This window comes from Triticum aestivum, chromosome 6A (genome assembly GCF_018294505.1).
Source record: "Triticum aestivum cultivar Chinese Spring chromosome 6A, IWGSC CS RefSeq v2.1, whole genome shotgun sequence".
Lineage (NCBI taxonomy): Eukaryota > Viridiplantae > Streptophyta > Magnoliopsida > Poales > Poaceae > Triticum > Triticum aestivum.
Window position 1 is genome coordinate 608294671 of NC_057809.1, and position 72089 is coordinate 608366759.

Sequence of the window (72089 nt, forward strand, 5' to 3'; positions counted from 1 at the left end):
GCATCTTTGCAATGCGAAGCTTATCTGGGACCGAATCTCTGACGTCTATGAAGGTCATCAAACTTGTCATGATCCCTGGTTTGAGGATTTCAAGGAATCACTCAAAACGATGACTTTCAAACCTGAACCATCATCTTCTGCACCATGCCTCATGGCAAAAGGTGCCAAGGTAACCGAATGTTCCTCATCCGAGTCTAGTGATGATGAATCAGATGATGATTTTGAACCTAGCTATACAAATCTTGTTTATATTGCCACTAAACAACAAAAGGCTTTAGAAAAGGTTCAAAACATGCTAAATAAAAGTGATGATATGTTGAGTGAAGAAATGGACCGCACTGAAACTTTGACTGAAAATATTCAGAGACTTCAGTCGAAGCTTGACAAACTTCAAAGTCATCATAACACTCTCTTATCGGATCATGAGAAGCTTTCTTATGAATTTCTTAAAAGAAAGCAAGACCTTGAGAAGCTAAGAGTGAGTTATGAAGATCTTCAGAAGGAGCGCGATTCATTACTTGCTCAACAAATCAGCGCATCTCAGGAAGAATTTGTTCCTCCATGCTTGAAGTGCATTGAACGTGAATCTGCTAATTCTTCACCTGAATGTTCAAATGCTGCTAATGTTTCAAATTCTTCACATGCCTCTGCTATCACTAATTCCTCATCTGAGGACATTGCTAGTATCACTAACGATGCAGGGCTGAAGGAATTGTACGCGACAGGCATGTACAAAAGCCTCAAAGGGCATCAGGCTCTTTGTGATGTGCTTAAAAAGCAAATCCTCAACAGGAACCCTAGGAAAGAGGGTATCGCCTTTGAGAGGAAACTCAATGCTGATGGTACATATTGGAAGCCTGAGCAGTACCCCAAAACTACATGGGTTGCTGCAAAGGGACCTCCAATTGATCCATCTAACTTATCTGGATTTGCATGTGAATTTCCTCATTCTGATGATGAGTCAATTGACTCCAACTATAAGCTATTCAAAAATCAGAATGGTGAAGTATTTGCTAGATATGTTGGCACTAACTGCAGGAACGACTCCCCTATGAAGAAAATCTGGGTTCCCAAAAGATGCCTTGAAAATCTTCAGGTGAATGTCATCATGACGCCACCTGTGAAGAATAGGAACCCCGGATCAAATTCTTCATATGGACCAAATTCTTCATATGGATCAAAGTCCTCATATGAACATCATCGCGCTAACCCGTCTGTTTCGCAGGGAAGATCTAAGGATTATGGATATGTGCATTATTCTTCAAATCATTATGTCCATAAGTCCTCGAAGAATTTCTCTGCTTACTCTTATGCTTACTCTAACCCCTCTTATGTGAAACGAAATGGACTGGCTTCTATGCCATCCTTCTCGTATGGAGCTCGCAGAATGATGAACTCTTTGCCACCCCTTCAGATGTGGGTGGTGAAGAAAAAGAACTAATCTCTTCTGCAGGGTCAGGTCTCTAGACGCACGTAATCGTCTGAAGAATTTGCTGGAGACCTGAGCTTGCCTGAAAGGACGCAGGCTAATCATGAAGACTTTGAAAGTGAAGAAATTGGTGTGTCCGTGAAGACTTGATATTCATGCGAGGAATATGAAGCTTGAAGACTTTTGTTTTCATAGTTTTGTTTTTCTCTTTCTTGAGTCATAGGAAACACCGTACTGTTAAAGGGGGTCGAGGAAAAAAATAAAGGAAAAATTTCCATGTGATGCTCAACTCAAAATCCTACACCTACCAATCCCTTCGAGTGAAGCCATTGGAAATCTCATATAGTTCAGTCAATTTCTTCAGTGACAGAGATGAAGTTCTTCTGGTCTCTGAGGAATTTGTCCTAACTGAAGAGTTAGGAATTCGCCAGTGCGGATTGCCTACACAGTGAGGAACATGATAGCCCTGAGGATTTTGCTACTCAAAATTCCGACCGTTGCTGTGCTATGCGCCAGCTGTTCCAAAATATCTATCCACCTAACGGTCATATCATTGAAGGGCATTTATGTCTTATCATGTTGGGCTGCTCCCTAGGCTATAAATAGCCGCCCCCTACAACCACTAGCTGTTGGCTGCTCCGAGAGAAACTGACATTTGTCATTTGAGAGCAACCCATCCTCCAAGGACTTTGAGCGAAAATCATCAAGTGAGGAAAAACCAAAAACCCAAAACCCAAACACCTACAAATCCCAAGTGATTGAGCATCACTGAAGAGATTGATCCTGAGTGGATCCGACGCTTGTTACCTTTGAAGATTGTACTTCTTCCAGACGGTTAGGCGTCATGGTCTAGAGCATCCAAGAGGAATTGTGGATCGCCGGGTGACCAAGTTTGTGAAGGTTTGGAAGTTGCCTGAAGACTTACCACGAGTGATTGGACGAGGTCTGTGTGACCTTAGTTCAAGGAGAATACGGTGAGGACTGGTTGTCTTGGACTAAGTGTCCTTGACTGGGTGTCCGGGACTGTGTGTCATCGAGTTTAAATACTCAGCCGCTCCAACCAGACGTACAACTGAGACAGCAGTTGGAACTGGTCTACCAAATCAGTGTCTTCACCGAGCTTACTGGTTATATTTCCTCAACTCTTTTCATTTCCTCATAACTGTGCTGTATGTTGTTTATATCTGTGTTAGAAGACCTTGACTGAAGACTTTCCCAATTTCCTCAGTTCAATTTCTTCAGTCTGTTTGTCTTCATCCTGTGTTATCCTGTGATTACGCTTCCTGTACTCTGTGCCTGTCTTCATTTTATCATGATGACTATGCTTGTATTCTGTTATGTTTACCTTTGAGTACTTATTCCGCTGCTAGTAGTTCTTCGCTAAGGAATTTCCTCACCGGCAAATTCCTCAGTGAAGAATTTCATAAAAATCGCCTATTCAACCCCCCTCTAGTCGATATAACGCACTTTCACTTTTTTATTGGGACAATGCTCTATTGAATGATGATCATCACACTTTTATTTATTTACAACTCAATGATTACAACTCAATTCTAAAACAAAGTATGACTCTATATGGATGCCTCTGGCGGTGTACTGGGATATGCAATGAATCAAGAGTGACAAGTATGAAGAAATTATGAACGGTGGCTTTGCCACAAATACTATGTCAACTACATGATCATGCTAAGCAATATGACAATGATGAATGTGTCATGATGAACTAGGTGGTGGAAAGTTGCATGGCAATATATCTCGGACTGGCTATGGAAATGTCATAATAGGTAGGTATGGTGGCTGTTTTGAGGAAGGTATATGGTAGGTGTATGATACCGGCGAAAGGTGCGCGGTATTAGAGAGGCTAGCAAAGGTGGAAGGGTGAGAGTGCGTATAATCCATGGACTCAACATTAGTCATAAAGAACTCATATACTTATTGCAAAAATCTAGAAGTTATCAAAGCAAAGTATTACGCGCATGCTCCTAGGGGGATAGATTGGTAGGAAAAGACCATCGCTCATCCCCGACCGCCACTCATAAGGAAGACAATCAATAAATAAATCATGCTCCGACTTCGTTACATAACGGTTCACCATACGTGCATTCTACGGGAATCAAAAACCTTAACACAAGTATTCCTTAAATTCACAACTACTCAACTAGCATGACTTTAATATTCACCTCCATATCTCAAAACAATTATCATGCTTCAATCGTTTCTTAGTATTCAACACACTCAAAAGAAAGTTTCACAAATCTTAAATACCAAGCATATTATTATTAAGCAAATTACCATGCTATTAAGAGACTCTCAAAATAATTTAAGTGAAGCATGAGAGATCAATAGTTTCTTTAAAACAAATCCACCACCGTGCTCTAAAAGATCTAAGTGAAGCACATAGAGCAAAATTATAACACTCAAAAGATATAAGTGAAGCACATAGAGCAAAATTATCTAGCTCAAAAGATATAAGTGAAGCACATAGAGCAAAACTACTTAGCTCAAAAGATATAAGTGAAGCACATAGAGCAAAATTATCTAGCTCAAAAGATATAAGTGAAGCACATAGAGTATTCTATCAAATTTTAATTCATATATGGCTCTATCAAAAGGTGTGTGCAGCAAGGATGATTGTGGCATACTAAGACACAAAGACACAAATAATACAAGACGCTCCAAGCAAAACACATATCATGTTGGTGAATAAAAATATAGCTCCAAGTAAATTACCGATGGAAGTGGACGAAAGAGGGGATGCCTTCCGGGGCATCCCCAAGTTTTGACTTTTTGGTGTCCTTGGATTATGGTGCCATGGGCATCCCCAAGCTTAGGCTCTTGCCACTCCTTGTTCCATGATCCATCAAAAGAACTCACCCAAAACTTGAAAACTTCACAACACAAAACTCAAAATAGAAAACTCGTGAGATCCGTTAGCGAAAGAAAACAAAAGACCACTTCAAGGTACTGTAATGAACTCATTCTTTATTTATATTTGTGTTAAACCTACTGTATTCCAACTTCTCTATGTATTATAAACTATTTTACTAGCCATAGATTCATCAAAATAAGCAAACAACACACGAAAAACAGAATCTGTTAAAAACAGAACAGTCTGTAGTAATCTGTATCTAGCGCAAGATCTGGAACCCCAAAAATTCTAAAATAAATTTCTGGACGTGAGGAATTTATCTATTAATCATATGCAAAAAGAATTAACTAAATATCACTCTTAAAATAAAAATAAAAGCAGTTCTCGTGAGTGCTAAAGTTTTCTGTTTTTTACAGCAAGTTCAACAAGACTTTCCCCAAGTCTTCCCAACGGTTCTACTTGACACAAACACTAATTAAACACAAAAAACACAACCAAAACAGAGGCTAAATAATTTATTTATTAAATAACAGTAAGGTAAAATATTGGGTTGTCTCCCAACAAGCACTTTTCTTTAAAGCCTTATAGCTAGGCATACGATTTTAACGATGCTCACAAGAAAGACAAGAATTGAAGCACAAAGAGAGCATCATAAAACATGTGACAATCACATCTAGGTCTAACATATTTCCTATGCATAGGCATCTTATAGGCAAACAAATTATCAAGGCAAGCAAAAAGTAGCATATGCAAGGAAGCGGAAAGAAACAATAGCAATCTCAACATAACGAGAGGTAATTTAGTAACATGAACATTTCTACAACCATATTTTCCTCTCTCATAGTAATTACATGTAGGATCATAAGCAAATTCAACAATATAGCTATCACATAAAATATTCTCAACATGATCCACATGCATGCAAAGTTGGCACTTTTCCGAAATAGTGGGATTAACATTAACTAAAGTCATGACCTTTCCAAACGGACTTTTATCAAAAACTTCATAAAATTGAACATTCTCCAAATACGTGGGATCTAAAGTTGACATTCTTCCAAACCCACTTTCAATATCATTGCAAACATTATAATCAATCTCATATTCATCATGGGGCTTAAATAAATTTTCAATATCATAAGAAGAATCACCCCAATCATGATCATTACAACAAGTAGTAGACATAGCAAAACTAGCATCCCCAAGCTTAGGGTTTTGCATATTATTAGCACAATTGACATTAATAGAATTTATAATAACATCATTGCAATCATGCTTCTTATTCAAAGATCTATCGTGAATCACTTCATAAAATACTTCATCGCACTTTTCACATTCACGAATTTCAAGCAAAACTTCATAAAGATAATCTAGTGCACAAAACTCACTAGCAATTGGTTCAACATAATTGGATCTCTTAAAGAGATTAGCAAGTGGATGAGGATCCATAGATCTTAGGTTCTCTGTTTAGTAATAAATAAACAATTATTCCAACCATACGAGCAAACAAGAAACGGGCAAAAAGAGGAAAATAGAGAAAGAGAGGGAGGATAGAGAGAGAGAGAGGGCGAATAAAACGGCAAGGGTGAAGTGGGGGAGAGGAAAACGAGATGCAAATGGCAAATAATGTAATGCGAGAGATAGGGATTGTGATGGGTACTTGGTATGTTGACTTTTTGCGTAGACTCCCCGGCAACGGCGCCAGAAATCCTTCTTGCTACGTCTTGAGCTTGCGTTGGTTTTCCCCGAAGAGGAAGGGATGATGCAGCAGAGTAGCGTAAGTATTTCCCTCAGTTTTTGAGAACCAAGGTATCAATCCAGTAGGATCCCACGCTCAAGTCCCTCGTACCTGCACAAAGCGATAGCTACTCGGAACCAACGCGATTAGGGGTTGTCAATCCCTTCACGGTCACTTATGAGAGTGAGATCTGATAGATATAATATTTTTGGTATTTTTTGGTATAAAGATGCAAAGTAAAAAGTAAAAGCAAAGCAAGATTAAAGTGATGGAGATTGATATGATGAGAATAGACCCGGGGGCCATAGGTTTCACTAGTGGCTTCTCTCAAGAGCATAAGTATTCTACGGTGGGTGAACAAATTATTGTTGAGCAATTGACAGAATTGAGCATAGTTATGAGAATATCTAGGCATGATCATGTATATAGGCATCACGTCCGTGACAAGTAGATCGAAACGATTTTGCATCTACTACTATTACTCCACTCATCGACCGCTATCCAGCATGCATCTAGAGTATTGAGTTAAAAATAGAGTAACGCCTTAAGCAAGATGACATGATGTAGAGAGATAAATTCATGCAATATGAAATAAACCCCATCTTGTTATCCTCGATGGCAACAATACAATACGTGCCTTGCTGCCCCTTCTGTCACTGGGTAAGGACACCGCAAGATCGAACCCAAAGCTAAGCACTTCTCCCATGGCAAGAACTACCAATCTAGTTGGCCAAACCAAACGGATAATTCAAAGAGACTTGCAAAGATAACCAATCATACATAAAAGAATTCAGAGAAGATTCAAATATTATTCATAGATAGACTTGATCATAAACCCACAATTCATCGTCTCAACAAACACACCGCAAAAAGAAGATTACATCGAATAGATCTCCACAAGAGAGGGGGAGAACTTTGTATTGAGATTCAAAGAGAGAGAAGAAGCCATCTAGCTACTAACTATGGACCCGAAGGTCTGAGGTAAACTACTCACACTTCATCGGAGGGGCTAGGATGATGTAGAAGCCCTCCGTGATGACGGCCCTCTTCCGGCGGAGCTCCGGAACAGGCCCCAAGATGGGATCTCGTGGATACAGAAAGTTGCGCCGGTGGAATTAGGTTTTTGGCTCCTGTTCTGATCGTTTGGGGGTATGTGTGTATATATAGGAGGAAGAAGTACGTCGGAGGAGCAACGAGGGGCCCACGAGGCAGGGGGCGCCCTAGGGGGGTGCGCCCTAGGGGGGCGCCCCCACCCTCGTGACCGCCTCTTTTGTTCCTTGGAGCAGGGTCCAAGTCTCCTGGATCACGTTCGGTGAGAAAATCACGTTCCTGAAGATTTTATTCCGTTTGGACTCCGTTTGATATTCCGTTTATCTGAAACACTGAAATAGGCAAAAAAGCAGCAATTCTGGGCTGGGCCTCCGGTTAATGGGTTAGTCCCAAAAATAATATAAAAGTGGAAAATAAAGCCCAATATAGTCCAAAACAGTAGATAATATAGCATGGAGCAATCAAAAATTATAGATATGTTGGAGACGTATCAATTAGCTAGATGGCTTCTTCTCTCTCTTTGGATCTCAATACAAAGTTCTCCTCGATCTTCTTGAAGATCTATTCGATGTAACTCTTTTTGCGGTGTGTTTGCCGAGATCCGATGAATTGTGGGTTTATGACTTGATTATCTATGAATATTATTTGATTCTTCTCTGAATTCCTATGTGCATGATTTGATATCTTTGCAAGTCTCTTTGAATTATCGGTTTAGTTTGGCCTACTAGATTGATCTTTCTTGCAATGTGAGAAGTGATTAGCTTTGGGTTCAATCTTGCGGTGTCCTTTCCCAGTGACAGGAGGGGCAGCAAGGCACGTATTGTATTGTTGTCATCGAGGATAATAAGATGGGGTTTATATCATATTGCTTGAGTTTATCCCTCTACATCATGTCATCTTGCCTAAAGCGTTACTCCGTTCTTATGAACTTAATACTCTAGATGCATGTTGGATAGCGGTCGATGTGTGGAGTAATAGTAGTAGATGCAGAATCGTTTCGGTCTACTTATCACGGACGTGATGCCTATATTCATGACCATTGCCTTAGATATCATCATAACTATGCGCTTTTCTATCAATTGCTCGGCAGTAATTTGTTCACCCACCGTAATACTTGCTATCTTGAGAGAAGCCACTAGTGAAACTTATGGCCCCCGGGACTACTTTACATCATATAAGTTTCCGATCTACAAATCTAGTTTGCTATTTATTTTGCAATCTTTAATTTCCAATTTATACCGTAAAAATATCAAAAATATTTATATTATTATCTTTATCAGATCTCACTTTCGTAAGTGACCGTGAAGGGATTGACAACCCCTTTATTGCGTTGGTTGCGAGGTTCTTGTTTGTTTGTGCAGGTACTAGGCGACTTGCATGTAGTCTCCTACTTGATTGGTACATTTGTTTTTAAAAACTGAGGGAAATACTTACGCTACTTTGCTGCATTACCCTTTCCTCTTCAAGAGAAAACCAACGCATGCTCAAGAGGTAGCAGTCGTGCATGCAAAACAATATTTGGTGTCATGCGTCTTCGAGTCACTCAAAACCTTCAATGGCGACGACTGCAACTCCTTGACACTGGTCCTTAGGGGCATGTGCATGAAGAGTTCTCTCGGTTTCATCGACTTAGTCAAGTCGGCTCCAATAAAGGAGTAGCGACAATGACACATCGACGACCTGTTATGGTGATGGTAGTGGTCATTCAATAGTCGAGAGACCTCGATGTAATTGTTATAATGTTTGCAGCACTTTGTATGGTGAACCTTTGTAACAACTCTTAGTCCTTTTGCAAAATAAAAAAGGAAAACAACAAGGCAGCGCGACGCGTCGGTCGGGTGATACACGGGTCGCATCACCACCCGGACAGTCGTCGAATGGCAAGCTAGACATCCACTTGGTCTGTCCCCGCGTCAGTCGTGAGCCCCATCCCGCTTGCAACATGGCTTGTGTTGCATTTGGGGCTTTGCAACACGAGCCATGTCGTGCTCCATTAAATTGTTTTCTACGTTCATGTAAAAAACATTTTAATTGCATCATGGTCTATGTTTTGACCATGTGGTCGTGCAATATGTGTCATGTTGCAATCCCACGCTGAGCTTCCACACATGCATGTGCCTTGCACTACCCCATCGTCCTTTGCAACATAGCTAGTGTTGTGATTGTAACATGGGCCATGTTGCAAAGTCTCGGTTGAGCTGCCATAGAGACATGTGTCACGCGCGAGCCTGCGAACAACACGACGAAAATCAATCGGTTGAGCGCTAGCCTTTTACTTTTACTTTTACTAGATAATTGCCCGTACGTTGCAACGAGATATACATATTTGAGTAAATTGGCCCATGATCCACCTTTCATATTAATTTGATTGTGTAAATAAATGTTTATCACATCCTATCTTACCTATCTAAATAAAATTTAGTATTTTATTTGTTAAAAAAATATTGTCTTACCAGAGAAAACATTGTTTAATTTAGTAATACATTAATAAAAGATGATACAGTTAAGACGTTTTTCAAGAAAACTGATTAAAAACCCTAGAGATGGAAGAAAAAAAGAGGTCAAAACAAAGAAAGAGGGATAATTTACGCAAGGTTGGACGAAGCGTTTTGCGTGCCGGAAAAGATAACCTTATGTCTTTTAAAACTAAAAAATAGAGATTATTAATGTAATTATGTGTGTATTAGTGGTCAAGGTCTTACTCGCACAAATAATTAAGCATTTTAAAGGCATATTATTAAGCATTATTATTAATTGAATAAATAAGATGGATTTTTAGCTGCATAATAAAACGCTTCGCCTTTTTTAGGGAGGCCTAAAAGAAGAGAAATTCGCCACCGACCATTCGCGCAGGAATCCCCGAAACGCCCTGGCCTCGGAATCCTCTGCGTTGTGAAACCGTGTGGCATATGCGCGGCGCGTCGCTGTTGCTCGCCCCAGCTGCGCACACACACACACACACCGAAAGGGTCACGAGGACACGCTGGAGCCACACCGCTTAAAACCCAGCCCGTTCTGTCACATTCCCATTCCAGCGACCCCACCGCTCACCGACACGCCCGGGACCACACGGCGGTCACCCGGGCCACGCTGGCCAGCATCGCACCGGCCCGGCTACAGCCCGCGATTTCCGTTACTTCTTAAATTGCCTGCCAAATCCGGGCCTGGCCAATGGGACGGCGCCACGTACGCCGTGGAAATAACCCCGTCCGTCTGTCTCGGACCTCAGCGGGTCCGGGCGTGGTTGCGGCTGGCTTCGCGGGTCGGGTCGGGGCAGGGATGGGTTCGGGCGTGCGTTTTGCCAGGCTCGCACGACAAAGTCAACAGCTACCGCCTACCGACCACGCAAGCGAGCGAGCCACCACTTTAGCGTACATGTATGTACTGTACTCTGTAGAATTCTTTGAGTCTAAGCCTCAAAGGTGCAACTTTAAGTCATTTCAAGCTCGAATGACCTTCGTACAAGTCGTTCTCCACTGGATATAGTCGTGAGAGTCGATGTAATGAGCTTAATTGGCTCGACATAGTCAGTGTAGTTTCTAGCTCGAGCAGCGTTCATGTAAGTTCTCCCGTCAAAAAAAAAAAAGAGAGAAGAAAGAGTCCATGTAGGTACAAAGATCAATCGAGGGAAACGTTTTGTTTATCTATGACTCCGAGTTCGGCTAGAGTTATGTCTTAATCAAGATTGGATCAAAATTTGTATTCTTTTGGTAACCTATCACTCTTATTAAATCGGGTGCGGTGGCCCATCAATATATGCACCAGACATGTATTTGTCGGTTACCGACAATTTTTGCTCTGCGTATGACCCTGAGTTCGGCTAGGGTTTTGGCTTGGTTCGAACGGAGTTGAACTTGTGCTCGATTAAGGGTTCAAACTCGGATCAAGAATGAACCAGGACTAGTATTCTCTTGTCAACCTACCTCTCTTGATAAATCGGATATTCTAGCCTATCAATATAATTGACAGACAAATACGGCAACTATTTTTTACATGAAGACCAGATAATTTTGCTAGGGAGGTGCCACACTAATAGTGTTAGTGATACCGATACGTTGATGGTTGCCGAGATTGGACGTCACGGAATTAATGTTACTACGACACCCTACATTTCCATCTATAAAAAATTCCATTTCGCTAGCTACCATCTTAGGGCAACCACAAGGTGTCTGTGTCCACGTCTGCCTTCTTTCTACTTACGTCTCTAGCCACCCGCTCAACCATGATGTACCACCGCTGTAACAAACATCAACGATGTATGTTGCTTTTTTTGGGCCTCCCTCACTTGTCTGCATCCAACACACAACCAAAACTTTTCACTCAGTTGTTATTGATTTTCAACAACCTCTCAGCTTGACTAGGCGCCAACATTAACCACCTAGGAACCAAGGTTGAAGGCCACCAACAGACCACACCTCATAGTCGCTAAAATGTAGACATCTTTCGCTAGATCACACCTCATAGTCGCTAAAATGTAGACATTTTTCGCTAGATCACACCTCGTAGTCGCTACAGGGCAGGGCACTCCTATGAGCATATCAAAGAGTCAAGTTTACCGAAAGAAGAAAAGTGTCATGTTTATTTACATGAAGTTCATCTAGGGGATTTTTTATTTTTAGTTGATAAAGCTAACGTTTTATTTCCATGGATAAATCAAGAAAGCATAGAGCTAGAAGCATGGTAGGGGGGGGGGGGTCTAGATGGCTCGGAAGGAAAAAGATTGGGAAGCATCACTGTCAGACTCAAACTTTGGAAAATCTCGAGACGAAAAAATCAAAATCGATAAGAGATAGAACCAAAAGCGTCCCGTCCTCCATTCCCTTCACTTTCTCCTCCATTAATGCACATAATATTTTGTTTAAATCAGGTGCTATACATCCCCGGTCATTTTTAGTGTCCCTAAGATATATCGTCAAAGAGCACTAGAGAATACATTTAACAAATATCCCGACATAGATTTCTAGAGTATCAGATTCATTATTTGTGTTTAAGTAAATTAGGACAATGCCCGTACATTGTAACAGATATACATACTCTAGTATGTTAGCTTGTGATTTACTTGCTCATATTAATGTGATTGTGTAAACAAATTTCATCAAATTCTACTCGTGATTTACCTTATATTTTGATGAAAAGTTTGGTCAGCAAATTAAAGTGGAATTGGTTCAGAAGGTGGGTACATTAAGTTGATTGATTATCATACTGGGAAGGTTGGATGAAGGGCCAGTGGGAAGAAAAGTGAAACATGAAACATGAAACCTTACATTCTTTATAAGTAGTAGAGATATAATCCTATTGACATGGATAATTATTTGGGTAATATGTATTGAATTTCTCAAGTGGATATATCTATGAAGTCAATGAACTTAAACTGGCTCAACCAGGTCAAGCTGGTTTGTGGCTCAAGCGAAGTACATGTATTTCAAGGTCGATGCACCAGTAACATTTGCATAAGATTCATTGGGCAACAAAGCTACTAATCAAGAAAAATGTGCTTTTATCTATGAGCTCGGGCTCAGCAAGTTTTTTTTTTGGTTTGGCTCGCACAAACTTGAACATGAGATGTATATCGAGCTTGGCCAGGGGTCGAACTCGGATCAAGATTGGATCCAAAGACCTTCGTGTAAGTTGTTTCCGTGGGGATATAGTTGTTTTTTGTGACTATTTGTGCGAGTGTGGTTATGATAGGAATACGGTGAGCCCGACCTCAACTAAGTCATTCTACTTTATGGCTCAAAGGGAGTTTATTTAGACTTGAGGTCGATGCACCCATAAAAGTGCTTTATGTATGACCTCGAGTTCAGCTAGGGTTTTGGCTTATCTTGCATGTAGTTGAACTAGGAGATCAAACTCGGATCAAGATTGACCAAAGATTAGTATTCTCTTGTCAAACTACCACTCATAATAGATCAGATATTGTAGCCTATTAATTACCGGGCTTATATCGAAAATTGTTTTGCACGCCAAGTAGTCTGGATAATTTTGCTAGCTAGGGAGGTGCCAAACTAATAGCATAAGTGATAATGATACATTGACGACCACGAAGAATTGATGTTGCAGAATTAACTACGACCATGCCATGCATTTTTCATTTGTAAATGGTTTCATCTCGCCACCGACCAACCTAAGGAAACCACAAGGCGCTTGTATCCACGTCTGCCTTTCTCCTCCCCCTTCTCCCGCCACTTGCTCAGCCACGATCCACTGCCTCCCGAGCAATCCTCAATGATTTTCGTCGCTTTCCTTTCCAGCCCTCCTCCCTCATCCCGACACGCAATCCAAACTTTTCATCCGGTTGTTCTCGATTCTCAACAACCTCTCGACTCGACTAGGCCACTAGCCGCCATGACATCGACAACCGCTTAGGAGCCAAGGTTGAAGCTCCCCGACAGATCCATCATAACTAAATTGTAGTCATCTTTCTCTATACCACATCTTGTAATCGCCATATGGTGGGACATGCCTTTTAGCATTTTGAGAAGTTAGGTTTACCAAAAATACATGCCATGTTTTCCCCATGAAGTTCATCCAAGAGAAAGGCTTTTATTTGTAGCCGGTAAAGCTAGGGCATGGCGTTTTGTCTTTGGGGAGTATTTGCTCATCGTATGAACAACAAAAATCAAAACAAATTAAAGACACTATGATTTTTTACATGTTCATGTCAGCGCTCAGAACATGCATGATAAATTTTGTGCCAAAAGAAGTTAAATAATTGAGAAATGCCAAAAAATTATCATCCAATTTACCTTTTTGTGCAGATAACATTTGAACATGAATTAATGTATACAAGTCTAAGTTTTTTAGTACAATAGAATTATTTACATTTATAAAAACATTATTGGAAGAAACAAATACTCCAGGGCGAATTGAATATCCAAACAGTGTTTTATTTCCACGGATAATCAAAGTATTACATAAACTTAAACACGCTGGAACCTAGAGGACCCGAAGGAGAAAGGTAACACCTCGGTTAGACTCAAACTCGGCGAAGAAAATGACTAATAGAGTTTTCTATTACACTTAGTAGGAATAATCATGCAATATTTATATCACACGTAGAGATGTAATCTCATTTGTTATACAATTGTGTTATACATCTGTTTTTTAATTGATAACTAACTTTTTTTAACAAGTTAAACTGTATGCTCGATACGAAAAAATCATCGACAAAGACGAAACCAAAAGCGTTTTCCTCTAATTCCTTAAATGACTATAGTTTTCTATTACACCTAGTAGGAATACCACACAATAGCTATACACGTAGAGATGCAATGTCATTTGTTATACAACTGCATTGTACATTTGCTTTTATATTGAAAACTATTTTTCTAATGAGCTAAATAGCATGCCGTGAAGATCTAGGAAAACCCCATTCATACATAGATTATTTTGTTCAAACCATGTGCATTATACTCCATCAAAGAGCGCTAAAGAATACATTTTTAGTGTCCCTAAGATATAACGTCAAAGAGCACTAGAGAATATGTTTAACAAATATCCCGCCATAGATTTCTAGAGTATCTAATTCATTGCTTATGTTTAAGTAAAAAAAATCCTATTGACATGGATAATTATCTGGGTAATATGTATTCAATTTCTCAAGTGCATATATCTATGAAATCAATGATCTTACACTGTCTCAACCAGGTCAAGCTAGTTTGTGGCGGCTTGAGCGGAGTACATGTACTTAAAGGTCGATGCACCAGTAACATTTGTGTGCAATTCATCTGGGTAACAAAGCTCCTAATTTAGAAAATGTGCTTCTATATATGAGCTTGGGCTTGGCAAGGTTTTCTTTCGTTTGGCTTGCAACGAACTTGAACATGAGATGTACATCGAGCTTGACTAGGGGTTGTACTCCGATCAAAATTTGATCCAAAGACCTTTGTATAAGTTGTTTTTGGTCGGATATAGTCTTTTTTGTGACTACTTGTGCGGATGTAGTTATGACAGGCAATACAGTGAGCCCAACCTCATGAAAGTTTTTTTTCTGAGAGCACGCAATTGCGTACCATATTTTTATAGAAGAAATAGATTTACAATAATCCAACATCAACGTGGTAACACCGACTCCACACGCTCACACTATCCTATTGTCTCATGAAACGTTCTAATCCTCCTACGCCTTGAAATGCTAACTTCCAATCTCTAAGTTCATCCAGAATCATGCGAGCGCAAGTCTGCTCCAAGGTCTATCAACATCAACTCTTCTTAGCCATTCCCATCTGACCCTAAGCGACATAGCTTGTAGTTTCAGATTTTTTACTCCCAATCCACTTAAGTAGGTAGGCTTGCATATAGTGTTCCACGCGACCAGACACTGACCTCCATTTGCTTTTTCTTTGCCTGCCTAGAAAAAAGAGTGCATCCAAGGAATTATTGAGAACCAATGCCCAACATGGGTGGAAAATTTGTCATTGCCTAGTAGAGAGGGTTCATTCAAAGGGACGGGCGACTTATGCTAGTAAGGTCCATTATCTCAGCCAGACCGGTTCACCAGCTGTTGATCTTGGACGCTCCAGTTTGGGTCTTCGATGACATAAACCTCAAGAAAGTCATTCTACTTTATGGCTTAAAGAGAGCTCATTTAGGCTCGAGGTCGACTCACCCGTAACTCTCCGTGACAAGGCTCTCAATTAGGAAAAGAAGTGCTTTACGTATGACTTCGAGTTTGGCTTGTTTCACATGGAGTTTTTTAAACACTGTTCCGCATGGAGTTGAACTAGGGGATCAATCTCAGATGAAGGTTGAGCCAAATATTAGTATTCACTTGTCAAACTACCGCTCTTAATATTATTCTCTTCCTATTAATTGTTGAGCGTGTACCCTACAATTGTTTTGCACATCAAGTCCGGATAATTTTGCTAGGGAGGTGCCAAACTAATAGCGTAAGCGATAATGATACATTAACGGTTACCGAGACTTGATGCTGCAAAATTAATGTTACTACCATGCCATGCATTTTTCATTTATAGAAAGCTCCATTTCGTCATCGACCAACCTAGGGAAACCACAAGGCGTTCGTGTCCACGTTCACCTTTCTTCCCACGTTTCCCGCCACCTGCTCAACCACGATTCATCGCCTCCCCAACAATCCTCGACGTTTTTCGCCACTTTCCTTTCCACCCCCCTCCCTCATCCCGACACTCAACCCAAACTTCGCATCTAGTTGTTCTTGATTTTCAACAACCTCTTGGCTCCTCTAGGCGCTAGCCACCACGGCATAAACAAAACCGCTTAGGAAAGGTTGAAGCCCCCACGGGAGACCCATCGCAGTTAAATTGTAGTAATCTTTCTCTACACCACATGTTGTAGTCGCCATAGGGTGGGAGACTCCTTTCTGCATTTCGAGGAGTTAGGTTTACCAAAAAAACATGCCATGTGTTCCTCGTGAAGCTCCTAGACTTTTATTTCTTAGCCGGTAAAGCTAGGGTATGGCGTCTTGGCTCCGGGGAGCATTTGCTCCAGCAATAAACAATAATTTTAAATAAATAGCAATTAAAATTTAAAATCACGTTTTTTCCGCACATGTTCATATTAGCGTTCAAATCACACATGCCAAATTTCATGCGAAAGGAAAAAACAACTATGCTCCGTTAATAGAAAAACAAAGTTAAGTAGTTGAGAAATGCGAAAATCTCGCTGCTCAAGTTGCTTTTTTTTTGAACGGATCGAAATGCTTAGACTTCTCCGCCTAAACATTTGCAGATAACATTTAGACATGAATGAATACATAGATGCCTAAATTTTCTAGCAATTTTTTTTTACATTTACAACAATATTTTTGACAGGCAAGATCAAATGCTTCCGAACCCAAATTGAATGTCTAGTGTTTTTATTTAGGCGGATTGAAAAGAGGTGAGACCCCAGCGCGCCGCATTCTCCCCGGCCTTTCACGTGGCCACAGCCACGACTCAACAAGGTTGGCGAGGGTTTGCCGCCTCCTCCTTCCTCCACAAAAAGTTAGGGTTTCTGCCTCTTGCCGCCGCCGCCTCCGCAGGTCTGCCCCCTCTCTGATGGCCCTAGTGTTTGTGTCTTGCTCAGGAAGACGAGACGACAGCGGCTCCCTAAAGATGGAATAAAGGTCTTCCCGTCTAGCCCCCGTTCCGGTGGTGCCTCTAGCACTGTTGGTGGTCGTGTGGAGGTGTGTCTCTGGCGGATCTATTTTTGGTGGATTTGCTCGGATCTCGTCGTTGTTCGTTTACGTTCGTGTGTCTTCGGATTGGATCTTTCTGATCTACGTTATTCTTCATCTGCGTCGGTTGCTGTTCTGGTGCGCTGGTCCTACGGGACCTTAGCACGACGACTTCACGACTGTCTAGTACAAGAAGTTGTGCCCGACTCTGGCGATGGAGGGGCGATGACGGCGGCGCGCCTTCGACTCGCTTCAGTGCTGGTACTCGTCGCTAGGTGGTCTATGGATCTGGATGTAATTTTTATTATTTCTGCTATTCGTTGTACTGCCGTGATTAAAGATGAATAGATCGAAAATTTTCTCGCAAAAAAGAAAGAAAGAAAAAAGGTGAGACCCAAACCCGCTAGAACCCAAAACCCGGAGGAGAAAGGCGAGCGCCGCGGCCGCGGCCGCGGTCAGACCCAACTCGCCGCAAGTAAACGGAAAAACTCCACGCGAAGAAATCAAAACACCAGAAGAAGAGACAGAAAAAGCGTGCCCCCCCCCCCCTCTCTCTCTCCCCATTCCCTTCCGCAGCAACATAGAGAGAGAGAGAGAGATTTGGGAGGGGCAGACAGCGCACGCCGAAGCAAAGGCAGCGCCGCGGCACCACCGCCCACCCCCCAGCCGCTGCGCGCAGCAAAGCGGGAGACAAAAGCCAGCGCCGCACGAGGGCGGCGGCGGCGTGTGGGGGGAGCCGACGCGACGCATTTCGTCGGAGCCAGGAGAGATTTGGGAAGGCAGGGAGGCAGGGCGTCGCGGGCGGAGATTCGGAAGGACGCGCGGCGGAGGAGCCAGCGACCGCGGTTCGCGGGCGGTGTTGGGGAGTAACCCCGATCTCGGCGTCCCGTCGGCGTTTCGGGGCGGCGTCTCCTCCTGCCTGCGGGGATTGGATCTCGGCGGCGCGGGGCGCCGGACTTGGCAGGATCTCGCCGGCCGCGGGGTCATCTCGCCGCCCCCCCGGTTCCTCTAGGGGTCAGCAGCCGTCACTGCTCTACTCCTCCCGCTGTACTGGGCTGGACCGGAGATCCGCTGCTCTCAACTTCTGACCGATGGTAAGGGAGCCCTAGCTTGCTCTGAATTGCTGTTCTAAGCGTGTTCGTAACTCTCTGTTACCCTAGACTAGTGCTACCGGCAGCAGTTTTTCCCCTGAAATTTCGGGGGTTCACCGTTCAACTGAATGAATCCCTATGCTCCCCGTGCTAAGCCTAGCCCTTGGAGAAATGGGCATGATGGTTGCGGCAGATTCTGGTGGCGCAGGCGTTGACCTGCTTGTTGATGTCCTTGTGATTGTTTGGGCCGGTGCACCGGCCTTGTTCGCGCCAGAAAATCGTTGATGGATGTCTTATGCTGGTGTGTGTTATTTGTTTCGACGTAGCGCTGCTATGATTACCACGGAATGCGCGGGCGGCAACATTTTAGGAAATATGCATTTATTCGGGGTTGGCGATATGCGGCTAATTGACCTGCCTGTTGCTGCCACCGCCACCCTTCTGATTGTTGGGTTCGTCATGCCGGCCTTCTGATTGTTGGGTTCGTCATGCCGGCCTTGTTCGTGCCAGAAAATGGCCGATGGATGTCTTATGCTGGTGTGTGTTATTTGTTTCCAACTTTCGACGTAGCGCCGCTATGATTACCGCGGAATGTGCGGGTGGCAACATTTTAGGAAATATGCATTTATTCAGGGTTGGCGATATGCGGCTATTGACCTGCCTGTTGCTTGCCCCCGCCACCCTGCTGATTGTTGGGTTTTCATACTGGCCTTGTTCGCGCCAGAAAATGGTCGATGGATGTCTCATGCTGGTGTGTTTTATCTGTTTCCATGTAGCGCCGTTATGATTTACCGTGGAATGCGCGGGGGGCAACATTTTAGGAAATATGCATTTCTTCAGGGTTGGCGATATGTGGCTAATTGACCTGCTTGTTGGGTTGTCATACTGGCCTTGTTCGCGCCAGAAAATGGTTGTGTTCTCATGTCTGCGTACATATGTTGGCGCTATATCGAAACAAGCAACCTACGCAGACAAAAAAGAGTTCTCATGTCTGCGTAGGTTGCTTGTTTCGATATAGCGCCGCTGGTGGTTAACGCCGAATGCATGAGGGCCAACATTTTAAGAGACACATGTTTTTTCAGAGTAAGCAATGCGTGCCTAGTGTTTAATGTCACATCTATTCATGCAGGCGGCTCAAGCTTCCATCGCGGTGGGATCCCAGGTTTGGGTTGAGGATCCTGACGAGGCCTGGATTGACGGGGAGGTCCTAAAGGTCAATGGAGACACGATTACGGTCAAGTGCTCCAATGAGAAAACAGTAAGTTGTTTGTATGTATTGTTAGGATTCGGCCATCTGGCCAGTTTATTCTGTGTGGATTATTAATGACAAAACTGCTTAGAAATACCATGCGAATCTGACCTTTCATAAAAGCCTAGCCACGTTGAAAAGGGTGTGTTTGCACTATGTTCTAATTTGCCCCCCCCCCCCTTTCCCAGGTTACAGCAAAAGCATCTCATGTCCATGCTAAGGATCCCGAGGAATCACCATGTGGAGTTGATGACATGACAAAACTTGCGTATCTGCATGAACCTGGGGTTCTTCAAAATTTGAAGTCTAGATATGACATGAACGAAATCTATGTAAGTCAGGATCTCTTTATATAACTTATTACTGTAGTCCGACTGTCCGACACATATACTTTCCACTAATATTATGTTAAGAATGTCATTCATTTTTCTCATTTATGTCTTCCCTATTTCTTTGTTTGAAACCAGACGTATACTGGAAGTATTCTGATTGCTGTAAATCCTTTCCGAAGACTGCCTCATTTGTACGATATTCAGATGATGGAACAGTATAAAGGAGCAGATTTTGGTGAATTAAGCCCCCATCCTTTTGCTGTTGCAGATGTTGCATATAGGTAGGTTCATGTTGAGATCACTAGGTTTTTATAGTTGAAGCAGGCATTTCCAAAAACAGGAAATGAACAGTTTTTTTTTCCTCTCTTCCCATTTTGACTTGAGGAAAAATCTTGATTAATGTCGTTACAGGTTGATGCTAAATGAAGGAATAAGTCAGTCCATCCTTGTTAGTGGAGAAAGTGGTGCTGGTAAAACAGAAAGCACTAAAATGATCATGCGTTATCTTGCTTACATGGGTGGAAAGGCTGCCTCTGAAGGCCGAACTGTGGAGAAGCAAGTTCTTCAGGTAGTTAATTTATAGACCCACCTTGTCCTGAGTAACTATTTCTGTGACCATCTGGTGTTTTTGTACGGCTGATTAATCTGCATCCCTCCACAGTCAAATCCTGTTCTTGAAGCATTCGGAAATGCAAAGACTGTGCGAAATAACAATTCAAGGTAAGAGGCATTCTTTATATGATTGTTGCAATTAGTGTTGTGGGTAACTGTTGGTTCACTCAACCAATTTCTTTTTATCTGTCATCACTGCAGTCGCTTTGGTAAATTTGTCGAGATCCAGTTTGATCAGAAGGGGAGGATATCAGGAGCTGCTGTCAGAACTTATCTTCTCGAGAGATCTCGTGTCTGTCAAATATCGGAATCAGAGAGAAATTACCATTGTTTCTACATGATTTGCGCTGGCTCACCTGAGGTGCTGCCCCTTACCTGTCCATTCATGCCTGTTTTTTACTAGACATATTTATATAAAATTTAAGATTAAACCTGAGGAGTTATTCGTATTTTACCAATTCTTGTGGCATGCACTACTTTATTGAAATTCAAGAATTCTACTCTCTGTCCCATGACATTTTCCCCTCTCCTAATTGTTTGTTACTGTCACAACGGGAGTAGCAGAGCCTTTGTGAATCAAAGCTCTCTACACGGAAGCTATTCAATGACATGCCCCTCTGGCTACCATTTTGCTAACATCACTGTATATCAGGGCACTAAACATCATAAGCTTCTGCTTTAAATAGCTGTATTTCATATTAGAAAGCAATGTATGGTTAAATTATGCTATTTTACATACCAGGAACAGGAGAAATACAAATTAGGGGATCCCAGTACATTTCACTATCTTAATCAGTCCAACTGCTATAAGATTGATGGCCTCGATGAATCGAAGGAGTATCTTGAAACTAGAAAGGCCATGGATATTATCGGGATCAGTTCTGAAGAGCAGGTACATATTTGGTTCTGTAATGATCTCCTGCTACTCCTTTTTGATCACTTGAGGCCTCGTTGACTTAACCCCTTGCTTTGTTTGTTGCTTTTAAATTTAGGAAGCAATTTTCCGGATTGTTGCTGCTATTCTCCACTTGGGAAATGTTGAGTTTGCAGAAGGGGATGATGTGGATTCATCGAAACCTAAAAATGAAAAATCTATGTTTCATTTAAGGACAGCTGCCGAGCTCTTCATGTATGTACTCTGTATAGCTTCTTTTTAGGAACTGTTGAATCCTTATGCATTTCATGAAAATCTCAAACTTTGGTCTTGTAGGTGCGATGAGAAAGCACTAGAAGATTCACTGTGTAAACGTATTATTGTGACTCGTGATGAGAACATAGTAAAAACTTTGGACGCTGAGGCTGCCAAGGGTAGTAGAGATGCACTTGCTAAGACCGTATACTCACGATTGTTTGATTGGTGAGTTCATTTTGGAGTTATACACCGATTGCTATTCCAGTTCAAAAGCAGCTGCTTGACTGTTCTACAAATGTTTCCTTTTGGTTCTTATCTGACAAATGTCCTTTGATCCTAGGCTTGTGACTAAGATAAACAACTCTATTGGTCAAGATCCAACTTCAAAATGCTTAATTGGTGTGCTGGATATCTACGGGTTTGAAAGCTTCAAGACAAACAGGTGCTTAACTGGTACACTTTTATAGATTTATTCTGTGTTGGATGTGTCTTGGTCAATTTGATTGACAGAATGACAATGAGAGAAAACTGTCAGTTGGTTTGGGCCCGCTTTAGTTCTAGGTGAAAGAGGGGCTATTTGACTGCAAACCCTTGCAAACCCTTTAGTGATCATGACATGATCACTTCTCCATCTTGAGGTTCTTGTTCACAGCTGAGCTGCAGTTCTCTTTTGTTGAAGAACTGAACTCAGTCCACTGATGAAAGGTGCCACCGTGCTAGGCCTTTCTTTTCACCTTTGATTACATGCTAGACTCATCAGTTGGATTTTCCTCAAGATCATCACGTATTGCCTGTAGTACATGGCAGAAATGTAACATTTGGTACAAACTACTTGGACGCTGCTTTTTCTTTTAAGAACATTGGCTATTGCTTTTTGCTTGTTTGATGTGAACTTACTGTTTTTGTTCCGGTGATCATGAATTATGATCGCACCATCAATTGAGTGATATTAGTTGAACAGTAGGTGTGTGCAGGTCTGCTTGTGCATCTGTATCTGTTACTCTTAGGACTGTCATCATGAAGTTTAAGGTTTCCTTCAATTAACTAAGACTAACATTCTATTTTTGTGCATACCGTATTTTGTCATTATTATATTTTCACAAATTTTGTTTCCTCACTGATTCATTTCTATTGTTAATTTTTACCTACTAGTTATTATGGACTTCTTATGTGTAGTTCTCAGATCTGATGCACTTTTTTTGGCTTTTGATAGCTTTGAGCAGTTCTGTATCAACCTGACAAATGAAAAACTGCAACAACACTTCAATCAGGCAAGTTTCTAGCTTTCTTGGGTGGAGCCTAACCCAGCAGCTTCACTGTTATGGAGTTCTTTTATTTATAGAAGAGTTGTTAACTCTGAAGTTCTGCTTTTCTGCAGCATGTCTTTAAGATGGAGCAGGAAGAGTACACTAAAGAAGAAATTGACTGGAGTTACATTGAGTTTGTTGACAATCAGGATATTCTTGATCTCATCGATAAGGTATCCCCCTGCCCTCTTTCTTTGTTATTTTGCTGTAGGGTTGGGTTTGTCTCCTTGCATGACATGATCTGGTATCTGCACAGCCTGCTGTTTGCCTGCCTAAAATAAACAAGTTCATTCAAATGAGTGTGTGTAATTGTGTATATTGGAATGCTCCCCCTACATACCGATGTTTGATGAGTTCATGAGTGCCCATTTAATCTTTTGGTGTTAGTAGTAATTATCCACGGTTAGTGATTTCTGATCAGCAATGTCAAATGGTCACTACTAGCATTGGTTACTAGTGATCAATAGTGGTTCATTGTCGATGGATTACAATATAAGCACTGATTGTTACTCCCTCCTATCCATAATAGGGAGTAGTAGTTCTTATGTTGATTTTTTTTATCTATGTGGACAATTCGAGGTTTCCATGCCATACATCTTGTCAATGCAGAACGTACCTAGTCAAAAAAGTAAAGCTGCTTCTACCACTTTGATACTTAGCCCCAATTCTTACATAGACATAACTTATGTCGGTATGTTATGTTGCTTTATTGTCTTGTCGTGTTCCATCTAAGCACTCAATTCTTCCTTTTCAGAAACCTGGTGGAATTATTGCCCTTCTGGATGAAGCTTGGTATGGATGAGTGATAAGATCTCATTTTGTTCACTAGTTTTCTATCATAGAAAAATTCAATCTTACAAATAGTTTAATCTGTGCACATATGATTTTGTGTTGCAGTATGTTACCAAGATCGACACATGAGACATTTGCTCAGAAGTTGTACCAAACTTTCAAAAATCACAAGCGCTTTGTGAAGCCAAAGTTATCTCGGTCAGACTTTACAATATGTCATTATGCCGGAGATGTAAGTATGAACTGCCTTTGCTCTATTAGTTACAGTTGTTTTTTAATAAATCTGATGGAAGCATTGATGTGTAGGTCACCTATCAAACCGAGTTATTTCTGGACAAGAACAAGGATTATGTTATTGCTGAACATCAGGCTCTCTTGGGTGCTTCAGGATGTTCGTTTGTTTCAGGCCTTTTCCCGCTTCTTTCTGATGACTCCTCAAAGTCGTCAAAGTTTTCATCGATTGGTTCCAGATTCAAGGTGCATAATGAATTGCTTTTATTATTATAATGATTCAACTGAAATTCTTGTTGCTTCCAGTTCTTCATGCTTCTAATATTTGCAATTTATATAAAAAATGCAGCAACAACTGCAATCTCTCTTGGAAACCTTGAGTTCAACTGAGCCCCACTATATCCGTTGTGTAAAGCCTAATAGTTTATTGAAGCCAGCAATTTTTGAGAACCAGAATGTTCTTCAGCAGCTCAGATGCGGAGTAAGTTTTGTTGTTGTTGTTGTTGTTGTTGGCATTTCCTTTGCTTCAAACTTCCAACATCAGTCCTAATATTGTTTTCTCTCAGGGGGTTATGGAAGCAATTAGGATAAGCTGTGCTGGGTATCCAACTAGAAGAACATTCCTTGAGTTCATTGACCGTTTCGGTATTCTTGCGCCTGATGTTTTGACTGGAAGGTACTAATTTGTAACTTATAAATGAATAACTGTTCTTGCTTCCTGGTTTAGTTGGTTGAGCCTTTTACTGATCTTGGCTTGTGTTCATTGATACAAGTTCTGATGAGATTACTGCTGTAAGAAGGCTCTTAGAGAAGGTAGATCTGCAAGGTTACCAGGTATGGACATTTGAAGGAAACTTACATTTTTGGTGTTGTTAATCTGTGATATTTGATAATTTAATGAGCACATTTTTTTCCGTTTAGGAACACCATTGCTAATTAACGTGGGTTGATATAGGCTTTTTATATGTGACCTTCGATGGTCCACGTATTTGATACTGGCTGTATGTTGGGGATACATATTGGCTTAATGCTAATTCAAAAAAGTCACCTACGTTATGTATACTTGTATAGACTACAAATTCAAGATGTTCAAAACAGTGTGCAGTATATGCTGTAAGATCACTTTGTAGTTGATTAGGTGAATCAATTAAAATTGATATATCCCCCAGAATATAATTCCTTTCTGAAATAAATCTAGTAATAATGCTATCCTTTTGCATCCTTGGTGTATGGACTAAACTGTATATGCTTTTGCAAATGTTATTATTTAGGTTGGCAAGACAAAAGTTTTTCTTCGTTCTGGTCAAATGGCTGAACTTGATGCTCGTAGAAATGAAGTGTTAGGGCGTTCAGCTAACATGATTCAGAGGAAAGTCCGCTCGTTTTTGGCCAAGAAGAGTTTCATTGCACTACGAAGATCAGCTGTACAAATTCAGACGGTTTGTCGCGGTGAGATTTTTGTTCTTTCGAATCGTAGTCTGTTTGGCCCTACTTAATTAGCTTTATTCATGCAATGAATTTCTGACATGGCTTTTATTGAATATTTGAAGGAGAGCTTGCAAGAAGAGTTTACCAGGGTCTCCGCAGAGAAGCTGCTTCTCTCAAAATCCAGACTAGATACCGCATGCATAATGCGAGAAAGGCATACACTGAACTTTCTGCTTCCGCGCTTACCATTCAATCATCGTTACGTGGGATGGCTGCACGTAAAGAGATTCACTTCAGACGTCAAACAAGAGCTGCTATCATTATCCAGGTAACATAGAATTAAAATAACTTGTTTTATGTGCGTGTGTAAATACAAGCAAATGGATAAAAGTTGGGAATAATAACCGGCATAGGTGTTCAATTTTTCTGTTGATATATAAGATTAATCAGTAGTTATTGGTTGCTCTGAAACTGTAGAGATCATGTTATGTTTTGCTGATTGTATCTCTATTCAGCAGTTGGGTCATTGTCTGGTTGATTGTATCCTTGGTAGAAACTGCAATAAGCCAATACAGTTCCTGAAAGCTAATTTTCTTCGTAATTTCTTTTTTACCATTCAACATTATATATAGAGGGAGTTCTAGATTATGAAGTTTCCTCTTTTGTAGTGAAAGTCACATATTTCCAGTCATCCCAGTTCAGTTTCTTCATGAAATCGAGAGCTGGCTTAGTATGCATAATTATGGGTTGTGGACTATAGATGAATTACAGTGCTCTTTTCTGCTATCTTTCTAAACATGACACATATATCTGGTCTTTTATATTATTACCATGATGAAACCCTACAACTTCGTTGCTACTATTCGTCCATACATTAGCTGTCTCTGAAGTGTACCATCTAGTCCCAAATTAGCAGATCAGATCAAAATGTTCACTTTATAATCCATATTTCTGTTTCAGACTCGCTGCCGTCAATTCTTGGCGAGGTTGGCTTATTCAAGAACAAGAAAAGCTGCTATTACTACACAGTGCTTCTGGAGAGGAAAAGTTGCTAGGAAGGAGCTTCGAAAACTCAAATTGGTATGTTTATGTGTAATAGGCACTTCTTATATTCCATATACAATTTTTTTTACGAATATATCTTGATGTGGGCACTGGAAATTGCCTTGGGTAAAACTTCTCAACATGCTGCCTTTTTCACTCCTGGAGCCACCAGTAATTCGGTGTTACAGGGTATTGTACAATGTCACATTTGCTGGTTTCTTATATACCTGATGGTGCATGTTTGCTATAGGCCTTAGTAATGGAATTGGTCTGAAAAGCCCTGGTGGTGAATAGTGCAAATATACTCTCTCATATCAGGGTCCATTCTTTCTTATTCATTTTCATTGCTCACCAGGCTGCACGGGAAACTGGCGCTTTGCAAGCTGCCAAAAATAAACTGGAAAAGCAAGTCGAAGAGCTTACGTGGCGCCTACAGTTGGAGAAGCGCATGCGAGTGAGTATTTTGTTACAAAATTTCTCCATATCATTGTAGCCTTGGGAATACCGCAAGCCACTGATATAACATAATGTGGGTTTATGCACACCAATTTAGATACTGTATGCGAGATTTAACATACTCAAATATGTTGTTAATGGTTCAACCTGCCGTTTGTTGGACTTGTTTTAAAAAGTGCATTTCATAAGATAACACACATCCAACAATAACATTATTGTCTAAAGAAGTGATCTGAGTGAAGTAAAATGTGCTTGTAAGCATTTTGGAATTTGGATTGGAGGTATTTATTTGTTGTCCTGTTCTTCAGTAGAAGTAAAATGTTGACATTTGATTAGCTGATCTGAGGATATTGTACTATTGCTTAATGCGTGGCTGTTCGTTGTAGGCTGATCTTGAGGAATCTAAATCACAAGAGAATGCAAAGTTGCAAGCTGCCTTGCAAGAGGTGCAACAACAGTACAAGGAAACAAAAGACACACTAGTGAAGGAGAGAGAGGCGGCCAAAAAGGTCGCAAAGATAGCTCCAGTTATTAAAGAGGTTCCCGTTATAGATACAGAGCTGATGAACAAGCTTCGAGATGAAAATGATAAACTTAAGGTGAGACCTGAACATAATCTTGACTGTCAAAGGCCTGTAATCTGTTGGTGCTTCTGTTATAAATTTTAAAAACTGTTATGGTTTGCTTTACTCCTTTTTTTGCGGAGATTTCTTGCCTTCTAGTACTATTCAGCACGATCTGATATTTTTGCAGTTACTTGCTGTGTTTATAACACTTTGCATTTCATGACTGCAGACTCTTGTCAGTTCTCTTGAAAAGAAGATTGATGATACTGAGAAGAAATATGACGAAACAAACAAAATCAGCGAGGAAAGACTAAAGAAGGCAATGGATGCTGAGTCGAAAATTGATGATTTGAACATGGCAATGCTAAGGTTGTTCTTTTCCTAACCCAACTTGATAATATAAGCACTTCCGCATGTACGTTGATTGCTGAGAAAACCATAATTAGTATTTATTGATTGACCTTTTTGTTTTTATATTCTGCTTCAGGCTTCAAGAAAAAATATCCAACATGGAAACTGATGAGAAAGTGCAAAGACAAGCGTTGTTGAGCACGCCAGTCAGGAGCATGTCTGAGCATTTGTCGATTCCAATTGTTCCAAAGGTAGGATTGATGGCTTAAAATGATGTTTCTTGTTAATTCTGCTGTTAATGCTCATGCTTCTTTACTCAACTCTTCTGCTTCTTTCTCTGTTATTCAGAACCTGGAGAATGGCTATCATGAGGCTGAAGAGCCAAAGGTTCGGATTTTACACCTTTATATTTCTATTTAGTCTCTTCAACTTCAGTTGCACCCTTAATCTCATGGCAAAAACTGCTATCCTTTTTCAGGAACCCCAAAGTGCACCCCCTGCCCTTAAGGATTATGGGAATGGCGATCCAAAGTTGAGAAAATCTTCTGCTGAGAAGCAACAGGTAAGTCAACACTTTTTAGTCCTTCAACTGCTTCTGTAAACAAGGTTATTTAACACTAATCTTTCTGTAGGAAAATGTCGATGCACTTATTGACTGTGTAGCAAAAAATCTTGGCTACTGTGAGGGGAAGCCAGTTGCTGCTTTTACCATATATAAATGTCTACTTCACTGGAAATCTTTTGAGGCTGAGAAGACCAGTGTTTTTGACCGTCTTATTCAGTTGATAGGATCTGCAATAGAGGTAATCTGAAACCTAAACTTTGGTCTTAATTTTCAAGCCATAAGTCAAATTAGTATAAATGAGTGATCATTGGATTTTTTTTATCATTTTGGAGCTGACCATGGTCCATTTCACATCTAGCTGCATGTTAGGAAAACTAGATGTGCCCTTTTATTTTCATAAGTTGTCCTCATGTTAGAAGTTATTTTTTTGCTCTGGAAGCTCAATTTTCTTGGTCTTACCTTTGTATGGATAAGCTCTGAACTTTTGATGCCATGTTTTTAGAATTTTGAAAGAATTTGGTTTTGTCCAAAGTTCCACTACTGAAGAAAACAACGATGAGATAGTCATATTACTTCACTATTCTGCAGGCTTACTTTAGACTTTACCTTGTATGTAGTCTGATCATCTTTTTAATGAGCTTGGATATTGGATTCACCTACAATTACAAATTAATTTATTGTTATTTTGAATTTTGAACATGTCAAGCTGCTTTCCCCCCTCCCTTAAAGTCAGTTTACATTTTGGATCTATCTTTGATGCAGAATGAGGAGGACAATGACAACCTTGCTTACTGGCTCTCAAATACGTCTAGCTTGCTGTTCCTTTTACAAAGAAGTCTCAAAGCTGCTGGTGCACCTGGGACTGTTTCACGAAAGAAACCTCCTCAGCCGACATCGTTGTTTGGTAGAATGGCTCAAGTATGTTATTGTCCTTTTCATGCTCATAAGTAAACGGGGAGAATTGTTGAATGTGATAATTGGATCTTGATGTTAATTTATTTGTCTAGGGCTTGCGCTCTGCATCTTTTGCCAACATGCACGTTGAAGCGACTGATGTTGTGCGCCAAGTTGAGGCCAAGTATCCTGCGTTGCTTTTCAAGCAGCAGTTGACTGCTTACGTGGAGAAGATTTATGGAATCATCCGTGATAATATTAAAAAGGAATTGTCATCTTTGATTTCTTTATGCATCCAGGTAACATATCCTCGCTTTAGAATTTTTTTCTATTTGCTGATAGCTGGCATTGGGTCCTATAAGTTTCCAGTTGGTATATGAGCATAAACATATTTGTGATTTACTATTAACCACATGCTCTTGTTAATCACAAGGCTCCAAGAACAATGAAAGCTAGCATGCTGCGAATTTCTGGAAGGTCATCTGGTCAAACTCAGAGCAACCACTGGCAGAAAATTATTGAGAACTTGGATATCCTTCTAAAAATTCTACAAGATAACCATGTATGCATATCTCTCTTTGACCCTTTGTTTATGTGGGATTCGCTTCAGCTGGATGTATATTTAACTGTCATTTTGTTTATCCTCAGGTACCCCCAGTTTTGGCTCAGAAAATCTTTACCCAGATATTCTCATACATCAATGTACAGCTATTCAATAGGTGAGCTTAACTTCTGAAGTTCTGTTTTTTGATTGTACGGAAGCTAGTGCAATACATGCTTACTGTTTGTTCTACAGTCTGCTCCTTCGCCGTGAGTGCTGCTCCTTCAGCAATGGAGAGTATGTCAAAGCTGGCTTAGCCGAGTTGGAATTGTGGTGTGCAAAGGCAACATCCGAGGTGATCTGCCTCCTGTGTGATTCCTTGGTTTCTTTTTGTATTTGATTCAAATTACTGAAGTTTCTTGGTTACAGTATGCAGCATCATCATGGGATGAAATCAGGCATATCAGACAGGCTGTTGGCTTTTTGGTACGGTCCTCTAATTTTTTCAGTTACATGTATATAGTTTTAACAAACGCATTGTGCATATCTGTCTTATTATCATCCAATAACGTAGTCATTTATCGTTGGATTCAGTAAGCTTCATAATTTATAACTTTGGATGACGTAATTCATAACTTTCAGCTCAATAAAGCAAGTCTAGCAGTTGTTTGAATTTCAATTGATCTTGCACTGTGTGGATTGTAACTTGCAAGTACTCATACATTTTTAATACTCCTTTCAGGTTATATTCCAGAAGTTCAGGATATCTTATGATGAGATAGTCCATGACCTATGTCCGGTAAAATCTCAAAACTGTTAACCCACTTTTTGATTTTGTTGATTTTCTCATGCCTTTTCTGGTTTATGTTTTCTTACTTTTGTGAAGTATGAAATCGTCCTGGCCCTAATCAAGGTTCAATTGTTTTCCTTGTGTAGATTTTGAGTGTCCAACAGCTATACCGAATTTGTACACAGTACTGGGACGACAAGTACAATACCCAAAGCGTATCGTCAGATGTGAGCTCCATTTCATTAAAGAACTTCACCGCTTTATTTGCAACTATGCATTCTTATCAGCGAGATACTACTTTCCACACGATATTAAAGGACAAACATAACTCGACCCCTCTAATATTTCAGGTCCTTAGTAACATGCGGGTCCTAATGACGGAGGATTCGAACAATGCAGAAAGCAGTTCATTTCTGTTGGATGATAATTCAAGGTAACATAAGCACCATTTCATCTAATGATGTTTGTATAATTGTACTGATGCACAGCATTCTCAAGGTTCTGTTTTATTTTTTGCTTTGTGTTTCTTTTGCAATCCACAGCATTCCATTCTCAGTGGAGGATATCACCAACGCGATACAGGAGAAGGACTTCTCAGACGTGAAACCAGCTGAGGAGCTGCTCGAGAACCCCGCGTTCCAGTTTTTACAGGATTAGGGCCGAGCTTTATACTACCGCTAGATACCTCATCAGATCTGTTTCTTCATTTGTTGTACATTTTTTCCTACCCTTTTCTGCTGCAGCATTCGTGCGTGCCTTCTTTGGGGGTTACGTTCTCTCTCCTTTATTATATAGGGTAGTCACTAGGGTTGGGATGGGATTTCCTCCCTTGATAGTAGAAGAAAAAGCCACACCTTTAAAATGGAGGCAAATCATTCTTTGTAGGGCAAGTTGAAGCCAGCCAGTCGGTCAGTCTTTTTTTTGGTTTTACCCAGGGGCAGGGGTCGTTGGGAGAAAAAGTCATTGTAGTAATGTGTTGGTAGTATTCCATTCCCCCCCACAGTTATAGATTGTACAAATTTACAGTGTAAATCAACAGTGCAAGAAGAAAGAAATCCATATACCAAAGTGACATTGTGCTACGGAACATTTTCCTGTGTCTGTGTTTGTCTACAAAAATGCTGTGTGCGGCACTTGATGATCTCAGTTAGATTATGCTTTTTTTTTGTCCTATGAGTGTGCCGCATTGTCGAAAGTCTGAAAGCAAATGTCGCTTTGGATTCAAGTTGTGTGTGGAGTGTTGAAAATGACAGAGGATGCCCACCTTATAAGCATCGTTCTCTTCAGTGGTGTGGCATTTCACCTCGGTATATTCTGCGGGTATCAACATAATATATATATATATTTCACTGAAGGAGTGGGTTCTAGGCTGCAATCCACCATCTGAGTGCGGTTTCTTTGCTTGTACTCCGTCTGTTAGTAAACAAGTGACATGGTTTTATTTCAAATCAAATTTGAACTAAAACAACGTTATTTATTTACGAACGGAGGGAGTAGCACAAAGTTAAAGAAGAAAGCTGCAAGTTGACACCAGGTAGAATACTAAAAACCCACCGATTCAACAACGATTTTAACTTTTCCGCGCAAATCTGATTGAGATTTGTTAGTTTTGACCTTGGGACCACCCACAGATATAGATGCTGATTTCGAACTTGCAGCAGCAAAGCAATGCTTTATGCTTGCGTCCGGACCACGCGACGCGAGGGTGGCCGCAGGCCGCAGCGGCGGTAGAATTTGGAACCCTCTGGCGCCAACCGTGACATTCCCCCGAGCCGAAAGCGAAAAAACAAAGACGCGCGGGCGGGTGACGTTCCCGAATCTACCCCTCCTCTCTGGCCTGCGCACGCACGCGTGGGAGGGCATTCCCGTACAATGACCTCAGCCGCTGGAAAAAGTGGTGAGGAATGAATGAATACGGCGGAACCGAATTGAATTGGAGACCAAAAAAAGGGTAAAAAAAGAGGAAGGCGAGCGAGGGGAACGCTGCACGAGAACCCGCCCCTGTCCCTCTCCGACCCCGCCCTCGCCCCCGGAATTCCGCCGCCGCGCCGTATCGAGGTAATGGGCTCCTTCCTCCCTCCCTCCCTCCCTCGCCATCCTCTCCGCCGTGGCGTTCTCGGCCGGCGCGTGGCCTCCGCGCGCGCGTGCCAGCGGGAGGCGGTTGGCGCCTGCTGGTTTATTCGCCCTGTTTGTTAGTTTGGTGGCGTGGAAAAGGGATGGGGGCAAGGAGCCGTGCCGCCGCCGTTATTCGCCATTTCGCTCCGGCGGGCCCGGTTTCCAACGGGATTCGGTTCCGGGTGGAGTTTCTGGCGTGTGCGGAATTGGGGTTCGCTAATGGGTTCGGCGTTCGAGTTGTTTCTGTAGGTGTCCTGCTGGTGCTGGGGCGATTAGGGTCGGGGACAGCAGTCCCATGTGCGTTTCAGTTCGATTTTTGTCCAGTGCTGTACTATGCGGTGGGTTCTCTGTTTAGACGGGGGAATCGATTCCCTACTGTTTGATGGATGGGGGAGTGCTGCCTTAGCTTTACTTGTTACTGATGGAGACTTGGAGAGTTGGGAATAGGTGGGCATGGGGTTACTAGTTAGCATCTTCTCATTTCTGTATGGAGAGGATAGGCCGAGGCTCATGTCCTCATATGTCCTAGTGTTGATTGGTCTGCGACGAAACCCCGATTTCTCTTTCCACCAAGTCCAGGAGATTAATCACAGTCATCGTTTTCTTCTGTTATTACGCAGGCTCGCTCGAGCAGAGGTTTGGCGCGGTTCGAGATGAGCGCCAGCATCACCGTGACCTACAAGAGGAAGCGTGGTTCGTCGCGCCCCCAGGCGGCTGATGGCGCGACTCCAAAGTGTCCTCCTGTTTCTAGCAGTGGGGTTGCCACCACAGAAGCCCCGGAAGACGGCGCGGACGCGGATAATGACCAGTCGAACGGATATGTTCATGTAAGGAACCTTGAGTGTTCTCTCTCTTTCCTGTTCGTCGTCATAGAGTTATTGATTTTTGATGTTATCTCTATTGCTTCTGTCTGTCCACGTTAGTTCTGCCGGTACTGATTTTCCCGCCTTCTAAGATGGTGGATTTTCGCGCCATTTTTAGGAGGGCACGTAAGTTGCTGCGCCAACCGGTACAATATGATGCAGACATAGCTCCTCCTTTTGGTTTGGCTGGTTTCGCATTGGCCGTGGAGCTGATGTCTGTAAGATAAATACTTAGTAGTTGCTTTGCGTTGGTAGTAGCTTGTACTAGGTTCTGAACCATATGGTTTCTATAATGGAAATCAAAGGGGGTGGCCCTTCTTTTAATAAAATAAAATGATGCAGACATTTATATCTGAAAATATCAATAGCTGGATGTTCTGAGAATATTCTATTTTTTTATGATAAGCAGTATATAGAATATTACTCTGAATGTTTATTTTGCCATAAATTCAATGCTTTATGACATTTTAATTCTATATCCATATGTTCATCATCTACCTTCTTTTGCATCTTATTATACCTTTTCTCCTCTGGAAAATTGACAGCCTGCCTCTACACAGCAACAGCATGTCTGCAAGTCAATGCAAGAAAGCGCCATAGAAGAAACACCTAAGCCATGTGCACATGCACCAGAGAAAGAACAAAAGGAAATTCCATTGTGCGAACCATTGCCACGGATGGAGCAACCTGAGATTTGTTCTGTCACCACTCTCCCAATAGCAGAGGCGTGTAATGGTAAATTGCAATGCACCAATGATGCAGTTAATCCCATCCCTGCCTCCAGTTCTCTATGCTATCTCAGACATGCTGATGGGACAACTAATCGAGCAGAGGATTCTAATAACTCTGCTCATGTGGCAATAAATTCTCATCAAGGCCCAGAAGATACTATCAGACCTAGTCAATGTAAGAACAGATTTAGTCCTCAGCTCACCTTCCGGAGGCGTGTTAAAAGGAAAATTGATTTGGACGAGGCAGCAGAGGGAAATTATATGAATAACGGCAAAGGGTACTCAACACTGGCATGTAGCCCAGCAAATTTGTCAGTTAATGCTACAGCCTTGCTTGAAGTAACTGATGCTGATTCTTTGGATATTGCAGATAAGGTATGCTTTCTCACTCGTCCTACCGTACTCTTGTACTGTGCTGCAAAAATGGCATTGTTTTAATTCTTTACTCATATTCATGATGCTATGGTTTTCCTTTTACATGGTTATTTGCTTAAGAACTTGGATTTGAATATGGTAAGTTAACAACAAGGCTAATATTGAAGTTCAGATTGAATGTAAAGTTAATTCAGTTGCCTTTGTACCCAACTGTAATGATCTCCTTACTTACTGCTGTTTTTTTATCTACTTTTGAAGTATGATGTTATCAAGCCATAATAATAATTTTGAAAGCATATATTCTGCATCTCGTTTATGCTGATTATATATTTTTTTCTTTGTGAAAAGGGACTTCACAATTTTTACCCAGCTGACAAACAAGAATAATGTGGCTATTAGTTTCTTTATTACATAAAAAAATGGGTGCTGAGATCTCAGTGCTATCTCAGTGGCCGGAGTTCAGGTTGTTGAACCCGCCCATCAGCGTTCGAGTCCTCACGGGGTCAGTGGAGCCGCCGTGGGGATTCAAACGCTGGTGTGCGCGTTCAACAGCCTGAACTCGTGCCACTGAGCTAGCACTCAGTTCTGACTAGTTTCTTTATTATATGACTGCATAATTTATATATGGAACAACCAATCAATATTACATGCAAGAGATTTGCATCGTAACTATGACATAGATGTGCAGATGCCAAAGAAGTCATGCATCAACAAAAGAGAATTTCATATATGCTCCACTGTATGCAAGTTGATATTGCCCTACTTATCTCGCTCTATATGGTAAAATTATCAGTGAAAGAGAACATAAACATATCAAATACTTGAATACTTCACCAGTGCCAGTAAATGGTGTACTCCGTGATGGCTAAAGGTGTCCAAAATTATAATGTAGCATTGACTCTGTCACATATTCTGTGTGCAGGTAGCTACAGAAGGAACAAGTATTGGATTAACTGTACCAGCTCAATGCTTGCTTGAACGGAAAAGGTAACAAAATTGTGTTTGTTAAGTGCTGTGATCTGATATCAGAGTGATGTTATTGCTAGACTTACATGTTCGAAGGACTAATTCAATTCTTCTTTTGTAGTTCATGCATGCTAAAATCTAAAGTGCAGCATACGGTTTCCACACAGCATTTTGAAGATGTAAACCAAGCCTTAACTTCAGAACGGGATGGCACACCAGTTTCAGAATTTACTAGCGTGCAAGTGATCAGTGAGCCAGATGTAAGAGCGGAGGACTTGAGCAAAACTCTAGGTCGTGTTAATGAAGCACCAAAAGTTGTTGAAATGAAGGAGTTACATGGTAATGGGCTTCTTCATAGTCAGCAAGGCAAAATAAATAAATTTAAATAGGTTGAAACTGACCAGTGTATCTGTGTACAGATGATCCTCCAGAATCCCAAGGTTCAACAAAACATATTCCAGTAATTATCTTGGATGGTGATAATGATGAGAGGGCCAGGGGTAAACTGCTGGAAAATTCAAAGGTTCCTGATCAAGTTATCCAGGAGGAAAACAAAAGCAGATTTAATTTTGGGAAGTTCAACCTGAATTCGGTTGAATTATCTCAAGAGAGGCTTCTCAATCTGGATGACTCGTCTGTTCAAAGGCTGCCAGATCAGGTGAGAATGACAAAATCACATAGTTGGCTCATGTTTTAGGAAGTGCTTCATTGGTAGTTTTGGCTTGCGTCAAGAATTTCTATGCCTCACCCGCTTAGAGGATTATTTTCAGTCAGTAAAACCGTTTTCCCTTCCCAAATCGTATGTAGTTCTGCCCTTTGTTTCAAACGAGTTTGTTTTTTTCTTGATATTTTATCAATCTGTGGATGGTTTTACTAAACTGTATTTAATTCTATCTGAGTTTACAGGCTTGTTGGTACATGTATTATACTGCCTCATATATATCCATGCATTAAACATTTTCTACTGCTTACAGGATCATTTTGGTACTGAACAAAAACAAGTTTCTCAACCAATTGAAAGGTTATTTTTTACAAAGGAGAAAGAAACCGTCCATGATAAAGAACAACATCAAGAGGGAACCTCAACATTGCATACATTGTACCCCAATTTTTATGACCCGGCTCTGTCATGGAAAGCTGGGAGTTCCAAGGAACCAAAGAGCATGCCTTCAGAACTGAAATTCAGAATAATGGATAGGGCTCCTGAGTCCAGTTTGGAACTCCGCTTGGATAGTTTCCAAGACAGTGGCATGTCTGCCCTGAGTCACGATAAGTTATTTCATGGAGGCAAGTCCAGTGGATCTCATGTACTGACAGAAAGGGTCGGCACATATTCCTACAGAAGACGTCAGGTTACCTGGTCGGAAGAAGAGTTAGATTTTCTGTGGATTGGAGTGAGGAGGTATGGAACGAATAACTGGAACGCAATGCTTAGGGATACACGGCTACGGTTCTCAAGCTCAAGAGTGGCTGAGGACCTTGCTAAACAATGGAACAAGGAGCAAAAGAAACTTCTAGGCGTAGATCTTCAATCAATAAGAGCATCTGCTTTAGGATCTGCACCGCCTCCCCATATAGCAGAAGATTATGCTGGAAGCAGTTCGTGCACTGGATGCTCAAAGCCTCCATTTCTTGCAGCCCAATCAGACCTTTCCTTGGGCGACGTGCACCTTCGGAATGCTTACTCTTCAGATAGAGGCCAACATTATTTGTCAAACCTTGGCAGGTTTAACCTTCATGGAATCGACAATGTGCCGAGAAATTTGTCTCTGGGAGGCTTCCCTGGAGCTTCTTCCTCACAGGGGAGAACTGGGAGCAGGCGTAGGAAGACAACCAAGCTTCAAAAGCCATACTATGACAACAGGTCGCCCTGGTGCCAAGAACTACCACAGAGGATGCCGGCTCAGTTCCTTCCCATCAACCAACAGCCAATCAACAGCCTTCCTCAGTGGCTTACCAAGGGCGCCGAGACCGGTAAAAGCTGGCTCAACCCGGAGATGTGGTCGAGCGCGTTGCAGGCGCCAGGCCATTCTGTCGCAGATCCACTGAATGACAGCCTGAGGGCTGCCGCCTTTCTGTTCCCCGACGACAAGAAACCACATGCCATGCCTGACGCCTCTTTGAAGCTGGCGCTGAAGAGGAAAGCGGAGTGGCGCAGTCTAGGCAAGAAGCTTTTCCGGACCAGTGGTGACACCTTGGATCTAAACCAGAGGGCCGCTGCTATGGCGGCAGGGCCGAGCGGCGCCACCCCGAGCGACACCGGCGCGTCGTCTGAAGAGACGGTGTCAGATAGCTGAGCTATGATCTTGCGCATGTTAGTCCCCTCCGTTGTGTCTAGTTAACAAACTTGTTGTCTTCGATGCTGAAGTTGGTGGAACACTAGTTGAGTAGCAGGGAATGTTTTGCTGCATTTGCCTTTAAAAAAATATTCTAGCATAACTGGAAATGATGGTTAATGGACGTAATACAAGCTATCTACATCCCCAAGCGTTGTGTCGTCTTTTGCTAAAGGAATGAGCTCCGGGATGGCCATTGGGTTAGGTTCGTTTAAATCTATTCGGCGATCTGGTCCTTTGAGGGCAATGACGGAGAAATTAGGCTTTGCCAGAGAGCGGATTGATATGATCATGGACGTATGTCCTCTCCTCTGTCCGGTTCAATTATATTTCTTTTAAGAGCACACCAAAGATGTATCATATTTTTATATAAGGTAGAAACATAATTACAAGGAGTCTATCATAAATGCGAACATACGGGTAAACATGAGACCCTCTCCTTATTCCAACACTGTGCCAGGAAACCTAAGCTAACCTCTCACAAAACGGTGCAAACCACCAACACCAACGCCCGCTTGCCTTCACTCGGCAACCTCGCTCAACACATGAGTAGATAGCCCCATCGGTGTTCTTTGATGATCTACCCATTGAATACCCGCGCATTGCGTTGCTTTCAAAGGGACCAAGTGACAACAATGATCAAAGTGTCGAAACCTCTCCTGCCGCCCTTGCGAAAGTTCCTCCTTTCGCTCAACCACTACTCCAAGGCTGTGTCCATTAGAATAGGACCTTGCACATTGATGCCAAGTTGGTCCCAGATATTGTACAAGGTTCAATTCTATTGAAACTGTTTTTTTTGCCATCGAGGGGGTTGAGACAAGGGGACTCTCTATCCTCCTATCTATTCTTGTTGTGCGCGGAAGGCCTGTCAAGAATGTTACTATTTGCGAAAGAGGAAGGGGCTTTATCTTGGGTGAGAGTTTGCATAGATGCTCCATGTGTCTCATCTTTTATTTGCCGACGACTCTCTTGTATTACCGAAGGAGAATATGACGAATGCAATTTATCTAAAAAACATTATGAATTCTTATTGCGCTTCATCGGGCAGCGAGTAAGTATAACTAAATCTAGCATATATTTTAGCCCAAACATTGTTATCGAAGTCAGAATGGATGTTTGTACTGTTCTCGATATACTCATGCAGGCCCTGTTGGATAAATACTTGGGGCTACCTCTATTGGTTGGGGTGGATAGAAGTGAATGTTTGAACATTTGGTGGAAATGATCATTGAAAGAATTAATGGTTAGAAGGAGAAGATATTATCTGCTCGAGGTAATTAAGTGCTTCTGAAAGTGTGGCAGAAGCCATCTGGACATATGTGATGTATGTATTTAAGCTTCCGAAAAAATGTAAAGGAATCTGATATGTCTTCGTCGTATATACTTTTCCAAACACTTTTGCTCTTATTTTGGACTCTAATTTGCATGATTTGAATGAAACTAACCCGTACTGACGCTCTTTTTAGCAGAACTACCATGACGTTGTTTTTTGTGCAGAAATAAAAGTTCTCGGAATTGGACGAAACTTTTTGGGAATTTTTATGGAATATATAAAAAATATTGGAGCTAAGACCCACCAGAGGCCCCCTCCTGTTGCCCACAAGGCAACATGGCGCGACCACCCGCCCAGGCATGCTAGGTTGCCTTGTGGGGCCCATAGGGCTCCGCTAACCCTAATCTCAAGCCTATAAATTCCTTTTCCCTGAGAAAGAAATAAGAGAAGAAGTTTCATCATGTTTTACAATCCGAAGCCGCCGCCACCTCCTGTTTTTCATCGGGAGGCCAGATCTAGATTCCGTTTGGGGCTTCAGAGAGGGGGATTCGTCGCCATCATCATCACCAATTACATGATACTCACCATCGGGAGTAAGTAATTTCTTCGTAGGCTTGCTGGACAACGATGGGGTTGGATGAGATTTATCATGTAATCGAGTTAATTTGTTAGGGCTTGACCCCTAATATCTATTATGTTTTGAGATTGATGTTGCTATGACTTTGTTATGCTTAATGCTTGTCACTAGGGCCCGAATGCTATGATTTCAGATCCGAACCTTTTATGTTTTCATGAATATATTTGAGTTCTTCATCCTATCTTGCAAGTTATACGCACCTATTATGTGTTATGGTACTCATACAACAAAGTGACAATAGTTGAGATTCTTTCCGGTGATTACCGTAGTTTGAGGAGTTAATGTATTCACTATGTGTTAATGCTTTGTTTCGGTTCTCTATTAAAAGGAGGCCTTAATATCCCTTAGTTTTCTTATGGAACCAGCTACCATGGGAGGGTAGGACAAAAGGTGTCATGCAAGTTCTTATTATAAGCACGTCTGACTATATACGGAATACATGCCTGCACTACATTGATGAATTGAAGCTATTGTGCATTGCTCTAGGTTGTGACTGTTATATGATGAATGTCATTCAACACAAATATCCACCACTGATCTAGTGCCTATGCTTTTCATACATTGATCTATGCTAAGTTACTTTAACTACTGCTGCTGTTGCAATCACTACAAAAACTGCTCCTGCTACTGTTACTACCGCTATCAAGCTATCATACTACTGTGCTACCGATCACTTTGTTGCAGATATTTAGTACTCCAGGTGTGGCTGAATTAACAACTCAACTACTAATACTTGTGAATATTCTTTGGCTCCCCTTGTGTCGAATCAATAAATTTGGTTGTATACTCTACCCTCAAAAACTATTGCGATCCCCTATACTTGTGGGCTATCAGAATCACAGATGCAATATCACAATATTGGTGGGGTGATGATGCTACAGGAAGGAAGATACATTGGTTTGCCTGGTGGAAGCTTTGTCTTCCAAAAAGGAGAGGTGGTTTGGGTTTTCGCGATTGTTAGGACTCGAGTGTATCAACTAGAGGGGTGCGGGGGGGGGGGGGGGGGGGGGGGGGGGGGGGGGGGGGGGGGGGTCGGGGTGAATGGGAGATTCAATTTTTCTCTCGAAATGTTGAATACTCTCAACACAACACATCAGATAATAAACTAAACATTTTTAGTTCTACGAAAGTAAACCATTTCCGAAGCAAAACTAGTTCTGAAACAAATCTAGTTCCGAAACAGAATTCGTTCTGAAACAAAACTAGTACGGAAACGAAACTATCAACATAGATAGAATTGTACACATGAAACATTTGCACACATCACAAATACAAAACATGCACACTACTGTGAAATGACTATCAGAGTAGAATGATTAGGTAGAACCATATGAAAAGCAAATGAACATAGAGACAAGCAACCTTAAGCGCCGCGAAAGAAAAATGCAATGGAAAACTGTCACAATACTGAAAGGAATGCTTGGAAGATAAAGTATCAATGTACACAAATAGATACTATCAATGGCAAATAGCACCATAAATAAACTGCCGAAAGAAATGCCGTAGGATAGAAATTAGTGGTGCTCGATGGCGACAGATGATTTGGTAGACCAGTTCACTCTTTTGCAAAAGAGCTATGTCTGGTTGGAGGGACTTGTGATTTGATACATCTCCATCGTATCTATAATTTTTGATTGTTCCATGCTATTATAGTATCAATCTTGGATGTTTTATATGCAATTACAAGCAATTATACATCATTTTTTGGGACTAACCTATTAACTTAGTGCCCAATGCTAGCTGCTGTTTTTTGCCTGTTTTGGTTTTCCAGAATATCAGTACCAAACGAAGTCCAAATGCCACGAAACTTTTTTGAGATTTTTTTGGACAAAAGAGACCTTGGAAGCTCCGGGAGAGGGCTAGAAGATGAAGGAGGGGCCCACAAGGCACCACGGCGTGCCCAGGGGGGTGGGGGGTGGACACGCCCTTGTGGCTCATGGGGCCCATGTTCACCCGTTTGACCTAATTCCGCCTCTATAAATTCTCTAAAATCAGGAAACCAACAGGGAGCCACCCAAAATACTTTTTCCGCCATTGCGAGTTTCTGTTCTCGAGAGATCCCATCCAGAGGCCTTTTTCGACACTTTGCCAGAGGGGGAACCAGCCATGGAGGGGCTCTACATCAACCTTGCCGCCCTTTCGATTATGTGTAATTAGTTTACCATATACCTACTAGTCCATAGTTAGTAGCTAGATGGCTTCTTCTCTCTCTCTTTGATCTTCAATACAATGTTGTCCTCGATGTTCTTGGAGATCTATTCGATGTAATCACTTTTTGCGGTGTGTTTGTTGGGATCCAATGAACTGTGTTTATGATTAGATTATCCATGAATATTATTCGAGTCTTCTCTGAACTCTTTTATGCATGATTATTATAGCTTGGTATTTCTATCTGATCTATTGATTTGGTTTGGCCAACTAGATTGTTTTTTCTTGCAAGGGAGAGGTGCTTTGTGATGGGTTCGATCTTGCAGTGCTCAATACGAGTGATAGAAAGGGACATGAAACATATTTGTATTGTTGCCATTAAGGATAAAAAGATGGGGTTTATTCATGCATGAGTTTATTTTGTCTACATCGTGTCATCTTGCTTAAGGTGTTACTCCGTTCTTTATGAACTTAGTACTCTAGATGCATGCTAGATAGTGATCGATGTGTGGAGTAATAGTAGTAGATGTAGGCATGAGTCACTCTACTTGTCTCGGACATGATGACTATATACATGATCATTGCCTTGGATATCGTCATGATTATTCGCTTTTCTATCAATTGCCCAACAATAATTTGTTAACCCATCGTATGCTATTTTCAAGAGAGAAGCCTCTCGTGAAAAATATGGCCCCTGGGTCTACTTTTATCATATATTAAAATCCAAAAATACCTTGCTGCAATTTTTCTTTTCTTTATTTATTTTGTCTTTCTTTATCTATCTATCACTACAAATTTAATCTTTGCAATTAACCGCCGAGGGATTGATAACCCCTTGTTCGCGTTGGGTGCAAGTATTTGTTATTTTGTGTGCATGTACTACTAATGAGGTGTTGCGTGATTCTCCTACTAGATTGATAACCCTGCTTCTTAACTGAGGGAAATACTTATCTCTACTGTATTGTATCATCCTCTCCTCTTCGGGAAAATTCTAACGCAGCTCACAAGTAGCAAGATGATTGAACACAAAAGATAAACTCTCTTCGTCCTATTCTCCTCAACGTGAAGTTCCTCGAACTTCAGTTGATTTCACTTGTGGTAGATCACTACTAGGGAAAAGCCTAGCAGTAGCACTGGCTTTTGGCCTAGCAGTAGCGCGTGGTGCCGCACTACTGATAAGGCGCTACAGCTATACCTACTTAGTAGTAGTGCGTTTTTGGTAACGCGCTACTAGTAAGTACTAGCAGTGCGCCTCTGGGCCCGTGCTACTTGTCGTAGAATTGTCACGTGGGATGTCCTAGCGGAAGGACTTAGTCGTGGAGCCATCACAACTAAGTTAGCTTAAAGGGGTTAATCGGGACAGGGGACACAGAGAATTTATACTGGTTCGGCCCCTTGCGGTGAAGGTAAAGGCCTACTCCAGTTTGGGATTGTATTGCTTGGGTTTCGATTACCAGGGAGCGAATACACTTGACCTAGTTCTCGAGCTCTTGTCTCTTTCCCTAAGCCACCGCCGGGTCATCCCTTTATATACACAGGTTGATGCCCGACGGTTCATGGAGTCCTGGTCGGCTCATACACAACATGTCCGGCTCGGTGACTAACTATGCTTGCCTTACAATACAAGTCATACATACATGATGGTTCATCCTCCTGGGCCTTAAGTCACCTATGGTTCTTGAGCCGTCACCAGGCTCGTATGATCTGCCATCTTCATTGGTAAGCCGTTAGTGGTATGACCCGTCCCCTCCTGGGTGGTTCATATCCAGTAGTTATATCCCCAACATTAGGCCCCAGGTTGATTTGAACTTGTTCATGTCAATCTTCAATGTCTGACTTGTCAAAATCTTGCATCGCTTGTCTGATAAACCTTGTTGTAACCTGCCATGACGTCAGCTCATAGAATTTTCTTAAACCGCCATGATGTCATTTCACATTAACTTCGCACGAGGCCCAGAACATCTTAACTGATCCTTATCTTAATAAACATCCCGAGAATCGAGGCGTCCATATAGCCACATGATGATTTTGACCTCCTCGATTCTCGCGCATGCCTTGTATCCACCCCCTTATAAATAGGGTCAGGGGTCCTTTATCATTTCCCCCTCGTTTCCTCCTTCGTCTTCCTTCCTTGCACAGCCGCACTAGTACTCGAGCTCCACCGCCGTGACCTCCGATCACTGCACCAACCTAGGCTGCTGCATTGACCTGATCGGACCAGAGAACTCTGGCGCGCCACCCCTGCCGCTCATCACCTGTAAGTGCATCTCCCCCTTTCATCTCAGATCTGTATTTAGGGTTCAGGCCGTTCGTCGGTGTTCTTGCCATTCTTGCGTTGTTTCCATCCACTTTGATAGCTTTCAATATGGATAAGTCCTAAGCTTTGCGCGGAAGTAGTTTTAACATTCATTTTCATCATCAGAGTAACATATCTCCATAGAAACCCTCATCAGAGCATCACAACCTTCCGCTGCCGCCACCTTAGGTTTACTTTTATTGCTTTTCTGAACTGCCATAGATCCAAAAATATAGCTTGAACTTGTGAAATATGTTTTTCCACCACCTTAGCAAAATTTTCTTTCGACTAATCTGAAGCACCAACACTGTCATGGCGGCTTACACTACTAGGGAAAAGGCTAGCAACAGCGTGGGTTTTAGGCCTATCAGCAGCGCGGGTACCCGCGCTACCAATAAGGCGCTACAGCTAACTCTTAGTAGTAGCGCTGCCTGTACCCGCGCTACCACTACTGACTATAGCAGCAGCGCTTTTCAGGAATGCGCTGCTATTACTTAGCTGTAGCGATTTCCCAGTCCAGCGCTACTGTTATATATTTCACCATTTCCCCATTCCGGCTTCGATAAACTGCAATTTCCAGATACTAGGTACTACTAGATATCAATTTCATAAAGCATTATAGGTACTAGGTAGTACTCCCTCGGTTCGAAATTACTCGTCGTGGTTTTAGTTCAAATTTGAACTCAAACCACGACGAGTAATTTGGAACCGAGGGAGTACTAGATAACAATTTCATATATACTCAACATGCATCCTCAAGCAGTACAAGGTGACATCGACGACAATCATCATATTTAGTTCTAGATGATATCGACATCGATCATCATATGTAGTTCTACATGATATCGACGACGATCATCATATGTAGTTCTAGATGATATAGCCACATACACATATGTAGTTCTAGATGATATCGACGACGATCATCATCCTCAAGCCTGGGCGGTGGGTGTTCCTGATAGTAATTAGGATGGCCTGTCCAGCACGAAGATTCTTGCCAACGAGGAATCTCTTCCACCCAACCGAGTTCAAGTGTGTGCGACCATCTGTGCCCATGCGGTAAGTACATGTGGTGACGGAGCCCCTTGCGGTAAGGCATAGTCCAACTAAGCCTTCTTCATCTGGCTCGATACCACAACTCACAGATAGGTTCTTTGGCAATCTCTGAATAAGAAAAATATACCAATTAATAAATAGCCTAAGCATGTGATTAGACTCTACACTAAAGTATATCATCGACTAGATTTGTAAGTATAACAATACAGCATGTATATATCATCAAATTACTACATGCAGTACGTATAACATACCATTTCATGCCGATCAACCATGGTACTTGTCAGGCGGGTCACGAATGGCACCCCGACAAAGTCATCACGTGGCGGAATTATGTCCCATAGGTTGCACACCTCCTCTCGCTCAGCCTCATTCTTTGAGCTATGATGGCTTCATGAAGTGGGTTCTCATCATCTTCATTGAGTGGGTCCTCATTATCTTCATCATCTTCGTCATCTTCATCATCTTCCACCAGGTTGATATAAATGACAACCAGCTTGGGTCTTTCTGCTCTGAAGGAGAATCTGATCAACTCACCACCAGTAAGACGCATGCGAGCAAGGAAACGGGCCCATCCATCTCCTCCAATCTGCGACATATTGCGTCCTTTCTCGACCTCCATAGTGTACGCCCCCCAGGAGCCTCAAATGTCACAGTGTCTCCTGTCAGCTTGTTGAATTTCAACCTCACATTGCATGGGACGATCTGTGTAAGAAAAGCAAAATGACACAATGCAGTAATGCCAACACTAAAAATAAAATAGTTGTTACATTTCATCTAATTTCTTACCGCCGCATGACGAAAACTCGGATGGAAGTAGATGCCGAACAGCTTGCCAGTTGCAAGGCTGCTGGCGCACCTTGACTTGCACAGTCGACATAGTGGTGCTGGTGGTGGCGCCATTTTACTAAATCAACTAATTCAAAATGTTCTAAATCAACTAGCCTACTAAATCAACTAAATCAACTAGCCTACTAAATAAACTAAATCAAAATGTTCTAAATCAACTAAATCAACTAGCCTACTAAATCAACTGAATCATATCAACTAAATTGACTAAATCAACTAGCATACTAAATCCACTAGCATACTAAATCAACTAAATCAAAATGTTACATATGAAAGCCTACTAAATCAAAATGTATCAGGGAGGAGGGACAAGGAGGGGCGACTCGAGGAGGGAGAAGATAGTAGGACGGAGGAGGAAGGCGGAGCAAGGAGGGGCCGGCCGACGGCGAGTGGAGGGAGGACGGATCGAGGAGGAAGGCGGAGCGAGGAGGGGGTGGCCAGCGGCGAGTGGAGGGAGGACGGAGGAGGATGAGGCGACAGCGGCGCAGATCGGGGGAGGGGCGACGGGGGAGGACCGGCGGCGCGGGGGGTGAGAAGGAGACCGTGAGTGTGTGTGAGTGTGATCTGTGGATGAGGCTAGCTGGTGAGATCTATAGTTAATTTAGCAGTAGCGATTATTGCCTGAATGCGCTGCTGCTACGTTACGTAGCAGTAGCGCCGTCTATTTTAACGCGCTGTTGCTATAACTGACCTCGCGGTGGCGTCGTGGGAATTTTAGCAGTAGCGCCGCTTGGAGTGCACGCGCTACTGATAAACTTGTTTCAGCAGCGAGTTTCCACAGCCCGCGCTACTGCTACTTACCAGCAGCGCCTGATTTTATAGCGCGCTGCTGGTAAGATTTTGTGTATAGGCTTTTCCCTAGTAGTGTTATGACATAAACCGTAACCTATTATATATCATTAGGCCCCGTTTAAGCCGCCATTATTTACCTTAGTCAATAACTTATGTAATATCCTTCTAGTTTTAACAATTGCATACTTTGAACTATATCTCCATAACCATTAGCCTTGTACAACGAATTGAACAATAATTTGTAAGTCACCATATATCTGCCGGTTTAATAACATCTTGAACCGCCTTGTGTAGCCTGTGCATCCAACCATGACTAAGACCATCACATCATGTGATTGGGTCCCATCCATTGTTACTGAGGCAATGCTCCAGGAGTACGTCAAAATTGGCTTCTTACCAGCAAAAAACATCATTCAGTGGCGTATTCCAAAACCAAACAAAGTCAGACCTCAACCACAGGATGGTGAAGTGATTGTCTTTACTGATCACATGAACCGGGGATTCTCACCGCCCGGGTCAAAATTCTTTCATGACGTTTTGTACTTTTTTCAACTTCATCCTCAAGACTTTGGACCCAATTCCATGTCAAATATCTGCAATTTTCAAGTCTTCTGTGAAGTATATCTTCAAGAGGAACCAAGTGTTGAACTCTTTAGGGAGTATTTTTACTTGAACCGCCAAAATGAATTTACTGATGGGCTTAGTCAGGAGCTCGGAGGGATCTCAATTCAATGACGCAGAGACACCATTTTTCCTTATGCCAAACTTCCAAGCCATCCCAAGGATTGGAATAAAACCTGGTTCTACTGCAAGGACACGTCTCCTGCTGATGAAAACCCCATGCCCAGCTTTCGTGACCAACGGCTCAACCCAAAACATCCTCTCCCTGACCGGCTTAGCACTGCTGAATGGGCCAAACTTGCGCCTATCTTCTCAAAGGTTAGAGCGCTATTGGGCAATGGATTGACCGGGGTTGATTTAGTTCGATGCTGGGTAGCGTGGCAGATCATACCCTTAACCCGCCGGTCCGGCTTAATATGTACATATACTGGTGACACCAAAGATCCACTGCGCTACAGTTCCACATGTTTGTCTGACAAAGCCATCAATGAAATAACCAATACTCTTCTCAATGAAATCTTGGAGAGCTGCAGCCAAGTGGGGTTAAATCCCTACTGCACACTTAAACCGCCACCAGATGTAAGTCTGTCCGGTTTATATACTTTTCTTCATTGTTTATAGAACCTAGAAATCCCCAATCTTTATTGTAATTTGTTTGCAGGCTAAATCGGCCTTTTGGGATAAAAAGTATGATGAAAAAGCCACCAAGAGGACCAGGGCTAAGACCAAAGCTGTGAAGAGGAACAAGAAGAAATCCACCACTTCTAATCTGCTCAATTTAGATGAAGATGATGATGAGTCGGAGGTAGACCTTGATTCCCTTGGCTTTTTTATCCATCTTATTGACACTGGTTGTTATCAGGATGATGCGGAAACCAGCCAGGCGGGTGACGATGAGGTAACTATTATTTCCTTTGACTCAGAGCCTTTGTCAAGCCAGGAAATTTGACGAGTGATCCGGAATGTAAGGTTTTCTAACCCTTTAGCTCACTTGGATCCCAACTTTATTTTGAAGCAACAACAACATGAGAACCAGCGCAGAACCCGGACCAGTGGAGGCGAAGAACTTTCCTCCTGTTTGCCCAACACACCAGCCCCACGTAAACGCCAGAATGAGGTACTTCCAAAACTCTAACTCTTATTTATTCTCAGGTAAATTTTATTCATCAAATACTTAGTTATCCTGATTCAAATTACTAGGGAACTTCTCATTCTTCGTCTGGTGACTCATCTCAGACTTTGCTTCCGGCTTTCAAGACTGCTCCTGGGTACCAACTTTATCTGATCTTTCAACATCTTTAAACTCATACTGACTTTTTTAATCCTCTTGTAGTGGGAAAGCAAAGCCTAGAAAAAATGTTCTGCACTAGTGCAAGTAATATTTCATTCCAGGCGTACAAGCCGGATCAATAGGGTATTCATAGCTATGCTCAATGAGCAGGAAGCCCCCAAGTATTTTGTAATCATGGTGTACAAGCCGGATCAAGAGGGTAGTCATAGCTATGCTCAATAAGCAGGAAGCCCCCAAGTGATTGTATGAAGTGACAATAAAGACTCATTATTCTCAGAAATGAAAAGATAGAGGCCCTGACGTAGCAGGGATGCCGACTTTATTATATTCATCATAATATATACATTGTCAAAATATGTACATCATAAGAGCCAGTGGCTCAGGTGTAATAAAGGCTGAAGATGAGCAATATTCCACGGCCGGTGGGTCTCCTTCTCCGACATGTGTGAGTCCTTGTGGTCTCAAACATCGATAAGGTAGTATGACCCATTGTTCAGATTTTTGCTAACCACAAAGGGTCCTTCCCAAGGTGGGGATAGTTTGTACATATCAGTTTGACCGCGCATAAGCCGGAGCACCAAATCGCCTTCTTGAAAGGTCTTGGTTTTAACCCGGCGGCTGTGATAACGGCGCAGATCCTGCTGGTAAATCGCCAAACGAGCCGCCGCAAGGTCACACTCCTCATCCAACAGGTCAATAGCATCCTGACGTGCTTTTTCATTATCAGCTTCAATGTAAGCCGCACACAGGGCGAGTCGTGATGGATGTCAGTAGGGAGAACCACCTCTGCTCCGTAAACCATGAAGAAAGGCGTGTTACCCGTAGATCTGTTGGGGGTGGTATTGATGCTCCATAACACTGAGGGTAACTCCTCCACCCAACAACCTGGCGTCCTCTGCAAAGGGACCATAAGCCCGGGCGTGATGCCTCTCAAGATTTCTTGATTGGCCCTTTCAGCTTGACCATTGGACTGGGGGTGAGCCACTGATGACACATCAAGTCGAATATGTTCTTGTTGACAAAATTCTTTCATAGCACCCTTGGACAGATTGGTGCCATTATCTGTTATACTGTGTGGAAAACCGAAATATAAGATTGCCTTTTTGATGAATTGAACCACTGTGGCCGCGTCACACTTACTAACCGGCTCTGCTTCAACCCACTTTGTGAATTTGTCAACCGCCACCAAAAGGTGGGTCTTTTTATCCTTGGACCTTTTGAAAGGTCCAACCATGTCAAGCCCCCAGACTGCAAACGACCAAGCAATTGGAATCATCCTCAACTCTTGAGCCGGCACATGAACTCATCTTGAGAATTTCTGACAACCATCACATTTACTGACCAAATCCTCTGCATCTGCATGAGCCGCCAGCCAATAAAATCCATGACGAAAAGCCTTGGCTACGAGAGACTTAGAGCCGACATGATGACCACAATCTCCTTCATGAATCTCTCGTAGGATCTCACAACCTTCTTCTGGAGAGACACAACATTGAAACGCCCCTGTAACACTGCGATGATGCAACTCTCCATTGACAATAGTCATTGACTTAAACCACCGGGTTATCTGCCTGGCCAAGGTTTCATCTACAGGTAACTCACCCCGGGTCATATATGCCAAATATGGAACTGTCCAATCAGGAATAGCATGAAGAGCCGCCACCAGCTGTGCCTCCGGGTCAGGAATAGCAAGATCTTCCTCTGTAGGCAGTTTGACTGAAGGATTATGTAGAATATCAAGGAAAATATTGGGTGGCACCGGCTTACGCTGGGACCCCAACCGGCTCAAAGCATCAGCTGCCTCATTTTTCCTTCGATCAACATGCTCCACTTGATAGCCCTTGAAGTGACCAACAGTAGCATCAACCTCTCGGCGATAAGCCGCCATGAGTGTGTCCTTAGAATCCCAAGTGCTTGAAACTTGCTGAGCTACCAAATCCGAGCCACCAAAACACCTCACCCGGCTTAAGTTCATCTCTTTAGCCATCCGAAGACCATGGAGCAAGGCCTCATACTTATCTGCATTGTTAGTACAAGGGAACATCAACCTTAAAACATAACAAAATTTATCACGTCGTGGGGAAGTCAGAATAACTCCAGTCCCCGAGCCTTCCAACTGCCTGGATCCATCAAAGTGAATAGTCCAATATGTGCTATCTGGCTTCTCCTCAGGCATTTGTAGCTCCGTCCAATCATTTATGAAGTCCACAAGTGCTTGCGATTTGATAGCTGTGCGAGGCATATACTTCAGACCATGGGGTCCAAGCTCAATGGCCCACTTGGCTACCTGACCTGTGGCTTCTCTGTTTTGAATGATATCCCCTAAGGGAGAAGAATTAACCACAATGATGGGATGAACCAGAAAATATTGCTTGAGCTTCCGACTAGCCATGAACACCCCATATACAAGCTTCTGCCAATGCAGATACCTCTTCTTGGACTCAATGAGCACCTCACTGATGTAGTAAACCGGCCGCTGAACGAGATATTCCTTGCCTGATTCCTTCATCTCCACCACAATTTCTACGCTAACAGCTCGGCTATTGGTAACCAGTACAACAACAAGGGCTCTTTATCAATGGGAGCAGCAAGAACCAGTGGCTTAGCTAACTGTTTATTCAAGGCTTCAAACGTCTGATCAGCAACATCACTCCAGACAAAGTGATCTTTCTTCTTCATCATTTGGTATAAAGGGATAGCTTTTTCACCCAGCCGGCTTATGAACCAACTTAAGGCCGCAATACGACCCGCCATACGCTGAACATCATTAATACACGCCGGTTTAGCCAGGGAAGTGATATCTTTTATTTTCTCCGGGTTAGCTTCAATGCCCCGTTCAGAAACCAGAAAGCCTAAGAGCTTGCCTACTGGTACACCAAAGACACACTTGGCCGGGTTAAGCATCATCTCGTAGACCCGGAGATTGTCAAATCTCTCTTTCAAATCATTTATCAAAGTTTGCTTCTTCCTGGATTTCACCACAATATCATCCACATAAGCATGAACATTGCGCCCAATCTGATCATGAAGGCAATTTTGCACACACCACTGGTAAGTCGCCTGGGTACTCTTGAGCCCAAAAGGCATAGACACATAACAGAAGGCTCCAAAGGGAGTGATGAAGGTTGTCTTCTCCTGGTCCTTAACTTCCATCATCTGATGATAACTAGAATAAGCATCCAAAAAGCTCAAACACTCACAACCCGCTGTAGCATCAATGATCTGAGCAATACGAGGGGGAGCAAAGGGATCAGCCGGACAAGCCTTGTTTAAGTCCGTGTAATCCACACACATACACCAAATACCGTTTTTCTTAAGTACTAGCACCGGGTTAGCCAACCACTCAGGATGAAAAACTTGAACAATAAACCCAGCCACCAAGAGCTGGGCCACTTCTTCACCAATGGCCTTGCGCCTATCTTCATTGAAACGGCAAAGGAATTGCTTGACCGGTTTAAACTTTGGATCAATATCGAGAGTGTGCTCAGCAAGTTCCCTCGGTACACCTGGCATGTCTGAAGGTTTCCATGCAAAAATGTCCCGGTTCTCACGAATGAACTCGATGAGCGCGCTTTCCTATTTCGGATCCAAATTAGCACTGATGCCAAACTACTTGGATGAATCGCCAGGAACGAAATCAACTAGCTTAGTGTCATCCGCCGACTTAAATTTCAACAGGGGGCCATGCTCTGTGGTTGGCTTCTTCAAAGATGTCATATCCGCTGGGTCAACATTATCCTTGTAAAATTTCAATTCTTCTGTTGCATAGACAGACTCAACATAAGCAACATCGCCTTCTTCACACTCCAAGGCTATCTTCCGGTTTCCATGCACTGTGATGGTGCCCTTGTGACCCTGCATCTTAAGCTAAAAATAAACATAACAAGGCCTTTCCATGAACTTAGCATAAGCCGACCGTCCAAACAGAGCATGATAAGGGATCTTGATTTTAACCACCTCAAAAGTCAATGTCTTAGATATGGTATCATGATCATCTCCAAAGGCAACTCCCAAAGATATTTTTCCCACTGAGTACTGATGTCTACTACACAACCTTCTTCTTGTAGACATTGTTGGGCCTCCAAGTGTAGAGGTTTGTAGGACAGTAGCAAATTTCCCTCAAGTGGATGACCTAAGGTTTATCAATCCATGGGAGGCATAGGATGAAGATGGTCTCTCTCAAATAACCCTACAACCAAATAACAAAGAGTCTCTTGTGTCCCCAACACACCCAATACAATGGTAAATTGTATACGTGCACTAGTTCAGCGAAGAGATGGTGATACAAGTGCAATATGGATGGTAGATATAGGTTTTTGTAATCTGAAAATATAAAAACAACAAGGTAGCTAATGATAAAAGTGAGCACAAACGGTATTGCAATGCTTTGAAACATGGCCTAGGGTTCATACTTTCACTAGTGCAAGTTCTCTCAACAATAATAACATAATTGGATCATATAACAATCCCTTAACATAAAACAAAGAGTCACTCCAAATTCACTAATAGCGGAGAAAAAATGAAGAGATTATTGTAGGGTACGAAACCACCTCAAAGTTATTCTTTCCGATCAATCCATTGAGCTATTCCTATAAGTGTCACAAATAGCCCTAGAGTTTGTAGTAAAATAACACCTTAAGACACAAATCAACCAAAACCCTAATGTCACCTAGATACTCCAATGCCACCTCAAGTATCCGTGGATTTGATTATACGATATGCATCACACAATCTCAGATTCATCTATTCAACCAACACAAAGAACTTCAAAGAGTGCCCCAAATTTTCTACCGGAGAGTCAAGACGAAAACGTGTGCCAACCCCTATGCATAAGTTCACAAGGTCACAGAACTCGCAAGTTGATCACCAAAACATACATCAAGTGGATCACGTGAATATCCCATTGTCACCACAGATAAGCACATGCAAGACATACATCAAGTGTTCTCAAATCCTTAAAGACTCAATCCGATAAGATAACTTCAAAGGGAAAACTCAATCCATTACAACAGATAGAGGGGGAGAAACATCATAAGATCCAACTATAATAGCAAAGCTCGCGATACATCAAGATCGTGCCATATCAAGAAAACGAGACAGAGAGAGAGAGAGATCAAACACATAGCTACTGGTACATACTTTTGACATTCTCTAACTTTTTCGATCTTCACGCAATACATGAGCGTGAGCCATGGATATAGCACTATGGATGGAATAGAATGATGGTTGTGGAGAAGACAAAAGGGAGAAGATAGTCTCACATCAACTAGGCGTATCAACGGGCTATGGAGATGCCCATCAATAGATATCAATGTGAGTGAGTAGGGATTGCAATGCAACAGATGCACTAGAGCTATAAGTATATGAAAGCTCAAAAAGAAACTAAGTGGGTGTGCATCCAACTTGCTTGCTCATGAAGACCTAGGGCACTTTGAGGAAGCCCATCATTGGAATATACAAGCCAAGTTCTATAATGAAAAATTCCCACTAGTATATGAAAGTGATAACATAGGAGACTCTCTATCATGAATATCATGGTGCTACTTTGAAGCACAAGTGTGGTAAAAGGATAGTAACATTGTCCCTTCTCTCTTTTTCTCTCATTTTTTTATTTGGGCCTTTTTTATGGCCTCTTTTCTTTCTCTTTTTTTATTTATTGTCCGGAGTCTCATCCCGACTTGTGGGGGAATCATAGTCTCCATCATCCTTTCCTCACTGGGACAATGCTCTAATAATGATGATCATCACACTTTTATTTTTCTTACAACTCAACAATTACAACTCGATACTTAGAACAAAATTTGACTCTATATGAATGCCTCCGGCGGTGTACCGAGATATGCAATGAATCAAGAGTGACACATATGAAAGAATTATGAATGGTGGCTTTGCCACAAATACAATGTCAACTACATGATCATGCTAAGCAATATGACAATGATGGAGTGTCATAATAAACGGAACGGTGGAAAGTTGCATGGCAATATATCTCGGAATGGCTATGGAAATGCCATAATAGGTAGGTATGGTGGCTGTTTTGAGGAAGGTATATGGTGGGTGTATGATACCGGCGAAAGGTGCGCGGTATTAGAGAGGCTAGCAAAGGTGGAAGGGTGAGAGTGCGTATAATCCATGGACTCAACATTAGTCATAATGAACTCATATACTTATTGCAAAAATCTATAAGTTATCAAAGAAAAGTATTACGCGCATGCTCCTAGGGGGATATATTGGTAGGAAAAGACCATCACTCATCCCCGACTACCACTCATAAGGAAGACAATCAAAAAATAAATCATGCTCCGACTTCATCACATAACGGTTCACCATACGTGCATGCTACGGGAATCACAAAATTTAACACAAGTATTTTTCAAATTCACAACTACTCAACTAGCACAACTTTAATATCACCATCTTTATATCTCAAAACAATTATCAAGTATCAAATTTCTCATAGTATTCAACACACTCATAAGAAAGTTTCATTATTAATCTTGTATACCAAGCATATTAGAATTTTAAGCAAATTACCATGCTTTTTAAGACTCTCAAAATAATCTAAGTGAAGCATGAGAGATCAATAGTTTCTATAAAACAAATCCACCACCGTGCTCTAAAAGATATAAGTGAAGTACTAGAGCAAATCTACATAACTCAAAAGATATAAGCGAAGCACATATAGTATTCTAACAAATTCCAAATCATGTATGGCTCTCTAAAAAGGTGTGTACAGCAAGGATGATTGTGGTAAACTAAAAAGTAAAGACTCAAATCATACCAGATGCTCCAAGCAAAACACATATCATGTGGTGAATAAAAATATAGCTCCAAGTAAAGTTACCGATAGAAGTAGACGAAAGAGGGGATGCCTTCCGGGGCATCCCCAAGCTTTGGCTTTTAGGTGTCCTTAGGTTATCTTGGGGGTGCCATGGGCATACCCAAGCTTAGGATCTTGCCACTCCTTGTTCCATAATCCATCAAATCTTTACCCAAAATTTGAAAACTTCACAACACAAAACTTAAAATAGAAAATCTCGCGAGTTCCGTTAGCGAAGGAAAATAAAAGACCACTTCAAGTTATTGTAATGAACTCATTATTTATTTATATTGGTGTTATATCTACTGTATTCCAACTTCTATATGGTTTATAAACTATTTTACTAGCCATAGATTCATCAAAATAAGCAAACAACACACGAAAAACAGAATCTGTCAAAAACAGAACAGTCTGTAGTAATCTGTAGCTAGCGCAAGATCTGGAACCCCAAAACTTCTAAAATAAATTGATGAACGTGAGGAATTTATATATTAATCATCTTCAAAAATAATTAACTAAATATCACTCTCCAAATAAAAGTGGCAGTAGTTCTTGTGAGCGCTAAAGTTTCTGTTTTTTTACAGCAAGTGTAATAAGACTTTCCCCAAGTCTTCCCAATGGTTCTACTTGGCACAAACACTAATTAAACACAAAAACACAACCAAAACAGAGGCTAGATAAATTATTTATTACTAAACAGTAGCAAAAAGCAAGGAATAAAAATAAAATTGGGTTGCCTCCCAACAAGCGCTGTCGTTTAACGCCCCTAGCTAGGCATAACAAGCAAGGATAGATCTAGGTATTGCCATCTTTGGTAGGCAATCCATAAGTGGCTCTCATAATAGATTCATAAGGTAATTTAATTTTCTTTCTAGGAAAGTGTTCCATGCCTTTCCTCAATGGAAATTGGAATCTAATATTTCCTTCCTTCATATCAATAATTGCACCAATCGTTCTAAGGAAAGGTCTACCAAGAATAATAGGACATGAAGGATTGCAATCTATGTCAAGAACAACAAAATCTACGGGAACATAATTACTATTTGAAACAATAAGAACATTATTAATTCTTCCCATAGGTTTCTTAATAGTGGAATCCACAAGGTGCAAGTTTAAAGAGCAATCATCAAAATCACGGAAACCTAACAAATCACATAAAGTCTTTGGAATCGTGGAAACACTAGCACCCAAATCACATAAAGCATAGCATTCATGATCTTTAATTTTAATTTTAATAGTTGGTTCCCACTCATCATAAAGTTTTCTAGGGATAGAAACTTCCAATTCAAGTTTTTCTTCATAAGATTGCATCAAGGCATCAACGATATGTTTAGTAAACGCTTTATTTTGACTATAAGTGTGAGGAGAATTTTGCACGGATTGCAACAAGGAAATACAATCAATCAAAGAGCAATTTTCATAGTTAAATTCCTTGAAATCCATAATAGTGGGTTTAGCAACATCTAAGGTTTTAATTTCTTCAATCCCACTTTTATCAATTTTAGCATCAAGATCAAAAAATTCCGAATTCTTGGAACGCCTTCTAGGTAAAGGTGGATCATATTCAGTCCCATCATTATCAAGATTCATATTGAAAAACAAAGATTTAATAGGGGACACATCAATAACTTTTAGATCTTCATCTTTATTTTCATAGGAACTAGAAGAACACACTCTTATAAAGGCATCTTTCTTAGCACGCATCCTAGCGGTTCTTTATTTGCACTCATCAATGGAAATTCTCATGGCTTTGAGAGACTCTTTGATATCATGCTTAGGTGGAATAGATCTAAGTTTCAAAGAATCAACATCAAGAGAAATTCTATCAATGTTCCTAGCCAACTCATCAATCTTAAGCAATTTTTCTTCAATCAAAGCATTAAAATTATTCTGCGAAGTAATAAATTCTTTAATATTAGATTCAAAATCAGAGGGCATCTTATTATAATTTCCATAAGGATTGTTGTAGGAATTACCATAATTATTAGAGGGATTACTAGGATAAGGCCTAGGATTAAAATTTCCTCTATACGCGTTGTTACCAAAATTGTTCCTACCAACAAAATTCACATACATAGATTCATTATTATTATCAATCAAAGTAGACAAGGGCATATCATTAGGATCAGAAGAAACACTCTTATTAGCAAATAATTTCATAAGTTCATCCATCTTTCCACTCAAAACATTAATTTCTTCTACTGCATGCACCCTTTTATTAGTAGATCTTTCAGTATGCCATTGAGAATAATTAACCATAATATTATCCACGAGTTTAGTAGCTTCTCCTAAAGTGATTTCCATAAAAGTGCCTCCCGCGGCCGAATCTAAAAGATTTCTAGAAGCAAAATTCAATCCTGCATAAAAGTTTTGTATAATCATCCACAAATTTAAACCATGAGTAGGGCAATTACATATCATTAGTTTCAATCTCTCCCAAGCTTGTGCAATATGTTCATGATCAAGTTGCTTAAAATTCATAATATTGTTTCTAAGAGAGATGATCTTAGCGGGAGGAAAATACTTAGAGATAAAAGCATCTTTGCACTTGTTCCATGAATCAATACTATTTTTAGGCAAAGACGAAAACCAAGCTTTAGCATGATCTCTAAGCGAAAAAGGAAATAGCTTCAATTTAACAATATCATTATCCACATCTTTCTTCTTTTGCATATCACACAAATCAACGAAGCAATTTAGATGGGTAGCGGCATCTTCACTAGGAAGGCCGGAAAACGGATCTTTCATGACAAGATTTAGCAAAGAAGTATTAATTTCACAAGATTCAACATCGGTAAGAGCAGCAATTGGAGTGCTAATAAAATCATTGTTGTTGGTATTGGTGAAGTCACACAATTTAGTATTATCTTGAGCCATCGTGACAAGCAAGCAAACTAACACACAAGCAAACAAAAAGCAAGCGGGCAAAAAGAGGCAAATAGAGAAAGAGTGGGAGGATGGAGAGAGAGAGAGAGGGCAAATAAAATGGCAAGGGAGAAGTGGGGGAGAGGAAAACGAGAGGCAAATGGCAAATAATGTAATGCGGGAGATAAGGGTATGTGATGGGTACTTGGTATGTTGACTTTTGCGTAGACCTCCCCGGCAACGGCGCCAGAAATCCTTCTAGCTACCTCTTGAGCACTGCGTTGATTTTCCCCGAAGAGGAAGGGATGATGCAGCAAAGTAGCGTAAGTATTTCCCTCAGTTTGTGAGAACCAAGGTATCAATCCAGTAGGAGGCTACGCGCGAGTCCCTCGTACCTGCACAAAACAAATAAATCCTCGCAACCAACGCGAATAGGGGTTGTCAATCCCTACACGGCCACTTACGAGAGTGAGATCTGATGGATATGATAAGATAATATTTTTGGTATTTTTTGATAAAGATGCAAAGTAAAATAAAGGCAAAGTAAAAAGCAAAGGAAATAACTAAGTAGTAGGAGATTAATATGACGAAGATAGACCCGGGGGCCATATGTTTCATTAGTGGCTTCTCTCGAGAGCATAAGTATTCTACGGTGGGTGAACAAATTACTGTTGAGCAATTGACAGAATTGAGCATAGTTATCAGAATATCTAGGTATGGTCATGTATATAGGCATCACGTCCGAGACAAGTAGACCGACTCCTGCCTGCATCTAGTACTATTACTCCACTCACCGACCGCTATCCAACATGCATCTAGAGTATTAAGTTAAAAACAGAGTAACGCCTTAAGCAAGAAGACATGATGTAGAGGGATAGACTCATGCAATATGATGAAAAACCCATCTTGTTATCCTCGATGGCAACAATACAATACGTGCCTTGCTGCCCCTACTGTCACTGGGAAAGGACACCGCAAGATTGAACCAAAGCTAAGCACTTCTCCCATTGCAAGAAAGATCAATCTAGTAGGCCAAACAAAACTGATAATTCGAAGAGACTTGCAAAGATAACCAATCATACATAAAAGAATTCAGAGGAGACTCAAATATTGTTCATAGATAAACTTGATCATAAACCCACAATTCATCGGTCTCAACAAACACACCGCAAAAAGAAGATTACATCAAATAGTTCTCCACAAGAGAGGGGGAGAACATTGTATTGAGATCCAAAAAGAGAGAAGAAGCCATCTAGCTAATAACTATGGACCCGTAGGTCTGAGGTAAACTACTCACACTTCATCGGAAGGGCTATGGTGTTGATGTAGAAGCCCTCCGTGATTGATGCCCCCTCCGGCGGAGATCCGGAACAGGCCCCAAGATGGGATCTCGTGGATACAGAAAGTTGTGGCGGTGGAATTAGGTTTTTGGCTCCGTATCTGATCGTTTGGGGGTACGTAGGTATATATAGGAGGAAGGAGTACGTCGGGGAGCAACAGGGGGCCCACGAGGGTGGAGGGCGCGCCTGGGGGGGGGGGGGGGGAGGCGCGCCCCCTACCTCGTGGCCTCCTCTTTTGTGTCTTGACGTAGGGTCCAAGTCTCCCGGGTCTTGTTTGTTGAGAAAATCACGTTCTGAAGGTTTCATTCCGTTTGGACTCCGTTTGATATTCCTTTTCTTCGAAACCCTAAAACATGCAAAAACAACAATTCTGGGTTGGGCCTCCGGTCAATAGGTTAGTCCCAAAAATAATATAAAAGTGGATAATAAAGCCCAATAATGTCCAAAACAGTAGATAATATAGCATGGAGCAATCAAAAATTATAGATACGCTGGAGACGTATCATTCAGCACACGTTCAACTCAATGACGTCCCACATACTCTTGATTCAGTTGAGGCCGAGGGAGAGTTCCGTCAGCACGACGGCGTGGTGACGGTGATGATGAAGCTACCGGCGTAGGGCTTCACCTAAGCACTACGACGATATGACCGAGGTGTGTAACTGTGGAGGGGGGCACCGCACACGGCTAAGAGATTGTCTGTTGTGCTTTGAGGTGCCCCCTTGGCCATGTATATAAAGGAGGGAGGAGGAGGAAGCCGGCCTAGGAGGGGCGCACCTATAGGGGGAGTCCAACTAGGATTCCCAATCCTAGTTGGAGTCCCCTTCCTTTTCCAAGAGGGGAGAGAGGGAAGGAGTAGGAGAGGGAGAAGGAAAGAGAGGGGGGCGCCGCCCCCTCCCTAGTACAATTCGGACTTGCCATGGGGGGGTGGGGTGCAGCCACCCCTTGAGGCCCTTCTCTCCTTTCCCATATGGCCCATTAAGGCCCACTACTTCCCCCGGCGAATTCCCGTAACTCTCTGGTACTCCGTAAAATACCCGAACCACTCAGAACCTTTCCGATGTCCGAATATAGCCTTCCAATATATCGATCTTTACGTCTTGACCATTTCGAGACTCCTCGTCATGTCCGTGATCTCATCCAGGACTCCGAACAAACTTCGGTCATCAAATCACATAACTCATAATACAAATCGTCATCGAACGTTAAGCGTGCGGACCCTACGGGTTCGAGAACTATGTAGACATGACCGAGACACATCTCCGGTCAATAACCAATAGCGGAACCTAGATGCTCATATTGGCTCCTACATATTCTACAAAGATCTTTATCGGTCAAACCGCATAACAACATATGTTGTTTCCTTTGTCATCGGTATGTTACTTGCCCGAGATTCGATCGTCGGCATCATCATACCTAGTTCAATCTCGTTACCGGCAAGTCTCTTTACTCGTTCCGTAATGCATCATCCCACAACTAACTCATTAGTCACATTGCTTGCAAGGCTTTATAGTGATGTGCATTACTGAGAGGGCCCAGAGATACCTCTCCGACAATCGCGGTGACAAATTCTAATCTCGATCTATGCCAACTCAACAAACACCATCGGAGACACCTGTAGAGCATCTTTATAATCACCCAGTTACGTTGTGACGTTTGATAGCACACTAAGTGTTCCTTCGGTATTCGGGAGTTGCATAATCTCATAGTCATAGGAACATGTATAAGTCATGAAGAAAGCAATATCAATAAACTAAACAATCATAGTGCTAAGCTAATAGATGGGTATTGTACATCACATCATTCTCTAATGATGTGATCTCGTTCATCAAATGACAACACATGTCTATGGCTAGGAAACTTAAGCTTCTTTGATTAACGAGCTAGTCTAGTAGAGACATACTAGGGACACTCTGTTTGTCTATGTATCCACACATGTACTAAGTTTCCGGTTAATACAATTCTAGCATGAAAAATAAACATTTATCATGATATAAGGAAATGTAAATAACAACTTTTATTATTGCCTATAGGGCATAATTCCTTCAGTACCCTCCAACCTGAGGCACCACTACCAGAGCCAAATGACCTAGATTATCAACTCGGGGCGGGTGATCCTCACGACTCCAAAGGATAGGGTGTTCACACCAGCGCAAGTAATGGGGAATCGCTGGCTCAACTGCGTTCACTGCCCTTTTATGGAGCTTTTGATACCACTTGCATAAACTCATGGCGAAGATGTGGTACTGTCCACTATTCAACTACTTCGGATTGCTCTGATAACCAGATTGCTGCTGCTGATTCCGTGGACTAGGCTGTTGACTATAACCACCTTGATTGCCTTGGCCCTGAAAACCGGAATTTGAACCACCACCACCATAACCAGGACCGTGAGATCCGGATCCTGAGCCGCCGCCTGGCCCATGATTGTTCTGGAAAAATTAGAATTCCTATACTCCCTAATAATGAAGCAATCTTTCCAGACATGAGTGGCCGGCTTTTCCCGCGTACCATGCTTTGGGAAGGGCTAATTCATCATCGCCTCAAGATTGAATTTTGGCCCACCAAACCGAGGGGTGGCTTTCCTCTTCTGCATGTTGGTGTTAGCAACAAAATCCAAGCTACCATCAGCCTTGCGCTTACCATTGCCACCTTGACTTGCCGGGTTATGCTGCTGCCCTCTTGTATTGCTGCTCTTCTTTCCCTTACCCAACTTCTCATAATCAGACTCGGGGTCCTTGGTACCATCAGAGTCGGCATAATTAACAAGAGCCGCCATTAGCTCCCCCATGTCATTACAGTGGCGCTTAAGCAGCCCCAGTTTCTGCTTCGAAGGGAGAAAACGCCAGTTTTTCTCCAACATCAGGACTGCTAAGCTAACGTTGATACTGTCCGACGAGTGTATAACAGCTGAGATTCGGTGCACCCAATGGGTTGTTGACTCACCCTCCCCTTGAACACAGGAGTCCAAATCTAAAATCGACAGAGGCTGCTTGCATGTGTCTTTAAACTTTTGGATAAAACGAGCCTTCAACTCCGCCCATGACCCGATGGAGTTAGCAGGGAGCCCCTTCAACCAGGTACGGGCCGGCCCATCGAGCATCATGGCGAAATACTTAGAAAATGCAACATCACTAACATCCAACATCTCCATGGCCATCTCATAACTCTCAATCCAAGCCTCAGGGGGCTGATCTGCTGTGTAATTAGGCACCTTACGAGGACCCTTAAAATTCTTAGGTAAACGCTCGTTACGCAGAGCCAGCACTAAACACGGCACACCCAAGGTTCTAGAGGTTACACCTGCCTCCACCGAAGACGATGGATAAACCAAAGATTGTTGTTGAGCCGTCAGCTGAGCCACCTACTCAGCCTCCCGACGCGCCCTGCCCTGATCCACCAAAGCCTGAGCATTATTACCTCTGTGCACCGGGTCATGCCCACAAGGCTGGTTGCGGTGCTGCTCACTGCTTGAAACTGCTGGCGACTCAATGTGCCTGCTGTAACTCCAGCTTGGTCGAGGGGTTGAATGAATCCATTCATGGCTATAAGAATAATCTGCCTGTTGAGCCATAGCTGTCTAAAGAAGCTCTCTGGCCCTCCGTGTCTCTATCGATGTCGGAGACTCGCCTTCAACTGGTAGAGCCGCCAATCGCGTTGCCGCAGCAATCATATTATCCAAAAGTTTAGAATAATGACCCAGAGGTGTCGGAACATGCTGAGGCGGAGTATTATTCAAACGTGGCGGGTCGATCGCACCCGGCTGAACCGACGCTCCAGTCCCAGGCGTTTCGTCTGCCTGGTTCACCACCGGCGGGTTACTGGTCCCCGCTCCAGGTGTGTTGAAGAGGTTCCTTGGCTCATAAACCGGGAGTAGATGACTCCGGTGCCTCCTCCTCATGATCTCATTTGAAGCGTTCTGATCCAATGTGAGCCGGAAAGACTCTGACTGAATCCATTGTGCCTAGGCATGATGACCCACAAGTATAGGGGATCTATCGTAGTCCTTTCGATAAGTAAGAGTGTCGAACCCAACGAGGAGCAGAAGGAAATGACAGGCAATTTTCAGTAAGGTATTCTCTACAAGCACTGAAATTATCGGTAACAGATAGTTTTGTGATAAGGTAATTCTTTACTAGGCAATTCTTTATCATGGGGTTGTTTACGAAATTTAGCAAAATTAAAATCATGGGTCATATCCCCTAAACCAACAGAAACAATATCCTTTTTGCAGTCTATGTTAGCATTAACAGTATTCAAGAAGGGTCTACCAAATATAATGGGACAAAAGTCATCTTGTGGGGAACCAAGAACAAGAAAATCAGTAGGGTATTTAACTTTCCCACACAAGATTTCAACATCTCTAACAATCCCAACTAGCGAAATAGTATCTCTATTGGCAAGCTTAATTGTAACATCAATACCTTCTATCTCAGCAGGTGCAATATCATGTATAATTTCTTTGTATAAAGAATGAGGTATTGCACTGACACTAGCACCCATGTCACATAAGCCATGATAGCAATGATCTCCTATTTTAACAGAAATAATAGGCATGCCTACAACAGGTCTACGTTTATCTTTAGTATCGGGTTTAGCAATTCTAGCACCTTCATCACAAAAGTAAATAACATGCCCATAAATATTATCGACCAAGAGATCTTTAACCATAGCAATACTAGGTTCAACTTTAATTTGCCCAGGGGGTGTAGGTGTTCTAGCATTACTCTTACGAACCACTTTTGAAGCTTTAGCATGATCCTTTGTTCTAACAGGAAATGGTGGTTTCTCAATATAAGCGGTAGGAACAACAGGATCAACATTATAAGTAATAGTCTTTTCTTCAACTTTAATAGGTTCAACTACTTTTACTTAAATGGGAGGATGATATTTAAACCACTTATCCTTAGGGTGATCAACATGAGTAGCAAATGACTCATAGAAAGAAGCTATATCTCAGAGTCAAGTCCATATTTAGTGCTAAATTCACAAAAAGCATCGGTATCCATAAAAGATTTAACACAATCAAACTTTGGTGTTACACGTGACTCCTTACCTTCATTGAGTTCCCAATCTTCAGAGTTGTGTTTTATTCTTTCCAATAAATCCCATTTGAATTCAATAGTCTTCATCATAAAAGAACTAGTACAAGAAGTATCGAGCATGGAGCGATTATTAAGAGAAAGCCGAGCATAATTTTTTTGAATAATAATTTCTCTTGAGAGCTCATGATTGGGGCATGAATATAACATTGACTTAAGCCTCCCCCAAGCTTAAGCGGTACGTTGTCCTTTGCGAGGCCAAAAATTATATATACAATTACGATCACGATGAACCAGATGCATAGGATACAACTTCTGATGAAATTCCAATTTCAATCGATTGTAGTTCCATGATCCAATATCATCACATAGCGTAAACCATTTCAATGTCTTTCCCTTCAAAGATAAAGGGAAGACCTTCTTCTTGATAACATCCTCGGGCATACCTGCAAGCTTAAATAATCCACAAACTTCATCCACATAGATTAGATGCATATCAGGATGTAATGTTCCATCGCCTGTAAAAGGATTAGCTAGTAGTTTCTCTATCATACCTGAAGGAATTTCAAAGTAAACATTTTCAGTAGGTTCAGTAGGTTGAGGAGAAACTCTTTGCTCTACTGGTCGGGGTGAAGATACCCCGAACAAGCCCCTCAAAGGATTGTTTTCTATAGTAACAAGTGAGAGTAAATTTCAGAACACTTTATAAATTTTTCCTTACCAAATTCCACTTACCAAAGGCACTTCACTCCCCGGTAAAGGTGCCAGAAAAGAGTCTTGATGACCCACAAGTATAGTGGATCTATCGTAGTCCTTTCGATAAGTAAGAGTGTCGAACCCAACGAGGAGCAGAAGGAAATGACAAGCAGTTTTCAGTAAGGTATTCTCTACAAGCACTGAAATTATTAGTAACAGATAGTTTTGTGATAAGGTAATTCGTAACAAGTAACAAGTAACAAAAGTAAACAAGGTGCAGCAAGGTGGCCCAATCCTTTTTGTAGCAAAGGACAAGCCTGGACAAACTCTTATATAAAGGAAAGCGCTCCCGGGGACACATAGGAATTATCGTCAAGCTAGTTTTCATCATGCTCATATGATTTGCGTTCGTTACTTTGATAATTTGATATGTGGGTGGACCGGTGCTTGGGTACTGCCCTTCCTTGGACAAGCATCCCACTTATGATTAACCCCCCTCGCAAGAATCCACAACTACGAAAGAAGAATTAAGGTAAACCTAACCATAGCATGAAACATATGGATCCAAATCAGCCCCTTACGAAGCAACGCATAAACTAGGGTTTAAATTTCTGTCACTCTAGCAACCCATCATCTACTTATTACTTCCCAATGCCTTCCCCTTGGCCCAAAAAATGGTGAAGTCTCATGTAGTCGACGTTCACATAACACCACTAGAGGAAAGACAACATACATCTCATCAAAATATCAAACGAATACAAAATTCACATGACTACTTATAACAAGACTTCTCCCATGTCCTCAGGAACAAATGTAACTACTCACAAATCATATTCATGTTCATAATCAGAGGGGTATTAACATGCATAAAGGATCCGAACATATAATCTTCCACTGAATAAACCAACTAGCATCAACTACAAGGAGTAATGAGCACTACTAGCAACCCACAGGTACCAATCTAAGGTTTTGAGAAAAAGATCGGATACAAGAGATGAACTAGGGTTTGAGAGGAGATGGTACCGGTGAAGATGTTGATGGAGATTGACCCCCTCCTTATGAGAGGATCGATGGTGATGATGATGGTGACGATTTCCCCCTCCCGGAGGGATGTTTCCCCGGCAGAACAGCTCCGCCGAAGCCCTAGATTGTTTCCGCCTCAAGACGGCAGCGCTTCATCCCGAAAGCTTCCTTCTTATTTTTTCCAGGGCAAAAGACACCTTATACTAGAAGATGGGCATTGGAGGCCTGCCAGGTGGCCCATGAGGCCGGGGGCGCGCCTAGGGGGTAGGGCGCGCCCCACCCTCGTGGACGGTGGCTGGCTCCCCTCTGGTGCTTTCTTCGCCCAATATTTTTAATATATTCCAAAACTGACTTTCTGGAGTTTCAGGACTTTTGGAGTTGTGCAGAATAGGTCTCTAATATTTGCTCCTTTTCCAGCCCAGAATTCCAGCTGCCGGCATTCTCCATCTTCATGTAAACCTTGCAAATAAGAGAGAAAAGACATGTGTTGTGACATAATGTGTAATAACAGCCCATAATGCAATAAATATCAACATAAAAGCATTATAGAAAATGGACGTATCAACTCCCCCAAGCTTAGACCTCGCTTATCCTCAAGCGGAAGTCGATATTGAAAAATATGTCCACATCTTTAGAGATAGAGGTGTCGATAAAATAAAATACGGACATGAGGGCATCATGATCATTCTTAGAACAACAACATATATATATATATTGTCATATGATTTCTTATGCTAAAGTAATAATCTTATTCACAATGTAAAGTATGAATAAGAAACTTCATTGAAAACTAGCAAACTATAATCTCAGTCATTGAAGCAATTGCAATTTATCATAACATCAGAAAGAGTCAATATAAGAGCTTTTCAGTAAGTCCACATACTCAACTATCATTTAGTCTTTCACAATTGCTAACACTCACGCGATACTTATGGGTATGAAGTTTTAATCGGACACAGAGAAAGATAGGGGCTTATGGTTTTGCCTCCCAACCTTTTACCTCAAGGGTAATGTCAACAATAATGCTTTATGAAAACCCACATCCAATTAGCTATATATATTAGGATATTTCTAACACATAGTGCTTGCCAAAGGATACAATGTAAAAAGGAAAGGTGAAGATCACCATGACTCTTGTATAAGGTACAGGACAAAGATAAAAGATAGGCCCTTCGCAGAGGGAAGCAGAGGTTGTCATGTGCTTTTATGGTTGGATGCACAAAATATTAATGCAAAAGAATGTCACTTTATCTTGCCACTTGTGATAGGGACCTTTATTATGCAGTCCGTCTCTTTTGTTTCTTCCATATCACAAGCTCGTATAAAGCTTATTTTCTCCAGACTAATAGATCATACATATTTATAGAGAAATTTTTATTGCTTGCAACAATCACAACTTACTTGAAGGATCTTACTCAATCCATAGGTAGATATGGTGGACTCTCATGGCAAAACTAGGTTTAAGGATATTTGGAAGCACAAGTAGTATCTCTACTTGGTGCAAAGAATTTGGCTAGCATGAGGGGAAAAGGCAATCTCAACATGTTGGACGATCCATGACAATATAATTTATTTCGGATATAAGAAAACATAACCCATTACATTGTCTTCCTTGTCCAACATCAACTTTTTAGCATGTCATACTTTAATGAGTTCTCACAATCATAAAAGATGTCCAAGATAGTATATTTATATGTGAAAACCTCTCTTTATTTATTACTTCCTATTAATTGCAACGATGACCAAAACTATGTTTGTCAACCCTCAACAACTTTTATTCATCATACTCTTTATATGTGAAGTCATTACTCTCCATAAGATCAATATGATCTCTTTATTTCTTTTTATTCTTTCTTTTATTCCCTTAAGATCATAGCAAGATAACCAAGCCCTTGACTCAAGACTAATATTTATTATATATAGCTCATGGACTCGATTACATAGATAAGGATCAACACAAAACTCAAAGCTAAATCTTACTAAACTTTATTCTACTAGATCAAGATATAACCACAAGGGTTGAACTAAGAAAAACAGTAATGATAGAAGTGCGATGGTGATACGATACCGGGGCACTCCCCCAAGCTTGGCAGTTGCCAAGGGGAGTGCCCGTACCCGATCTCGTTCTCCTTTGGTGGTGAAGAAGATGGTGGTGATGATGACAATTGTGCCTTCAGCTCACATAAATCTCCTTTGCTCTTGTGCCAAAAACGAGAAGGAATATATCGGTTATTAGACTGGTTAGCCCTCTTAGGGAGACTAGACTTCTTGAACTTCACGTGCATATCCCCAGGTTGTGGTAGAGGAACATCCTCCTCCTCCCAACTTGAATCATTGATACTCATCAAATGAGAATCCTCCTCATCATCCGTAGTTCGACCATAAGGAGATAGGTCCCCATAGGTCTTTGGGTCAGCAATGAGATGTGAGACATAGCTCTCTCTGTCGGAGTCTTGATATGACATCTTGCTCTAAATCTGCAGCAGAGACAACTCGAAACAAAAATAGGAGATATTTGCATGGTACAGTGGTCAAAACCTTCATGAGGTTATATAATGAATTTTTATCGACCAAAAGAAGTATCGTGCAAGAAAACGGAGTCCGGAAGGCACACGAGGTGCCCACGAGGCAGGGGGCGCGCCCAGGAGGTAGGGCGCACCCTCCACCCTCGTGGATGCCCCGTGTCCTTTCTGGACTACTTCTTATTTCCCTTTTTTCTTAAATATTCCAAAACGGAGAAAAAATGTTATTAGAACTCTTTTGGAGTCTGTTTACTTACCGTACCACATACCTATTCCTTTTCGGAGTCTGAAACTTTCTGGAAAGTGTCCCTTATGTACTCCTCCGGGGTTACGGTATTAATAACATTGGTTTCACCATTTATGGGATTACCTGAGATATAATGTTTGATTCTTTGACCGTTCACCACCTTTGGATTTGTGCCTTCGAAGTTGTTGTTTTTTATGGCACCGAAACAATAGACCTCCTCCATAACGTAAGGGCCTTCCCATTTAGAGAGGAGTTTTCCTGCATAAAATCTTAAACGAGAGTTGTATAACATAACATAATCACCTACATTAAACTCACGCTTTTGTATCCTTTTGTCATGCCATATTTTAACTTTTTCTTTAAACAGCTTGGCATTCTCATAGGCCTGGGTTCTCCACTCATCAAGTGAGCTAATGTCAAATAGTCTCTTCTCACCGGCAAGTTTGAAATCATAATTGAGCTCTTTAATGGCCCAATATGCCTTATGTTCTAGTTCGAGAGGTAAGTGACATGCTTTTCCATAAACCATTTTATACGGAGACATACCCATAGGATTTTTACATGCAGTTCTATAGGCCCATAATGCATCATCAAGTTTCTTGGACCAATTCTTTCTAGATCTATTAACAGTCTTTTGCAAAATTAATTTAAGCTCTCTATTACTCAGTTCTACTTGACCACTAGACTGTGGGTGATATGGAGATGCAATTCTATTATTAACATCATACTTAGCAAGCATTTCACGAAAGGCACCATGAATAAAATGTGAACCACCATGAGGGAGTCCTGTATTAGGGGGTCTCTGGACAGCCGGACTATATCCTTCGGCCGGACTGTTGGACTATGAAGATACAAGATTGAAGACTTCGTCCCGTGTCCGGATGGGACTTTCCTTGGCGTGGAAGGCAAGCTTGGCAATACAGATATGTAGATCTCCTCCCTTGTAACCGACTCTATGTAACCCTAGCCCCCTCTGGTGTGTATAGAAACCGGAGGGTTTAGTCCGTAGGACAATATACAATCATACCATAGGCTAGCTTCTAGGGTTTAGCCTCTACGATATCGTGGTTGATCAAATCTTGTAATACTCATATCATCAAGAACAATCAAGCAGGACGTAGGGTATTACCTCCATCAAGAGGGCCTGAACCTGGGTAAACATCATGTCCCCTGCCTCCTGTTACCATCCACCTTAGACGCATAGTTTGGGACCCCCTACCCGAGATCCGCCGGTTTTGACACTGACATTGGTGCTTTCATTGAGAGTTCCACTGTGCCGTCACCATAAGGCTCGATGGCCCCCTCGATCATCGGTAACGATGCGCTCCAGGGTGAGCTTTTCCTCCCCGGACAGATCTTCGTATTCGGCGGCTTCGCACTGCAGGCCAATTCGCTTGGCCATCTGGAGCAGATCGAGAGCTATGCCCCTGGCCATCAGGTCAGGTTCAGAAATTTAAACTACACTACCGACATCCGCGGAGACTTGTTCTTCAACGGATTCGAGCCCATGTCAGGTGCGCTGCACAATCACGATGAGCATGACGTAACTCTGCCGTCGGACAATATTCGGGAGATCGCATCTGCAACTACTCCGGCCGTCAATCCGGAGCCAATCGCGCCATCCGAGAGCGGAGGGATAGACCCCACCATGGAGGCCGCACTCTCAGTGGCGATAGAGTCAGATACTGACTTCACCCCTTATGAGAGCCGTGTCGCCGAACCACTGGATTCATCTCCGGCCACGGACTCCGAGCCGCTTGCATCTGTGCCCGTCGAATCCGGCTGGGTGCCGATCATGGAGTTCACCTCCGCGGATATCTTTCAGCACTCGCCTTTCGACGATGTGCTAAATTCATTAAGGTCTCTCTCCCTATCAGGAGAACCTTGGCCGAACTATGTCCGGCTAGAATGGGATGCGGACGACGAAGAAATTTGCTGCCCACCCACCACCCACTTAGTAGCCGTTGTCGACAATTTAACCGACATGCTCGACTTCAACTCTGAAGACGTCGATGGTATGGACGACGATGCAGGAGACGAGCAGGAACCACCGCCCACAGGGCACTGGACCGCTACCTCATCATATGATATATACATGGTGGACACCCCCAAAGAAGGCAATGGCGACGAGACAGCGGAGGATGACCCCTCCAAGAAGCAACCCAAGCGCCGACGTCAGCGGCGCCGCTCTAAGTCCCGCCACAACAAAAGTAGTGATACCGGCACAGGAGACAATAACACTCTGGATAGTGCCGAAGACAACCACAATCCCCTCCAGCATGATGTAGAGCCGGAGGATGAACAAGCTAGCCCTCTAGAGCAAGCAGCAGATGGAGAACCGGAGGAGGACAATTACATGCCTCTCTCCGAAGACGTGGCAAGCCTCGGCGACGAAGAATTTATCATGCCTGAGGATCCCGTCGAGAAGGAGCGCTTCAAGCGCCGGCTTATGGCCAGAGCAAATAGCCTGAAAAAAAGCAACAACAACTTCAAGCTGATCAAGACTTGCTAGCAGACAAATAGACCGAACTCCTTGCAGCCGAGGAATTCGAACTCGAACGCCCCCCAAGAGTTACCCAAAACGCA

At 42.1% G+C, this 72089-nt stretch overlaps 2 protein-coding genes across 6 annotated transcripts; both read left to right on the forward strand.

Moving 5' to 3' along the window:
- Nucleotides 1–17748: 17748 nt before the first annotated feature.
- LOC123128987 (myosin-6) lies at nucleotides 17749–31688 on the forward strand. Its single transcript, XM_044549110.1, has 39 exons — nucleotides 17749–18312; nucleotides 19439–19567; nucleotides 19747–19890; nucleotides 20026–20171; nucleotides 20302–20458; nucleotides 20552–20610; nucleotides 20704–20863; nucleotides 21245–21394; nucleotides 21495–21631; nucleotides 21713–21859; nucleotides 21975–22076; nucleotides 22848–22905; nucleotides 23013–23114; nucleotides 23696–23733; nucleotides 23839–23965; nucleotides 24040–24210; nucleotides 24314–24445; nucleotides 24531–24640; nucleotides 24738–24798; nucleotides 25236–25413; nucleotides 25515–25720; nucleotides 26353–26472; nucleotides 26792–26890; nucleotides 27279–27491; nucleotides 27688–27827; nucleotides 27946–28060; nucleotides 28158–28196; nucleotides 28288–28371; nucleotides 28442–28612; nucleotides 29137–29292; nucleotides 29382–29567; nucleotides 29702–29830; nucleotides 29917–29987; nucleotides 30065–30164; nucleotides 30239–30295; nucleotides 30552–30608; nucleotides 30746–30826; nucleotides 30950–31032; nucleotides 31142–31688. Exons 1-39 carry the CDS (start codon nucleotides 18310–18312, stop codon nucleotides 31254–31256), a joined length of 4533 nt encoding a protein of 1510 aa, XP_044405045.1. The 5' UTR covers nucleotides 17749–18309; the 3' UTR covers nucleotides 31257–31688.
- An 819-nt stretch (nucleotides 31689–32507) lies between these two features.
- Nucleotides 32508–38136, forward strand: LOC123128988 (uncharacterized). Of its 5 annotated transcripts, none has more exons than XM_044549111.1 (7): nucleotides 32508–32657; nucleotides 33335–33541; nucleotides 34123–34683; nucleotides 35606–35670; nucleotides 35771–35988; nucleotides 36069–36307; nucleotides 36624–38136. In XM_044549111.1, exons 2-7 carry the CDS (start codon nucleotides 33368–33370, stop codon nucleotides 37944–37946), a joined length of 2580 nt encoding a protein of 859 aa, XP_044405046.1. In that variant the 5' UTR covers nucleotides 32508–32657; nucleotides 33335–33367; the 3' UTR covers nucleotides 37947–38136. The 5 variants fall into 5 exon arrangements, with proteins under 5 accessions (XP_044405046.1, XP_044405049.1, XP_044405048.1 ...); XM_044549114.1 differs by having other exon boundaries at nucleotides 34138–34683; XM_044549113.1 differs by lacking the exon at nucleotides 32508–32657 and adding an exon at nucleotides 32958–33161.
- The last annotated feature ends 33953 nt before the right edge of the window (nucleotides 38137–72089 follow it).

Coding starts and splice junctions, on each gene's coding strand:
- LOC123128987 (XM_044549110.1), top strand. Junction 20,864..21,244: donor TTTGCGCTGGCTCACCTGAG/GTGCTGCCCCTT, acceptor TTTACATACCAG/GAACAGGAGAAATACAAATT. Junction 26,473..26,791: donor AGCTTCGAAAACTCAAATTG/GTATGTTTATGT, acceptor ATTGCTCACCAG/GCTGCACGGGAAACTGGCGC.
- LOC123128988 (XM_044549111.1), top strand. CDS start 33,368: ATGAGCGCCAGCATCACCGTGACCTACAAGAGGAAGCGTGGTTCGTCG. Junction 35,989..36,068: donor TGAAATGAAGGAGTTACATG/GTAATGGGCTTC, acceptor ATCTGTGTACAG/ATGATCCTCCAGAATCCCAA. Junction 36,308..36,623: donor TTCAAAGGCTGCCAGATCAG/GTGAGAATGACA, acceptor TACTGCTTACAG/GATCATTTTGGTACTGAACA.